The sequence below is a fragment of the Saimiri boliviensis genome, chromosome 5 (genome assembly GCF_048565385.1).
Source record: "Saimiri boliviensis isolate mSaiBol1 chromosome 5, mSaiBol1.pri, whole genome shotgun sequence".
In the NCBI taxonomy this organism is placed as follows: domain Eukaryota; kingdom Metazoa; phylum Chordata; class Mammalia; order Primates; family Cebidae; genus Saimiri; species Saimiri boliviensis.
Genome location: NC_133453.1, coordinates 133,243,370 through 133,304,274, shown reverse-complemented (window position 1 = coordinate 133,304,274; position 60,905 = coordinate 133,243,370). Strand labels below are relative to the sequence as shown.

Sequence of the window (60,905 nt, the reverse complement as noted above, 5' to 3'; positions counted from 1 at the left end):
CCAGGAGCAAAGGAATGGGAGCTGTCATACTGGGGCCATTGTTTCTGTGAGCTCCCAGAAGCCTTTCACATGTGGTGGGATTAGAACAGAGCAGGGCGCCGGGTGCGGTGGCTCAAGCCTGTAATCCCAGCACTTTGGGAGGCCGAGGCGGGTGGATCTCCTGAGGTCAAGAGATCGAGACCATCCTGGTCAACATGGTGAAACCCCGTCTCTACTAAAAATACAAAAAATCAGCTGGGCATGGTGGCACGTGCCTGTAATCCCAGCTACTCAGGAGGCTGAGGCAGGAGAACTGCCTGAACCCAGGAGGCGGAGGTTGCGGTGAGCCGAGATCGCGCCATTGCACTCCAGCCTGGGTAACTAGAGCGAAACTCTGTCTCAAAAAAAAAAAAAAAAAAAAAAAAAAAAAAGAACGGAGCAGGGCTTGGCTGAGTGCGGTGGCTCACACCTGGAATCCCAGCACTTTGGGAGGCCCAGGTGGGTGGATCGATTGGGGTCAGGAGTTGGAGACCAGCCTGGCCAACATGGTGAAACCCCAGCTCTACTAAAAATGCAAAAATTAGCCTGGTGTGGTAGCACTCACCTGTAGTCCCAGCTACTCAGGTGAATGAGGCAGAAAAATCTCTTGAACCTGGGAGGTGGAGGTTGCAGTGAGCCAAGATTGCATCACTGCACTCCAGGCCTGGGTGACAGAGCAAGACTCCATCTCAAAAACAAAAACAAAAACAAAAAACAAATGTCGGGGCAGGGGACAGAGTGGGGCTAATCAGCTTCCAGGTTTATCTCTCCTCCAGTACCCTCTGTCTCCCACTGTCCCGAGTTGGGGGATGCCCATGGTGTTCCACAGGTGCACTTGGGATTTTCTCTCCTGACCCCACAGGATATTTACCTAAAACAGAAGCAGCACTGAGGCAGGACCAACCCAACTTCACTTCCAGGTATGCTGTCTCCTGGACAGAGGCGGGGACTGGGCTGCCTACGGGGAGTCCCTTAGCAGGAGCAGAGAGAAGCAGGGCTGAGATCATAACCCCAGCTGAAGAACAGTAAAACAGGATGATTAAAACTTTAAAAGAGCCAGGTGAGGTGGCTCACACCTGTAATCCCAGCACTCTGGGAAGCTGAGGTGGGTGGATCACCTGAGGCCAGGAGTTCAAGACCAGCCTGGCCAACACTGTGAAACCCTGTCTGTACTAAAAATACAAAAATGAGCCAGGTGTGGTGGCAGGTGCCTGTAATCTCAGCTACTCAGGTGGCCGAGGCATGAGAATGGCTTGAACTCGGGAGGAGGAGGTTGCAGTGAGGCCAGATCATGCAACTGCAGCCCAGCCTGGGTGACACAGTGAGACTCCATCTCAGCAACAACAACAACAAAACACTTTACAAACGGTGGTCCCTCGAAACACTTACACACAGCATTACCATTTGCTCTAACAAAGCCACTGCCATCCATCCCAAAAGTAGAAAGCAGGAACTCAGGGAGGTATTTGCACACCTGTGCTCACAGCAGCCTGATTCACAACAGCCAAAAGGCAAAAATCAACCAACGAGTCCACCATCAGATGAAAAGATAAACACAGTGTGATCCATCCGCACAGCAGAATATGACTCAGACTTAAGAAGGAAGGGAGGCCGGGCGAGGTGGCTCACACCTGTAATCCCAGCACTCTAGGAGGTCACGGTGGGTGGAGACTCTGTCTGGAAAAAGTAAATACATACGAATAAAGAGAAATAACAAAGGGATTAGTGAGTGACTCTAATAAGTAAGGACTGAAAGCGTTCTCAGCTGCTGATAGCATTACTACCAACCAGTTCAGTGATGTTCCTTTTCCCAACTGGGAAGACGTGCATTTGTCTCCCGGGGCTCACCTTTCTGTACACCAGGCCAGTGATGGCTGACTGCGGCCTCATCTGCAGCACCTTGAGCCAGTACGTGTTCTGCTGCTTAAACAGCATTTGCAGGCAGGCCGAGAGGAAGATCAGCACCGCGAGGAGGTAGTCCTTCCAGGCCAGAGGCTTGGGATCACCAATAAACTCCAGGAAAAGGCTTGCAGGGGAAGGAGGGAGAAGGTACAGCTGGTGAGAGGAGGTGCCCATGTGTGTTGCCTTTGCTCAAACGAGGCGAGGTGTGGGGGATCAGTCGGCGAGGTGTGGGGGATCAGTCGGCATGGTTGACTTTTTTGTGATCATGATCTCAGTTATTTCCCCCACTGTCTATGCTTCTTTTCAATCTGACTGCAGCTCCTCAAGATCAAGAGATGGGGTTTTTCTCTCCCCTTGTTATGGGCTAAATTGTGTCCTCACAAAATTTATATGTTGAAGCCCCAACCCCCAGTACCTCTAAATGTAACTTTATTTGGAAATAGGCCCTTTAAAGAGGCAATAAAGTTAAAATGAGGTCATTAGGCTGGGCCCTCATCCAGTCTGGAGTCCTGATCAAAGGAGAAAATGTAGACACAAAAGGAGAGACCAGGGTGGACACAGAGGAAAGACCATATGAGGACACAGGGAGGAGGCAGCCAACTGCACCCCAAAGGCAGAGGCCTCAGATGGAACCAACTTGCAGATACCTGATCTGGAACTTCCAGCCACCAGAATCATGAGGAAAGTACATTTCTGTTGTTGAAGCTACTCAGTCTGTGATGCTCTGTTATGGCAGCTGAGCAGACACCACTTGAATCTGGGCTGGCCACAAAACCACCTTTGACCAACAGAGTAGAGTGGAGGTAAAGCTATACCAGCTGTGAGCCTCAAGAGAAAATGTGGCTTTTGGCCTATTGCTTAGAACCCTCCCAAGCAGCCACACGAACAAGTCTGAGCTAGCTTTTTGGAGGATGGGAACTCACATGGAACAGAAAGCCATCCCAGCTTCAGACACACAGCTGCAGGCACATGAGAAAACCCAGCCAAGAAAAGAACCACCCAGCTGAGCCCAGTCAATGTTACTGACCCACATTACCATGAACTAAATAAATGAATGCTTATAATTTTAAGCTGCTCACTTTTGGGGCATCTTACAACAAAAGCTAATTTATACAGTCAGGTAAGAGCTTGCTTATTTGCCCTTGTAGGGGACAGTCACTTTCTCATTAATCATTTCCCTTTTTCAGTATCCTTTCACCCACCCTCTAGTGTCCCAAGCACCAGATCTATAGGCAGAGGCATGAGAGAGCCCCCTGACACCGGAGAGATGCCATTAAGAGACCAACAGCCTAGGCAGGGCGCGGTGGCTCAAGCCTGTAATCCCAGCACTTTGGGAGGCCGAGGCGGGTGGATCACGAGGTCGAGAGATCGAGACCATCCTGGTCAACATGGTGAAACCCCGTCTCTACTAAAAATACAAAAAAACTAGCTGGGCATGGTGGCGCGTGCCTGTAATCCCAGCTACTCAGGAGGCTGAGGCAGGAGAATTGCCTGAGCCCAGGGGGCGGAGGTTGCAGTGAGCCGAGATCGCGCCACTGCACTCCAGCCTGGGTAACAAGAGCGAAACTCCGTCTCAAAAAAAAAAAAAAAAAAAGAGACCAACAGCCTTAGCAGAGCTCCTGAAGTCTGGACTCACCCAAGCAGCTTGGGGACAGTGAACCTGAAGACATCACTGATGAAGAGGCTGTGGGACCCATGAGGAAGGTAGAATGGAACACCTACCAGATGGCCCTCAGCAGTGGGCCCCACTGCCTCCCTTTTCCCATAGGAATGGCTCAGTCTCTGCAGCCTCCATACCACTGCCTCCTTTCCTTTTAAACACTGTTGCCTTGGTGTGCCTTAGAGGAAGGGAGAGGCTGGCTCTGTGTCCAATTTTATACTCCCAGCCACCAGCAGCAGGGCGAGACATTAAAAGCTTGTTTTCCTAACAATGGGCATGGGTGGGTGTGGATCCAGCCTGGCTCCCTCACCTGTGCCTCCGTATCACCCTGAGTACCCATTTAAGAGGCAGTCACAGGAGTTGTGGGGGAAGGGCAGGAGGGCAGCCCTGAGGACTCTTAGATGGCCATGGGAAAGCACACATGTTGAGCACCTACTACGTGCCAGACACTCCCCAGTCATCCTAAGACCCCTGGCAAGCCAAATGTTGTTCCCATTTCACAGATGAGAAAACTGAAGCTCAGAGAAGCAAACTTGTCCAAGGGCACACAGCTGAGAAGCAAAAGCTGAGATTCAATTTCATCTCCCTTCCTCCAGAGCGCATGCACTTTTCTTTTTTTCTTTTTTTTTTGAGACGAAGTCTCACTCTGTCACTCAGGCTGCAGTGCAGTGGTGAGATCTCGGCTTACTGCAACCTCTGCTTCCTGGATTCAAGTGATTCTCCCACCTCAGCCTCCTGAGTAGCTGGGATTACAGGTAAATGCCACCACGCCCAGCTAATTTTTGTATGTTTAGAAGTTGGGGTTTCACCATGTTGGCCAGGCTGGTCTGAACTCCTACCTCAGGTGATCCACCAGCTTCAGCTTCCCCAAGTGCTGAAATTACAGGCCTGAGCCCCTGAACCCAGCCTCCCATGTATTTTTCAATCTATCGTGTTGTCGACCTGGAGGAAGAACAGCACCCCCTCTTCGACACGCACAACCAGCCAGCCCTTAGGTGGTTTTGAACCGGTGGAGAGTCACAGCTGATGTGCACGGGGCCTGGTGCTCTGGCTCTGGGTGAAAGCACAGACAGAGGCTCAGGCTGCCTCAAACTCATAAGATTCCCAGCCTTTGGCCATAAACAGGGGCACAGAGAAGAGCTCAAGTGAGAAAGGGAAGGGAGGTGGTAGGGGGAGGCCCAAGGGCTCCTCCAGGGCAGGTCAGAAGCCCTGGGCCATAATGGAGAGGCTGGGACTATGCAGCTGCTGACAGCAGGTCACTGTGTGGTCTAGGGTGGGTAGACTGCTCCCCTCTCTGTGAGAGGATGGGTGTGGTCCCCCCTCTGAGTCCCTTGTGTGCCTCTGACAATCTGTAAGGTTATCAGTAATTGCTTGCTTGCTTGCTGTTTTGAGACAAAGTTTCACTCTTGTTGCCCAGGCTGGAGTGCAGTGGCGTGATCTCACCTCACTGCAACCTCCATCTCCCCGGTTCCAGCCATTCTCCTGCCTCAGCCTCCCCAATAGCTGGGACACACCCCCATGCCCGACTAATTTTTGTATTTTTAGTAGTGATGGGGTTTCACCGCGTTGGCCTGGCTGGTCTTAAACTCCTGACCTCAGGTGGTCCACCTGCCTCGGCCTCCCAAAGTGCTGGGATTATGGGTGTGAGCCAACATGCCTGGCCACTTATCAGTAATTTCAGTCCCCATTACAAATCTCTGACCCGGGGCCACGTGCAGACATCGGCTATTTACATGAAGGAGCTCACTGACTTCCCTGGACCCCCTTGCCAGGTAGGTTTTTTTAGACTTTCCACTTTACAGAAGGGGAAAGAAGTTGAGGCTCTGAGAGGTGGCGAGAGCGGCCCGAGGTCACAGAGCAAGGGCAGAGCAGGGATTACAGCCTTGATCTTATGGTTCTTAGAATGTTTCTTGTGCACTAAGGACTCCCAACCCCACAATAATAATAATAATAAAAATAAAAGCATAACAAAAATCCCCTTGTGAGGTCAGGTGGCAAGACCCTATCAGGCCATGGTCTTTGTCCCTCATTGCTGGCCTGATCTGGTGTTTGGTTTGGCATTTATGGAGGGTTGTGGCTCAGCTCTGTTACTGAGTGGGCATGGTCTGCTGCTCACAGGTATTTTGGCATTTGGGTTTCAAAGCCAAGAAGATGCCCCTTCCATGCAGAGAGCATCCCTGTCCACCCTCCCTGTCTGGCCCCACCAGTCCATTCATTGCCTTCACAGCCTTGCCCACAGTGCCAATCCTCTCTTTGTCTTGTTAGAACCCCAGCTGGGTAGACTTTGCCTGAGTTTTTTACCAAGATGTCCCTGGTGTTGAGTCCAGCTCATGCACACAGTAGGAGCTCAATAAATACTTGTCAAACAAATGGGAAAAGCAGACTGAGTGATATGTGTAAAAGGGCCTAACAAGAGTGCCCAGCACATACTGTCATAAACATTATAGAAGGAAGGATGGGGCCTGGCTGCATGGACAGAACTTGGCTTTGGAGCCAGGAGACTATGGTTCCAATGCCTGCTCTGTCTCCTCTCCTCTAAGCCTTAGTGTTTCAATCGGTAAAGTGGGGTTAGGGAAGACGTGACTGGGAAATTTTCTTTCTGGCTGGAAATTTTACTCAGTTCTGTTCTAGCTCTTTGCCTGGAGAGTCACTGTGTTCAGCCTGCAGGCTCCAAAGCAGGCATTTTCCTCTTCTGGAGGTCTCACCTCCCATCAAGGAAGAGGTCCAGATTGCTGTCTGATGTCTGGTCTCTGGACTGAAGGCCATTTAGTGCAGGACTCACAAATGACCGTGGGGAAAGGCAGGGGGGATGCATGAGTGGCATGGGCAAGGTGTGAGTTGGCAGATACAAAAGGGAGTAGTGAGGGCTGGGTGCGGCGGCTCACACCTGTAATCCCAGCACTTTGGGAGGCCGAGGTGGGCAGATAACCTTAGGTCAGGAGTTCAAGACCAGCCTGATAACATGAGCAACATGGAGAAACCCAGCCTCTAATAAAAAATACAAAAATTAGCTGGATCTGGTGGCGGCGCTTGTGGTCCCAGCTATTTGGGAGACTAAGGAAGGAGAATCATTTGAACCTGGGATGTGGAGCTTCCAATGAGGCAAGATGGTGCCACTGCACTCCAGCCGGGGTGACAGAAGCAGAGAGAAGGATGGAGGGATGGAGGGAGGAAAGGGGGGAAGAAAGAGAGGGAGGGAGGGAGGGAGGGAGGAAGAAAGAAAAAAGAAAAAGAAAGAGAAACGAAGAGAGAGAGAGAGAAAGACAGGAAGGAAGGAAGATGAGAGAGAGAGAGAGAAAGAAAGGGAGAGAGAGAGAAAGAAAAGAGAGAAAGGAAGGAAGGAAAAAAGGGAGGGAGGGAGGGAGGGAGGGAAGGAAGATAAGAGAGAAAAGAAAAAGATACATGCACAAATATGCTCATTGCAGCATGATTTCCAATAGCAAATACATGAAACCAACTTAAATGCCCATCAATGGTAGACTGATAAAGAAAATGTGGTACATATACACCTTGGAATATGATGGAGCCATAAAACAGAATGAGGTCACGTCCTTTGCAGCAACATCAATGCAGGTAAAAGCCATTATCTTACATGAACTAACAGAGGAACAGAAAACCACATACTGCATGTTCTCACAAGTAGAAGCTCACCATTGAGTACACATGGACCCAACAGACAGTGGGACTTATTTGAGGACGAAGGAAAGAGGACGGTCAGGACTGGAAAACTACCTATTAGGTACAGTGCCTACCACACAGGTGACTAAATCACCTGCACAACAATCCGCAGTGACACTCACATAATAAACCTGCACAGGTACCTCTGAACCTAAACTAAAAGTTAAAAAAAAAAAAACAAAAAACTGACAAACTAAATCAAAAGAAAGCATAAGTAAAGGAAAATGTGAGACAAAAACAGAAAAATCACAGATATAATTAATACTTTGGTACCTTAAAAAAAGGAAATAGACACATTAGTAAGAAGGGAAATACGCATAAAAGCAAAAAAAGACAAGAAAATATTATAAGTTAATTCTATGAGGGACTATTTTGCACAACTCTGTGCAAATACATTTGAAATCTGCATTTATTACTATCCAATTCAACTTCTAAATCATAAAAATGTCCCACATCTGCACTGTTCAATATGTAGCCACTAGCTGTGTGTGTTCAGTGAATACTTGTACACTTCAATGTGGCTCATGTGACTGAGAAACTAAATTTTTTCTAATTATTAATGTATCAAATTTCTAATTATAATTTCATTACAATTAGTTTAAATTTGACTGGTCTCATGCAGCTAGTGGCTATTGTATCAGAAAGCATAGAAGATGATGAAATTGAAATTTTTAAAGACAGTGTTATTTACCAAAATTAAATCCAAAGAGTATTTATTTAAAAAACAAAAAGCTTAAAGAGACCAACTCTAAAAAAGAAAGTTATTAAAGAATCTCATTCTCTCCCTTTGACACACACATACACACACACACACACACACACACACACACACGTGTTACAAGGAAAAGGAAAGCAAAGCTCTTCTTTATAACACACAACAGGACTTTGACAAACTACTACTCATGGCCCCAAATCCTGCTGCAGACCAATTTCCTGCAGTCCATGAGCGAATAATTTTTACACAGCTAAGGAAGAAACAGAATATGTAACAGAGACCATATGTGGCCCACAAAGCCTAAAAGACTTAGAATGTGGCTCTTTACTGGAAAAATCTACTGGCCCCTGAGCTAGAAAAATGCCTGAATTTTAAAATCACCATTTTGCAAATACCACCAAGGTAATATGAGATTCTGGCATAAAATTACTCCTAACACTATACGCTAACATATTGTTAGGAAAAGGACATTCATATATCTCTATTATCCATCAAATGTTTATTAAGTACGGAATTTAAAACGAAAAGATGAAACTTAGCTTCACAAATATTGAGATAAAGTGACATTATAAACTTCCCGATGCAATGCAATGGGAAACATAATATTTGCCTAAACATTTTGTCTATTCCAGAAGAACAGTTAGATGAATCCAGTTCGAGAAACATTCTATGAGACAATTAGTCTGGACTCTTCAAAAATGTCAAGGTTGTAAAAGATGAGGAAAAAGGGTGGAGGGGAAGCAATATTCTACACTCATGAAATAAGAAACATGACACAAAAATCCAATATAAGATCCCTGACTAATATAGAGAATATTTGAGAGCAAGTGGAGACATTTAAATTTAGACTGTATACTACATAATATTAATTATCAGTAGCTAATGTCTTGTGATTGTTATTGCAGTAATATAAAAGAATGTGCTAATTTTGGGAAAAATCCCTTAAGTATTTTTGTATAATCTTGATGTCTGCAATTTGCTTTCAAGCAGTTCAGAGCTCCCCAAAATCCGAGTGTGTGCCTGTATATGCACATGTGTGTAAGAGAGAGAAAATGAGTGTGTATGTGAAGAGACAAAGAGACACACAAAGCCAATCCTAGAAAATGTTAATTTGTGAATCAAATAAGGGGCGCATGTGTCTTTACGGTACTTCTTTTCCAACTTTTCTGTTTGACGTTAATATTTGGAAGAGGCCGGGCGCGGTGGCTCAAGCCTGTAATCCCAGCACTTTGGGAGGCCAAGGCGGGTGGATCACGAGGTCGAGAGATCGAGACCATCATGGTCAACATGGTGAAACCCCGTCTCTACTAAAAATACAAAAAAAAAAAGTAGCTGGGCATGGTGGCACATGCCTGTAATCCCAGCTACTCAGGAGGCTGAGGCAGGAGAATTGCCTGAACCCAGGAGGCGGAGGTTGCGGTGAGCCGAGATCGCACCATTGCACTCCAGCCTGGGTAACAAGAGCGAAACTCTGTCTCAAAAAAAAAAAAAAAAAAAAAAAGTTGGAAGAATTTTTTTAGGGCCGGGCGCGGTGGCTCAAGCCTGTAATCCCAGCACTTTGGGAGGCCGAGGCGGGTGGATCACGAGGTCGAGAGATCGAGACCATCCTGGTCAACAAGGTGAAACCCCGTCTCTACTAAAAAATATAAAAAGTTAGCTGGGCATGGTGGTGCGTGCCTGTAATCCCAGCTACTTAGGAGGCTGAGGCAGGAGAATTGCCTGAGCCCAGGAGGCGGAGGTTGCGGTGAGCCGAGATCGCGCCATTGCACTCCAGCCTGGGTAACAAGAGCGAAACTCCGTCTCAAAAAAAAAAAAAAAAAAAAAAAAGTTGGAAGAATTTTTTTTAAAGGCACCTGTTTATTCAGGGTGAACATGATCTTCAAATTTCTTTGCTAGATCTTGGTTGCCTGTAGATGTTAACACTTTTGTGCCACCTGATTGCCTTATGACAAAATAAACTTAGCTATGAAAGAAAAACTGTCTGTGTAGCCATAAAGCCAGACAACTGCTTCACAGAATAGGAAAAGAAAGTATGAAGTTTATTGCAAGTAATATTGTTATAAACTGTTATTCTCCTCATACAGTATAACCAATTATAATCTTGTAGTGTTAGTATCTACTAATAAGGAGAGACCAATGGGCAGTATTTATACACAATTACACTGAGACCAATTCCTTATAGTGAAAAACAATATGGCAAACATTAATAGAAGGTACTGAAGGTGTTTTTTCATGATTTACAGGACAAGAAATCACACTGTCTTCTTCTGCTAGATGATTAACTATTCTGGGAAACATATACTCTGGTTTATAGTTATAATAGAGAAGAATACAAGGTGCATAAGCAACCCTGTCATCTTTCATTATTACAATCTTGCCAATCTGGCATGAAGCAAAAAATGACACAAGTAGATAGAGGCATTGGCCTAAGAGGAGGAAGACCAGAGTTATGGCTTCAGCTCTGCTTCCAAATAGCCCCAGTAGTTTTTGGTAAATCACTTTCCTTCTCTGAGCTTTAGTTTCCTCATCTATCAAATGTGGCAGCTCGACTGAATTAAGATTGTTGGATCTGCAAGATCAAGGGCTATTTATTCAAGGACTGCGAGACAAGATGGCAATTTAGAACAATTCCCTAAGAAATAAAAATTTAATGTGATGTGAATATTATTTATTAGAATTCAACAGGACACAGGAAGAGAAGACCAAGAGAGAGCTAAAAATTATCATCAGCTTCAGGGAATCACTCCCTTCTAAGACCTAGGGACTGCACTCAGTCGGGAGAGACGCTTCACCGGAGGCCCCGAACGTTTTGGATAAAGAATGGCCACAAGAGGAAGGGTGGAAATTACACTGGGCCAAGATGATTTCCATTGACTCCTTGTGTGATATGACATTTCTTTCCAAACCCACAAAAATCTTTATATTTTTGCTGGGTTATACTTTAATGAATTCTAGAAAGAAGTAATATTTGGCAACCGGGTAGCAACAGAAATTGAAAAGTCTCCCAGAACTAGGAGAGGAAACTCTGAGGAAGTAAATCCAGAAATACCCCAAAACTAAGAAATTGGGGTATATAGAGCAACCCTTCATTAAACTCCATCTTAGAAAAATACTGCATTTTATATTTCATATGGGACTTTGCCAACAAGGGTATTTTGCTTAACAAAAGAATAAAAATATGAAGACTGCATCCAACCGGGTAAGGACATAACAAGCACACTCTTCCACTGTAGGTTCTCACCAGAGGACTCTGTGGCTATACATATATAAAAAAAGGCAGACCTTCAGCCTCTCCAAACAGCTGCCTTGATTAACCCACTCTTGCAGTCAGCGGTAATAAGCAATTGGCATGCACCTCTAAAGGCTCTTCCACATCAAAGACTCCTCCTTGGGAGACCAATGGACCAGACCAGGAATCCTTTTGTCTTCTTCGCTCCCACTGGGACTTGCTCATTTACCCTTTCTCCTATCTCTTTCTCATCTTGATGTTAAGTGCTACCTTGTTTGTTGTGGAATATTTAACCTATAATATTTATATATTGGTTAAATATAATATTATGTATGGTATGCAATATAGACTGACTTGTCGAATGGATTGAGTCTGTGTTGCCCATGGCTCTGACTACGGAGTGAATGGGAAGTGCTGAGGAGAACCATCTCCTTGGGAACTCCATGTAGCTCATGACCTTTGTGATAAGAAATTCTCTGAAGAACTGAGAGAATCGGGATGGGTTCTTCAATAGAAGTCTGACATGTGGAAAGACACACGCATGTGTGAACCAGGACACCTCTAATCTTGCACTGCTGATGACATGGGGCTTTGAGAAAAAATTGCCTAAACTACTGAGGACATAGATACCACCAAGTGAGGTATGGGTTAAATCAAACAGAGTAAGACCACAGGTGAGTAAAAAGCTTTGGAAATTGATTATTGGATTAACTCAGAGTTAATTTGAAACACTTGTCAGTCTATTCAGGTGTGTGTGTGTGTGTGTGTGTGTGTGTGTGTGTATGTATGTGTGTGTGTTTTAAGTACATAGGCAAATTTTCTTTCCTAAGTAGGCACAGCCTCCAAAACATTACTGAATCTTCCTTTGATCATTTTACATCTTATAATATTTCTGAGTCATTATTTTAAACATCATTACCTCTGCATAGGGATTGTAAATATGGGATGTGAACACTGGATTCAATCTGTACAGGATTCATGCATCCCTGGAAGGTGATTTTTGGAGGGACAGAAATCTCGAGCGTGAACTAGTTTCTACTCTTTGACTCCTTCTCATGAAATATGAGTATAGCAGCAACAACAGAAATTAAGTTGAGGATTCTGGTTAGTTTGGGTTCATAAATCTATCAAATTCTTACCATATTTTGCTTTAAATCTAAGTGAATGAAATTAAATCTATATCCCCTAGTCTAATTCCCTTTAGTGAGACTGCATTCTTTCAACAGCTATTAGAGAAACTTTTTTTTGCCCACACATTTTCAAAGAAGTTTCTGGAGCTTACAACACACAGGCCAGCATTTAAACTATAAGAATTCAGAAGCAGAAATTCTACTCACAATTGAACTTCACTAAGTTGGCTGACAAGGTGTTTTATTTGCTTTTTTTTTTTTTTTTTTTTTTTTTGAGACGGAGTTTCGCTCTTGTTACCCAGGCTGGAGTGCAATGGTGCGATCTCGGCTCACCGCAACCTCCGCCTCCTGGGCTCAGGCAATTCTCCTGTCTCGGCCTCCTGAGTAGCTGGGATTACAGGCACGCGCCACCATGCCCAGCTAATTTTTTTGTATTTTTAGTAGAGACGGGGTTTCACTATGTTGACCAGGATGGTCTCGATCTCTTGACCTCGTGATCCACCCGCCTCGGCCTCCCAAAGTGCTGGGATTACAGGCTTGAGCCACCGCGCCCGGCCGACAAGGTGTTTTAAATTCTAATTCTACTCTAGAGCAAACCCAGATTGAAAAGCTGAGGACAAGTCACATGTATTGTTTGTACTGGGAGGCTGCATCATTAGCAGAGTCTTTGATACACAACAGGAAGTTCTGTTTAAGATGTTTATGCTCCCGGGAGTTTTTCCTAGCGTTCTTCCATTAGATGATATGTACATAGAGCAGTGTTCACAAACTCTGAATGGTATTGACATTAATGTCTAATAATGTTTAGAAACATTTGTAAAATTTCTAAACATTATTAGAAATGAACAATGACGCATCATCCTCCAGTATACAATGTGCATGCGAAATCAATGAACATTATTTGATGCACTATCCTCCAAAGAAAAAATTGATGGGTCTCAGAATTAAAGCATGGAAGCCACAATGGCTCCTGTTACTGTCACCCCCAGTAACCCACTTCGGGAATGTGTGCTTCCCATTTCCACGGTTCTGGGCACCACAGGTGCAGAGAACTCTTCCACCAGCAGATAGAAAACACAGCTGCCACTTCAACAGTTTGGGCACCTTGTGTCCACGGCCAACAACAACAACAACAACAAACAGAATAGGGATAATTGTCATCCTGGAAAAGGTACATGGCCTAGTCATCAGGAGGAAAGCTGCTATTACACATTTGAGAAATGAGCAATCAGCTTAACACCAAGGTGGTTGGCACACATTTGTATTCCATGACCTAATTTTAATGATAAACCCATAATTGCCATAGCCATAGCCTAAGAAAAGTAAACATGAACTTGGCCAGCAAGCTGCACACTGGGCAGAGGGAGGGAGCAGAGCAAGCAAAAGGTATCGCCAGCCATCAATTGGGGGTGGGGGAGAAAAAGAAAAAAAAATGGAAAAAGCTCAGCAGCAAAGATAGGTCAAAGCGGCGTTCAGGTGAACAGACAACCCAAGGCCAGCAACTATGGCCCAGGCTCAGGAGTGGGCACCTTTTAAGTAAAGCAGTAGCCTCTAAAGGGAAAGAAGTTACAGCTAGCCCGTGAATTAGTTAAAAAGCAAGTAGAAGCTAAGCATATAAAACCACAACCTTTAAAGAAAAACTTTAAACAAAATTAAATAGTATTAGTTAAGTTAAATAGTAAAAATATTAAGCCCATACTCAAAAAGTAAAATGGCCAAACCTGCCTGATATTCCCCTGTCAGAAAACTTAAGAGTCGTTTAAAAAGCAAACCTTGCTGCTCCAGTGTCTGGATACAGGCCTTCCACAGCAGTCATCCGGTCTATTCAGGCTGGGATTCAGCAGGCTGGTTAAGATTGGAATTTAGAGGGATAGCAGTTCTTTGTTTTAATGCATCCTAAAAATGAGAAGGGACAGTTTCAGGTAAGATTTAAGCCTTTTCCATTTAAATGCCATTTAAATTTCTAAAGAAATGTAAACAAGCAATCAATAATACTAATACAGAATGTCAGGCTGCTAAACAGCCTTTTAAAGGGATAGCTCTTTCTTTCTTTCTTTTTTTTTTTTTTGAGACGGACTTTCGCTCTTTTTACCCAGGCTGGAGTGCAATGGCGCGATCTCGGCTCACCGCAACCTCCGCCTCCTGGGTTCAGGCAGTTCTCCTGCCTCAGCCTCCTGAGTAGTTTGGATTACAGGCAAGCGCCACCACGCCCAGCTACTTTTTTGTATTTTTAGTAGAGACGGGGTTTCACCATGTTGACCAGGATGGTCTCGATCTCTCGACCTCGTGATCCACCTGCCTCGGCCTCCCAAAGTGCTGAGATTACAGGCTTGAGCCACCGCGCCCGGCAGGGATAGCTCTTTTAATGGACTATATTAAGGCTCGTGATGGCAATGGAGGAAATTTACATAAGGCTACATTATTAGTGCAAACTATGGCAGGATTGAGGGTAAACAAAAGGACTGCTGCATTTCCCAGAGCTTGTCTTAATTGTGGAAAAAGGGAACACACCGAAAGGGTTGCGGACAAAATCTAAGAACAGGACCTCAGCTGAGGGTAACAACAAAAAATACTAAACCAGGCATTTGCCCTAAATGTAAAATAAACAAATAAAAATAATTGGGCTAATCAATGTCATTCAAAATTTCATAAGGAAGGGAAGTCGATTCCAACCGGGGCCTATCCTGCTCAAGTTACTCTCTCATCTCTGTACAAATGTTTGTTTCCTGCCCCTGCTAAAAGCGTAGCAGTAAATTTGTGTAGCACTCAGAAAGTAAGTATTTTACCTGGGGAGCCTCCACAAAAAATACCAACGGGAGTCTGTGAGCCATTACCTACAGAAACAGTGGTTTTGCTTGTAGGAAAACCTAGCCTTAATACTCCAGGGATAAAATTTCATACAGAAGTTATTAATAGTAATTTTACAGTGGACATACAAATGGTAATGTCATCTTCCATTCCTTGCAGTGCTAAACCTAAAAAACGCATAGCACAACTCTTCATTTTACCTCACATCAAATTAGGTCCAAGCAAACATAAAAGCATTGGAGGATTTGGAAGTACAAATAAGCAGGGCAAAGCTGCCTGTTGGGTATATCAAATTACAAATAAACACCCAACATGTAAAGTCACTATACATAGAAAAAAAATTTAAAGGTTTAGTTAATACTAGCACAAATGTTTCAATTATTTCTGTTCAGCACTGACCCTCTTCTCGGCCTGTATAAAATGCTCACTCTAATATAGTCAGAGTGGGACAGGCCTCAGAACTTTGTCAAAACAGTCTTATCTTACCATGTAAAGGGTCTGAAGGACAGCCTGGACCTATTCAGCCTATTGTGACTCAGATTCCTATTAATTTGTGGGAAAGAAACTTATTACAGGAGTGAGGAACCAAAGTCCTAATACCTGAACAATCGTATAGCTCCCAAAATCAGCAAATAATGCAGGACATGGGCTATGTGCCTGGAATGGGAATAGAAAAAAATTTACAGAGTTTAAAAGAATCTTTAGAAGTTAAGGAACCAAGTTCTCAGCATGGTTTAGAACCTCATTTTTAATGACAGCCATTGTTAAACCTCCAAAATCAACAGCTTGAAAATGATTAAATAATAAACCAATTTTGAGGGCCAGGTGCAGTGGCTCACACCTGTAATCCCAGCACTTCGGGAGGCCGAGGCGGGTGGATCACGAGGTCGAGAGATCGAGACCATCCTGGTCAACATGGTGAAACCCCGTCTCTACTAAAAAATACAAAAAAATTAGCTGGGCATGGTGGCACGTGCCTGTGATTCCAGCTACTCAGGAGCAGGAGAATTGCCTGAACCCAGGAGGCGGAGGTTGCGGTGAGCCGAGATCGCGCCATTGCACTCCAGCCTGGGTAACAAGAGCGAAACTTCGTCTCAAAAAAAAAAAAGAAACAAAAAACAAAAAACAAAAAACAAAAAACCCTAACCAGTTCTCTCCAGGAAAGGCTGGCTATGCTGTTGCCTCCCACACTTCTGTCATTGAGGCTGCCACCCTTCTTTCGTCTGCTTCTTCTTAACAAGCTGTACTGATGGCATTCACACATGCTCTCACCCTGGAAAAAGGGCTGAGTCTACATCTACACGACTCCAAATAGGCTTTCCATATCCTCCGTCACCACGCTGTCATCTGGGCAGAAAGGGGCTTTCTCACTACACAAGGATTCTCCATTATCAATGCTTCTTTCATAAAAGCTCTCTTTAGAGCTGCCCTTCTCCCAGCCAAGGCTGGAGTTGTCCACCGTAAAGAACACCAGAAACCTCTAGATCCCACTGCCCGAGAAAATGCTTATGCTGATGAGACAGCTAAACAGGCAGCAAATGCACCAGTATCGCCCCCTAGTGGACGATGTTTTTCTTTTTCAACAATTGCTTCCCACTCGAGGCAATTGGTTTTTCGATCAGGGAAAATTCCTTCTTCCTGCCTGGCAAGCCCATCCCATCCTCTCGTCCTTCACAACCACTTTCGTGAAGGATATAAGCCTTTGGCCTATCTCTTAGAACCTCTCCTTCCCTTCATGGAAGTCCATTTTTAAAACAATTACATCTCAGGGCTCCATCTGCCAGTCTACACACCCCTAGAAATGTTTAAGACCTCCCCCACTTTCCCACTCACCAAGCGCAGGGATTTACCCCCACGCAAGACTGGCAAATTCACTTTACTCGTATGCTCCATGTCAAGAGATTCAAACATCTTCTTATATGCGTGGATACCTTTACAAGGTGGATTGAAGCCTTCCCTACTGGAACAGAAAAGGCCCCTGCTTGTCTTGTCTATTAAATGATGTCATTCCCCAATTCGGCCTGCCTACTTCCATACAATCTGACAATGGCCCTGCTTTCGTTAGCCAAATCACCCAAGCAGTCTCTCAGCATTCAATGGAATCTCCATGCCCCTTACCGCCCTCAGTCATCAGGAAAAATAGAAAAGGCTAATGGCCTTCGAAAAACACATCTTACCAAACTCGCCCTTTAAATAAAGGAGGACTGGATATCCCTTTTATCTATTGCTTTTCTTCACATTCGTGCCACTCCCCGGGAACCCACAGGATACAGTCCCTTTGAACTCTCCTACGGCCACAACTTTCTGCTCGGGCCTAACCTTCTCTCAGACACAAGCCCTCTTGGAGATTATCTTCCAGTTCTCCCACAAACTAGGCAAGAAATTCGCCAAGCTGCTAAGCGCATCCTACCCACTCCAGACACCCAGCCTTACGAGGACACCTTAGCCGGTGATAACAGGTTTTAGTCCTTTTAGAGCTTGTTGCGGAATAAGGTATTGGCGTTGTGCTGGGTAGGGGTGACTAGGTTTTAAGGGGATCGTGATAGGTACACGGCTGGTTGCTAAGGCTGCGGTGGAGCTGTTTCACACCCGTGGGTTTAGGTGAGGAGATGCGATGGGAGGCTGCCAGGTGGGCTTTGGGCCAGGGAAGAGGGCAGCTGTGGGACGTGCTGTAGTCCTGGAATAGTCAGGGTAGCAGGTAATTTAGTTAAAATATCTCGCCCTCATAGGGGGACGGGGCATGTGGGAATGACTAGGAAAGAGTGAGGAAAGGAGTGTGGTCCCAGCTGACACCAGAGTTGGGGGCTTTTGAGAGGTTTCAAAGGCTGGCCATCAATGCCCACAACAGTGACAGGGGCTAAGGAAGCAGGCCCTTGGAAGGAAGGCAGAGTGGAGTGGGCATTGCCCATATCGACTAGAAAGAGGACGGACTTACCGGTCACGGCGAGTTACGCAAAGGTCGGCGTCCATGACGGTCCCGGGGCTTCCAAAGCAGTTGGGCAGCGTCAATCTTGAGTTGTTAAACCGAGAACTTCTGGAAACGAGTCAGCTGGAGAGCACTGGGTTTGAACTCGGGAGCCTCGGGAGTGGCTGTATGATGAGCTGGACAGTTGGATTTCCAGTGGGGTCCCCCGAGACAGGACATGGCTTAGGAGGGGTCCTGGGCTGTGAGCATTCTGATAGCCCAACGTCCAGGTTTTTGGCATTTGAAGCGAGATGGAGCCCCAAGGCTGTGGGCACTCCCTGGCGCAGTGTCCAGTTTTCCGGCATTTGAGGCAAGGCCCTGGAGGAGGACGGCTTGATGGAGCGGTCGCTGGTGCTTTCCTCGATGCCGGGAAGTTTTCTGTCGTTGAAACAGGGGCCAGTCTGTCTTAGCGTGGAGGCACGCCGTTGAAGTTCCGAAACGCGTTGCTGCTCGGCTGCCTCCTCGCTATTCTTAAACACCTGGAACATGAGGTTAATTCAATCCTGTTGCGGAGTTCGAGGGCCTGAGTCCAGGTTTTGAAGTTTTTTCCTGATGTCTGAGGCAGATTGGGTAATAAAATGCGTATTGAGAATATGGGAGAGAAAGAAGAATTTGAGAGGCGTCACAGTGGGAACAGAGGCTGGGAAGAGAGCCAAGTGTGAAAAATGCCTGGACGTAGGGAATTTCAGACCAGTTGCCCATTTTATGACAAAAACTGTCTCGATCCTGCAGGATAGAAAAATTGAAAGTGCTGTTCTTTGGCCATTTTGAGCCATTGTCCAGTTTATATTGTGGCCAAGCGGTGTTGCAGAAGAAAATAAGGGCCGGGCGCGGTGGCTCATGCCTGTAATCCCAGCACTTTGGGAGGCCAAGGCGGGTGGATCACAAGGTCAAGAGATCGAGACCATCCTGGTCAACATGGTGAAACCCCGTCTCTACTAAAAATACAAAACATTAGCTGGGCATGGTGGCGCGTGCCTGTAATCCCAGCTACTCAGGAGGCTGAGGCAGGAGAATTGCCTGAACCCAGGAGGCGGAGGTTGCGGTGGGCCGAGATCATGCCATTGCACTGCAGCCTAAACCGTGATCTGAACCCGGGGTGAATCAGTCAAATGGGGCATCCCTCACATTCATCTGTCACCTATGCGTGCAAGTGAGTGACCAGAGTAGACATCTCCTCAATGATCAGTCACCAACAGAAGACTGTCTTCCCAGTTCTGTGACCTACATAGAATTTTTTTCTGGTCACGAACCTCACTGAAAGTCCTGTCTCTCTTGTCTCTGCTGAAAGGGAGAGGAAAAATGAAATGGAAAGGAGAAGAAGCTGACAGGTAGCAAGAAGGGCTAAAGAGAAAAGTTGAGGCAAACCGGTTACCTGATCTGAGTATAGTGAGTGGGTCTGTTGGCTGGTCTGATGAACAGAACCCAGGTCATAGGTAGATCTCTTCACAGAGGCAGCACAAGGAGAACAGGGACAGGGGTTTTGGTTTTCTGTAGGAGTTCTCCGTCCCGGGTTTTGGCACCAAATGTGCCTAATTTTTAATTTTTAATAGAGGCGAGGTTTCACCGTGTTGGGCAGGCTGGTCCGAAACTCCTGAGGTCTCAGACAATTTAGAACATTTATTTTGCCAAGGTTAAGGATGCACCCATGACAGCCTCAGGAGGGCCTGATGACATGTGCCCAAGGTGGCTGGGCACAGCCTGGTTCTAAACATTTTAGGGAGACTTGAGATATCAATATTTCTAAGAGCAAGTAGTACATGGATTCAGTCTGGAAAGGCAGAACAACTCAAAGTTGTTGGGGGTGTTTCCAGGTCATAGGTAGATAAGATATAAATAGTTGCTTTCTTTTGAGCATCTGATTAGCCTTTCACTGAATGCACAATTTGCAGGAATATTCCTCTATGGATTAGTTTGAAACAACAGAGCAAAGGAAGAAATCAGAAATGCATTTGTCGGCCAGGCGCGGTGGCTCACGCCTGTAATCCTAGCACTTTGGGAGGCCAAGGTGGGTGGATCACCTGAGGTCTGGAGTTCAAGACCAGCCTGGCCATCGAGGTGAAACCCCATCTTAAATAAATAAATAAATAAATAAATAAATAAATAAATGCATTTCTCTCAAGTGAGTAGGGGAATGACTTTGAATTCTGTCTGTCCTTTGTGTTAAAATGTGTGCTCTGAATGAAGCGACCCCCCAAACAGGCTATGGGTGAACCACATGGCTGTTTATTCACCAGGGTGCAGGCAGGCCGAGTCTGAAAACAGAGTCAGCAGAGGGTAGTGGGATAGGAGTTGGCTGTACAGGTTTGGGGTTGGCAGTGGTAAGTTACAGAAGTTACAGTTTAGGGTAATTTTTGCAAACTGGGAGGGGGTCATAAGGTCTGAAGTCACGAGGTTGACCAAGGGTGGTTGCAAAGTTTAATTGCCTTGTCAGTTGAGGCAGGAATAAGGAACGATAGAAGGATGTCTCAAGTTAATTAGGCACCCAGGGGCGGATCACTCTTCCCCTTTTCGTGGTCTTCCAGTTACTTCAGACTTGCCCGTTGCAGGAGCTCATCTGGAGCGTCCACGCAGGTCACAGAGGTGACCATGGTGTGGTCCACGGTTCTGCCAGTCAGCCTGAAAGACCCTATACTTTGTCCACAAGAAATCTCCTTGTGAGCAAATTGTGAGGGAAGTATGTAGCATTTTAAAAAATATTTGTAGCTATCTTATTTAGGAATAGAATGAGGCAGATTTGCCCAATGCTGTTCCCAGCTTGACTTTTCCCTTTGGCTTAATGATTTTGGGGAAACTTATCTTTCTGTCACAGGAAGTTGTCCTTTTTTTTTTTTTTTTTTTTTTTTGCTTAGGTTCAACAAAGTATGAACAGCTGTGAAAGAAATATGGCTGGACAAAAAGGGTGTGAAGTAATGCTAATAGCCTGAGTGGGGAAACCCAGCGAGACCTGTCCGTGTAGATTCTCCTCGGCTTCTCTCTGCAGCATTCCTTCTTTCTGGATGTGGGGCAGAACTCTCTCTGGAATGGGGGTCTTAGGACCTACAGTCAAGCAAGGTAGGTTAGATAATTTCTTTATGACCAGTTTTTACACAGAAAGGGGATGGAGTTAGAGGAATATTTTGGGGGTTTATGGCTGGCCACAGGGAAGAGGGGCTCTGGTTCCTATGACTTGCCTTGGGGAAAGAGTCTCATTTCGATGTCCAGCCTGTGGAAGAACCAGGGGCCAGGGGCAGAAGGGCAGAAGGTCACAGGAAAACTTACTTCTGGAGCTGCTTCTGAGACCTTCATCTTGGGGTGTGGTATCATGGGCCCCAAAATACCTGTGGATAAAAAGATGCAAACTGAAATATTTAAGGAGATTTATTCTGAGCCAAACATGAGTGACCATGGCCCATGACACAGTGCTCAGGAGGCCCTGAGAACATGTGCCCAAGGCGGTCGGGGTACAGCTTTGTTTCAGACATTTTAGGGAGACGTGGGATTCCATTCAAATACATTTAAGAAATACATTATTACTATTATTTTTTTTTTTTGAGACGGAGTTTTGCTCTTGTTACCCAGGCTGGAGTGCAATGGCGCGATCTCGGCTCACCGCAACCTCCGCCTCCTGGGTTCAGGCAATTCTCCTGCCTCAGCCTCCTGAATAGCTGGAATTACAGGCACGTGCCACCATGCCCAGCTAATTTTTTGTATTTTTAGTAGAGACGGGGTTTCACCATTTTGACCAGGATGGTCTCGATCTCTCGACCTCGTGATCCACCCGCCTCGGCCTCCCAAAGTGCTGGGATTACAGGCTTGAGCCACCGCGCCCGGCTGTATTATTTTTTTTTGAGATAGAGTTTCGCTCTTGTTACCCAGGCTGGAGTGCAATGGCACGATCTCGGCTCATCGCAACCTCCGCCTCCTGGGTTCAGGCAATTCTCCTGCCTCAGCCTCCCGAGTAGCTGGGATTACAGGCAGGCGCCACCATGCCCAGCTGATTTTTTGTATTTTTAGTAGAGAAGGGGTTTCACCATGTTGACCAGGATGGTCTCGATCTCTTGACCTCGTGATCCACCCGCCTTGGCCTCCCAAAGTGCTGGGATTACAGGCGTGAGCCACCGCGCCTGGCCTAAAATACATTATTTTGGTTCAGAAAGGTTGGGCAACTGGAAGTGGGGGCTTCTAGGCTATCGAGAGATTTTAAAATTTTCTGGAGGACAATTGATCTTTATGTAAAGATTCATCAGGACCAATAGAAAGGAAATGCCTGGGTTAAGATAAAGGGTGGTAGAGACCAAATTCTTACTTGCAGAAGAAGCCTCCAGGTAGCAGGCTTCAGAAAGAACAGGTTGTAAATGCTTCTTGTTAGACTTAAAGGTCTGTGTTGATGTTAGTATTGGAGAGGTATAATGAGGCATATCATGGCCTGACCCAACTTTCAGGTTAAATTTTAAGAGCAATTTATAATCCTTTGGGTATATACCCAGTAATGGGATTGCTGGGTCAAATGGTATTTCTGGTTCTAGCTCCTTGAGGAATTGCCACACTGTCTTCCACAGTGTTTGAACTAATTTACACTCCCACCAATGTGTGTGTTTGTTGCAGCACTATTTATAATAGCAAAGACTTGGAACCAACTTAAATTCCCATCAGTGATAGACTGGATAAAGAAAATGTGGCACATATAAACCGTGGAATACTATGCAGCCATTAAAACGAGTTCATGTCCTTTGCAGGGATATGAAGCTAGAAGCCATCCTTCTCAGCAAACTAACACAGGAACAGAAAACCAAACACCACATGTTCTCACTCATAAGTGGGAGTTGAACATTGAGAACACATGGACATGGGGAGGAGAACATCACACACCAGGACCTGTCAGGGGGTCGAGGCCAAGTGAAGGGAGAGCAAGCGCATTAGGACAAATACCTAATACATATGAGGTTTAAAACCTAGATGGCAGGTTGATAGGTGCAGCACGCCACCATGGCACATGTATATCTATGTAACAAACCTGCATATTCTGCACATGTATCCCAGAACTTAAAAATAAAAAATGTAAGCATGCCCTTGCCAAGGAGAAAGTCCATTTGGATGGTGGTAGGGGAAAGGGGGACTTAGAATTTTATTTTTGGTTTACACGTGGAAAGAAAACCTACCTGAGGGCCCACTGAGAAGCATCCCAGCAACCCCACCACGGTCGGTTTTTCCAGACGCCATGAACGACACTGTCCAAACCTTCTTCACTCCCGCCAGCACCGACCATTCCCCAAACGATGAGATGCTGGAGGAGGAGCATGAGGTGGATGTGCTGGGGGTACCCTACAACCCTGCACGCCCGACATCCACCGTGATCCACATCCGAAGCGAGGCCTCCGTGCCCGACCACGTCGTCTGGTCCCTGTTCAACACCCTCTTCATGAACTCCTGCTGCCTGGGCTTCATAGCGTTCGCCTACTCCCTGAAGTCTAGGGACAGGAAGATGGTTGGCGACCTGACCAGGGCCCAGACCTACGCCTCCACTGCCAAATGCCTGAACATCTGTGCCCTGATTTTGGGCATCATCATGACCATTCTGATGATCATCATCTCAATCCTGATTCTGCAAGCCTATCAGTAGATCCAGAGGAATCACCCGGGCCAGGGGCTCTGCCCGTGACCTGTCTGTCTCCCTGATACTCCAGCTTCAATCCCTCGCCCTGCCCCCAGCCCATCCTGTATCAGCCCTTTACCCTCACACACTTTTCCACAGTGGCGTTCAATAAAGTGCACGTGCTCCTGGAAAAAAAAAAAAGAAAACGAAAACCTACCTATGTTAAGTGTGCAGCCCAAAGTCACTCAGGGAAAGCTGCATATGCTGCATCTGTCATCCCCAGTGCTCAGCACCCACTGAGTATTGGGCAATGGGATGGGTTCATCCATGAATCCTGGAGCTCCCATATATTCCAGTCCAGGGTTTCCAGCTGACAGGGCTCAGGCAGGGAAGCCTCCACAGTGGTATCAATGTCTTCAACATCCGGGGTTCCTTTGTTCCCTGGGGAGTGGGGAAGAGACACCTTGAAGCCTCTCCTGGTTTGTGTCTTCAGCTTCTCAAGGTAATGTCAACCTAAAAGCTTTTTTAGATGTCCTGTCAACAACGTAAGGTCCCCAAGTGAGCCAAACAGAACACATAACTGTTGGGCCCACAGAGCTGACATTTCTTGTGGGAATGGGACTCCTTGGACTTTTTCTTTTTTTGAGACAGGGTCTCACTCTGTCACTTAGGCTGGAGTGCAGTGGCATGATCACAGCTCACTGCAGCCTCAAGGGATCTCCTGCCTCAACCTCCCCGGTAGCTGGAACTATAGGTATGTGCCACCTTGCTCGGCTAATGTTTATATTTTTAGTACAGATGGGATTTCTCCATGTTGGCCAGGCTGGTCTTTACCTCCTGACCTCAAGTGATACGCCCACCTCAGCCTCCTAAAGTGCCGGGATTACAGGTGTGAGCCACTGCACTGGCTTGGTGCTGAGTTACACTTCAGACTCTGGGATTCCACTTTAGAAGGAGGATACTTACAGATGTGAACGGAATTCATAAAATGCCAAATTAACTATAATTCAACAGGTTGTATTAACAGGGGCAAAGCTCACCTTTATTGAGCCCTCACTTATCTGTCATGGACTGTTCTGAACGTTCTAAATACATTAACTTTTCTAATCCTAACACCTATGAAGTAGGTACTACCGTGAAAACACTGGAGCACACACAGGGTCAGTAACTTACCCCACAGATCACACAGCAAGAAAGCAGCAGGACCTGAGATTCAAGCCCAGGCAACCCACACTCTTAGCTCATGGCACACATTGCTACATTGTCCATAGCAATGATCAGCACTATTCTTTGAACATTTACTTTGGCTGGAACGTGGAGCTAGTGCCTTAGAACGACCTTATTTCATTTACTCTTCAGCACAGTCCCTTCAGGCAAGAGGCATTATTCTTACTTAATGCAGAGATTCAACGACTTGCTCAGGGTCTTGGTACTAATTGGTGGTGAGATTGGATTTGGACATCAGGTTGACTCCCAATTCCCTCCTCTCCCGTATTCTTTGTTCTATGAGAAGCAGGGTCTTGGTGTGCTGCCCAGGCTGGAGTCCTGTGATGCGATATTGACTCACTGCAGCCTCGACCTCCTGGGCTCAGGCGATCTACCTCAACCTCCCAAGTAGCTAGAACCACAGGTGCGTATCACTACACTTGGCTAATTTTATTATTTTTTTAGACACCTGGTTTCACTATGTTGCCCAGGCTGGTCTTGAACTGCTCAAGGGATTGTCCCATCTTGGCCTCCCAATGTGCTGGGATTACAGGCTTGAGCCACCACGCCCAACTCACAAAACCCATTCTTTAACCACTGTGTGGTCCCAACTTAGTAGGTTACCGTAGGCTTCTGAGATGGCTGGGGGAAGGGAAAGGAGGGAAGGGTTGAATTTGGGTTAGCAGAATTCCCCAAACATTTGTAGCTGTAGAACCCCTTTTGTTTTATTTGAAGCATTTTTATGAGACCAGAAATCAAAGACCTTTCTTTGGGAAGCTGATCTCTCACTCCTTAGGAGGATGCTCAGCCTTGCCGGGCTTGCTGCCTTCAGAGAGCCGCTTCTGTGGCTCTAGCACAGGGGTTGGATAACAGCAGGAAGCCCACTGATAGGTAACAGCAGGAGAGCAGGGGCGAGGCGCTGGATCTGGGGAGAGGGCTCTCAGTGACCTGCTTATCAACTATAGCTCCAGGCGCCTTCCAAGCAGGCACGGAGGTGACCTCTCTGAGTAGTGGCCCTGGAGGTGCAGGCAGGCCCTGGGGCAAGGGAATAGGTGGTTACAGCATTTCCAGGTCACTGCAGAAGCCAGAAGGGGAACATGCTAAATCAGGCTGGGACTTGAGATTCCCTGAGTTTATGATGATAATTTATCTTTGAACACTTGCCCACACAGCAGCTCACTCCCATCTCCACAGTGCTTCAGGAAGTGGGCAAGGAGGATGCTGCTCCTCCCAGTTTTTGGCACTGAGGGGAGAGTGTCTGTGACTTGTCAAGGTCACACAATCAAAGGTCACAGAAGGGAGGACACGATGGGAGCCCAGGATGGCCATGTTCTTTCTACTCTGTCACTCAGCATCGGCGGGTTTGGAATCTTTAATTTTGGGGAATCCATTTGGTCTATAAAGTGTGGGTGTGGCCTGTGGTCACCTGGGAGAGGGGACAAAGCCAGCTGTGGAGCACTCCTGGGGGTGGGGGTGCCTCATGCAGGCCCTGCAATGCCCCAGAAAACAGAGGGGGTGCCTCATGCAGGGTCTCGTTTAGGAGGCCAGAGGTTGGATTCATGAACCGTGATCGAGGGGACTGAACGTGGAAGAGGGGGCCCAAGTCCAAGAGGGCAGAGAAAAGATCCAGGAAGGGGTTCCTGGGCCTCGGGATCCTGAAGGGCCAGCTGCGTCCCCAGTCTGAGCCCTGCCCTGCAGTGCAGGCCCAGCTGGGTGGAGGCACGTCCCCGGGGCTCCAGACTGACTCAGAAACTGGCCGCCTTCTTCCCAGATCGTCACCACCCACATTCCATCAGCTGCTGCTCCCTCTCGGGTTGTTTACTTCTGTCTGGCTTTATTTACTCAGTCTCCAACCCCCTCATTATTGCTTTGTGTCATCACTCAGAGTTTTACCCTGAGTAAAACCTACCTGCTGTGTTTTACAACTTAAATAAAAATAAAAAATATAAGAAAGTCATTTGGATCTTAGAAAAAAAAAAAAAGCCGGGCACGGTGGCTCAAGTCTGTAATCCCAGCACTTTGGGAGGCCGAGGCGGGTGGATCACGAGGTCAAGAGATCAAGACCAGCCTGGTCAACATGGTGAAACCCCGTCTCTACTAAAAATACAAAAAAGTAGCTGGGCATGGTGGCACATGTCTGTAATCCGAGCTACTCAGGAGGCTGAGGCAGGAGAATTGCCTGAACCCAGGAGGCGGAGGTTGCGGTGAGCTGAGATCGCGCCATTGCACTCCAGCCTGGGTAACAAGAGCCAAACTCCATCTCAAAAAAAAAAAGGGGCCGGGCGCGGTGGCTCACACCTGTAATCTCAGCACTTTGGGAGGCCGAGGCTGTAGGATCACTTGAGCCTAGGAGTTCTAGACCAGCCTGGGCAAAATAGTGAGACTCTTGTCTCTACAACAAATAAAAAATTAGCTAGCCACAGTAGTGCATGCCTGTACTCCTAGCTAACTTTGAGAGGATCACTTAAGCCTAGGAGTTTGATTATAGCGTGAGCTATGATCACCCCACTGCATTCCAGCCTAGGCGACAGAGACTCTTTCTCCAAAATAATAAAAAATAAATTTGGGGGCCGGGTTCGGTGGCTCAAGCCTGTAATCCCAGCACTTTGGGAGGCCGAGGCGGGTGGATCACGAGGTCAAGAGATCGAGACCATCCTGGTCAACATGGTGAAACCCCGTCTCTACTAAAAATACAAAAAAGTAGCTGGGCATGGTGGCACATGTCTGTAATCCGAGCTACTCAGGAGGCTGAGGCAGGAGAATTGCCTGAACCCAGGAGGCGGAGGTTGCGGTGAGCTGAGATCGCGCCATTGCACTCCAGCCTGGGTAACAAGAGCCAAACTCCATCTCAAAAAAAAAAAGGGGCCGGGCGCGGTGGCTCACACCTGTAATCTCAGCACTTTGGGAGGCCGAGGCTGTAGGATCACTTGAGCCTAGGAGTTCTAGACCAGCCTGGGCAAAATAGTGAGACTCTTGTCTCTAAAACAAATAAAAAATTAGCTAGCCACAGTAGTGCATGCCTGTACTCCTAGCTAACTTTGAGAGGATCACTTAAGCCTAGGAGTTTGATTATAGCGTGAGCTATGATCACCCCACTGCATTCCAGCCTAGGCGACAGAGACTCTTTCTCCAAAATAATAAAAAATAAATTTGGGGGCCGGGTTCGGTGGCTCAAGCCTGTAATCCCAGCACTTTGGGAGGCCGAGGCGGGTGGATCACGAGGTCAAGAGATCGAGACCATCCTGGTCAACATGGTGAAACCCCGTCTCTACTAAAAATACAAAACGTTAGCCGGGCATGGTGGCACGTGCCTGTAATCCCAGCTACTCAGGAGGCTGAGGCAGGAGAATTGCCTGAACCCAGGAGGCGGAGGTTGCAGTGAGCCGAGATGGTGCCATTGCACTCCAGCCTGGGTAACAAGAGCGAAACTCTGTCTAAAAAAAAAATAATAAAAATTTAAAAAAGCCGGGCGCGGTGGCTCAAGCCTGTAATCCCAGCACTTTGGGAGGCCGAGGCGGGTGGATTACGAGGTCAAGAGATTGAGACCATCCTGGTCAACATGGTGAAACCCCGTCTCTACTAAAAATACAAAAATTAGCTGGGCGTGGTGGCACGTGCCTGTAATCCCAGCTACTTGGGAGGCTGAGGCAGGAGAACTGCCTGAACCCAGGAGGCGGAGGTTGCGGTGAGCCGAGATCGTGCCATTGCACTCCAGCCTGGGTAACAAGAGCGAAATTCCGCCTCAAAAAAAATAAAATATAATAAAATAAATTTGGAGGAGTTTCTTTAAAAGATTAAATTGCAATGATAGAATTATAATACAAAATGAGGTAGCCAGCCTTAGCAAGTAAGTACTCCCAAAGCTTAAGCTTCATGAGCTTCACAGCCTGATTTGCAGATGCAGAAAATTCGTTTAAAAGAAGCTTAGTTTTTTATCCAAGGTCACACACCTCACAATCAGTGGAGAGGGAATTTAAAGCCAGGTCTGCACAGCTTTTCATCAGCAAATTATCCTTCTCTGAAAATGGGAATAACACACACATAGCATTCACTATGTGCCACACACATAGCAAGCACTTTACGTGTTTTAAATAGTGAATTCTCACAACACGACGATGTAGGTATTATTTTCATCTTCCACTTTACATATGAGGACATTGAGGCACGGAGAGGTTAAGTATTAATGACTTGCCCAAGGTCTCACAGCTAATCGACGGGAACCGTAAGAAACAGTGACAACTGGTTTGCTGAGGCGTCCAGTTTGAGCTTGCAGTAAACAAAACCTAGAAGACGCACCCCGAGCCTCACAGAAGGTAACTTGAGCCGGAACCTCTGCTTTATGGCTTCTCTAAGATCTTACTTTCTAATCCCTGCCAAATTCTTGGCCCTTGGCCTGCCTCTATGGGAGCTTTGTCAGGTAATTTAGTCCATATATTTCGGATTTAAAAGAGAATGAGAGGTCGGGTGCAGTGGCTCACGCCTGTAATCCCAGCACTTTGGGAGGCCAAGGTGGTAGGGTCACTTGAGCTCAGGAGTTTGAGACCAGCCTGAACACAGAGAGACCCTGTCTCTATAGAAAAAACAACGACAACAACAAAAAACCAAAGCTGAGCATGGTGGTGCACACTTGCAGTCCCAGCTACTCAGGAGGCTGAGGTGGGGAGATTGCGTAAGACCGGTAGGTCCAGCCTGCAGTGAGCTGTGATGGTGCCACTGCACTGTAGCCTGGGTGACAGAACAAGACTCTTGCCTCAAATAAATAAATCAATACATAAAAATGAGAGAATGAACTGTACCCTAAAAACATAGTGTGGTAAGTTTATCATAACTCATGTTGTTACAGAACCTTTTTGGGATTATACTCTTTGACTTCATAATTCTTATGGATGCCTGGTCCAGAGAAATCATCTTAAAGAAAATGCTTTATGCATAATAGTGTTAACTATACCGAGAAAACTGGAAAACAATTCATATGTTCAACATTAGCAAAATGGTTAAGCAAATCATGGATGAAGTATCAGACAACAAGCAAACAAAGTTTACAGAGAGGTATAATAACCTCGGAGAGTGCTTATGTTATGATGTTAGACTGAAAATCATCCTGGGTGCAGTGGCTCATGCCTGTAATCCCAGCACTTTGGGAGGCTGAGGCAGGCAGATCACCTGAGGTCGGGAGTTCAAGACCAGCCTGACCAACATGGAGAAACCCTATCTCTACTAAAAATACAGAAAGATTAGCTGAGCGTAGTGGCATGTGACTGTAATCCCAGCTACTCAGGAGGCTGAGGCAGGAGAATCACTTGAACCTGGGAGGTGGAGGGAGCCAAGATGGCAACATTGCACTACAGCCTGGGCAACAAAAGCGAAACTCCATCCCCAAAGGAAAAAAGTATATATATCATCTATAAAATTATATACATGGTTTATCAGTTATATGTTGCTGCATACCAAATCATTCCAAAATGTAGGACTTAAAGCAATATATATTTATTATTTCAGAGTGCATGGGTCAGCCTAGGCTGGGTCCTTAGCCAGAGTTTGCCATGAGATTATAATGAAAATATTGCCCAGGGCTGTGTTCCCAACTGAAGACAAGACTGGTACAGGATCTGTTCCCAAGCTCAGTCTCATAGACTTTGTCTGCATTTAGTTATTTGAGGTTGTTGGAATAAGGCTTCCCTCGGTTGGCCAGGCAGCCCCCTCTATCAGGGCAAGCATGTGAGAAGAGCCAAAGAAAGAAAATTCTGCCAAGAAGGAATTCAGTTTTTTATGATCTAATATTGAAATTGACATAGACACTTTTCTGTATTCTATTTGTTAGAAGCAAGCCACTAGGTTCAGCCCACACTCAAGGCAAAGAGATTATAGAAAAGTATTAGTACTAGAAAATGGGATGAATGAAGGCCATTTTAGAAGGCTGCCTATTACACAAGTCGTAATTTTTAACTTTGCTAAAACCACATGCGTAGGATAAAAGTTGGAAAGACATACATAGCAAAATGGTTATTGTGGCTCTCAGGTGAAGGATTCAAGTATGGTTCTTTCCTTCTTAAATGCTTCTGTATTGAATAGACAACCTAGAAATAAATCAGTATCTTTAGAGCCAACTGACTTTTGAGAGGACACACCTTGGGGAAAGGAGACCCTCTTCAATCAGTGGTGCTGGAAAACTAAATATACGTAAGAAAAATGAAACTAGACCCCTATCTATTACCATATACAAAATCAACTCCTAACAGATAAAACACTTCAATTTAAGGCTTGGAACTCTAAAGCTACCAGAAGAAAAACAGAAGTGCTTCAGAACATTGCTCTAGGCAAAACTTTCATGGCTAAGACGCCAAAAGCACAGGTTACAAAAACAAAAGGCGATTGGGTTTGTGTTAGATTAAAAATTTCTGGACAGCAAAGAAAACAATCAACAGAATGAAGAGACAACCTGTTGAATGGGAGAAAGTTGCCAGCTATTCATCCGCAAAAGACTAATACCCAGAATATACAAGGAACTCAAACAACTCAACCATAAAAAAACAAATTCCGGCCAGGTGTGGTGGCTCATGCCTGTAATCCCAGCAGTTTGGGAGGCCGAGGCAGGTGGATCACAAGGTCAAGAGATCGAGACCATCCTGGTCAACATGGTGAAACCCCGTCACTACTAAAAATACAAAAGAAGGCCGGGCGCGGTGGCTCAAGCTTGTAATCCCAGCACTTTGGGAGGCCGAGGCGGGTGGATCACAAGGTCAAGAGATCGAGACCATCCTGGTCAACATGGTGAAACCCCGTCTCTACTAAAAATACAAAAAAAATTAGCTGGGCATGGTGGCGCGTGCCTGTAATCCCAGCTACTCAGGAGGCTGAGGCAGGAGAATTGCCTGAACCCAGGAGGCGGAGGTTGCGGTGAGCCGAGATCGCGCCATTGCACTCCAGCCTGGGTAACAAGAGCGAAACTCCGTCTCGGAAAAAAAAAGAAAAAGAAAAAAAAAAAAAATACAAAAGATTAGCTGGGCATGGTGGCGCGTGCCTGTAATCCCAGATACTCAGGAGGCTGAGGCAGGAGAATTGCCTGAGCCCAGGAGGCGGAGGTTGTGGTGAGCCGAGATCGCGCCATTGCACGCCAGCCTGGGTAACAAGAGCAAAACTCCATCTCAAAAAAAAAGAAAAAGAAAAAAAAAATACAGATAGACATTTCTCAAAAGACATACGAATGGCCAACAAACGTGGAAAAATGCTCAACACTAATTACCGAAAAAATGCAAAATCATGAGATGTCATTTCTCCCCAATTAAATGGCTATTACTAAAAGATAAAAAATAGCAAATGCTGTGAGAATTCTGAAAAAAGGGAAGTCTTATAGATGATTGGTGCAAATGTAAATTATACCCAGTATAAAAAACAGGATGGGGGTTTCTCAAAAAGTAAACACAGAATTACCATGTGATCCAGAAATCCCACTAAGCGAAAGGAAGTCAGTGTATTGAAGAGATGACCGTACCCTCATATTTACTGCAGCACTATTCACAATAGCTCAGATACGGAGTCAACCTAGGTGTCCAACAACACATTAATGGATAAAGAAATATGGTAGGCCAGACGCGGTGGCTCAAGCCTGTAATCCCAGCACTTCGGGAGGCCAAGGCGGGTGGATCATGAGGTCGAGAGATCGAGACCATCCTAGTCAACATGGTGAAATCCCATCTCTACTAAAAATACAAAAAATTAGCTGGGCATGGTGGCTCGTGCCTGTAATCCCAGCTACTCAGGAGGCTGAGGCAGGAGAATTGCCTGCACCCAGGAGGCAGAGGTTGCGGTGAGCCGAGATCGCGCCATTGCACTCCAGCCTGGGTAACAAGAGCGAAACTCTGTCTCAAAAAAACAAAAAAGGCCGGGCGCGGTGGCTCAAGCCTGTAATCCCAGCACTTTGGGAGGCTGAGGCGGGTGGATCATGAGGTTGAGAGATCGAGACCATCCTGGTCAACATGGTGAAACCCCGTCTCTACTAAAAATACAAAAAAAAAAAAAAATTAGCTGGGCATGGTGGTGCGTGCCTATAATCCCAGCTACTCAGGAGGCTGAGGCAGGAGAATTGCCTGAACCCAGGACGCGGAGGTTGCGGTGAGCCGAGATTGCACCATTGCACTCCAGCCTGGGTAACAAGAGCGAAACTCCGTCTCAAAAAACAAAAAACAAAAAACAAAAAACAAAAAAACCCAAGAAACTAGCTGGTCATGGTGGCGCGTGCCTGTAATCCCAGCTACTTAGGAGGCTGAGGCAGGAGAACTGCCTGAGCCCAGGAGGCGGAGGTTGCAGTGAGCCGTGATTGCGCCATTGCACTCCAGTCTGGGTAACAAGAGCGAAACTCCGCCCCCCCCCCAAAAAAAAAGAAATATGGTATATATTCACAGTAATTCTACTATAAAAAACTCTAACTTCTACTATAAATAAGCCATTCAGCCATAAAAAAAGAATGAAATCCTGTCATTTGTTGCAACATAGCCAAGCCTGGAGGATGTTGATGTTTTGGGCAGACAGAACAGGATGGATCCCCACACCTGCCTTCCAGAAAATACTCTTTTTTCTTTCAGACTGAGCCCTGCTCTGTTGCCCAGGGTGGAGTACAGTGGTGTGATTACTGCTCAGTACAACCATGACCTCTCGAGTTCAAGCGATCCTACCTCAGCCTCCCAAGTAGCTGAGACCACACGTGTGTGCCACCATGCCCAGCTATTTTTTTTTTTTATTAAAAAGACGGGGTTTCACCTTGTTGGTCAGGCTGGTCTTGAACCCCCAATCTCAGGTGATCCACCCACCTTGGCCTCCAAAGTGCTTTGATTATAGGCATGAGCCACCATGCCCAGCCTTTTTTTTCTTTTCTTTTTTTATTTTTAAATGTAGAGATGAGGTCTCACCAAGTTGCCCAGGCTGATCTCAAACTTCTGGGCTCACGCAATCCTCCCACCTTAGCCTCTTAAAGTGCTGGGATTATAGCCATGAGTCACTGTGCCTGGCTGAAAAATGTCCTTTATATAGCAAGCTTTCTTGGTAATCCCTTTTGAGGTTCTAGTTTTTTTCTGGGTTTTTTATTCTCACTCTGTTGCTTAGGCTCAAGTACAGTGGTATGATCTCAGCTCACTACAGCCTCCACCTCCTGGGTTCAAGCAATTCTTGTGGCTCAGTCTCCTGAGTCACTGGGATTACACCAGTATGTGCCACCACACCTGTTTAATTTTTTGTAATTTTAGTAGAGATGGAGTTTCACCATGTTGGCCAGGCTGGTCTTGAGCTCCTGATTTCAATTGATCCACCTGCCTGGGCCTCCCAAAGTTCTGGGATTACAGGCATGAGCCACCATGCCCAGCTTGCTTCTGTATTTTTATAATGTCTAATAATGAGCAAGTATTACTATGAAAAGACAGTGTTCAGTTTTATTTACTGCTCAGTTAAGAGTCTGACCACTCTGAGCCATGCTCCCTATTACCAGTGGAGTTAATATCAGGGTGGAGGTATTGGATCAGGCCCAGCTGTACCCACTGTCCAAGTGGTGCCTGGGGGTTGAGGGGAGCATCCTGGCACTGAGTTTGAGCCCTTTAAGGCAGTCTTGGGCTTGGCATCTCGACTCAGTGGGAGGAGGCAACCTGACACCAGTAAGTAAATAGCAGGAACTCTGGGTGGCCTTTCACCAGCCCCACCAGATGCTGCCAGGGGAGGATTTCAGAGGCTGACTTCAGACCCTGTGCTCCATCAGGAGGATGAAAGGCTCATTCTCAAAAGACAGAGCCTGCTTCTTTAGTCTCATAGCTAAACCCACTGTGTCCTCATGTTCTAGAGTCCAGGTCAGAGCTCCTCATCCTTGACCCAGCAGCTACCTCAGGCTCAACAAGCAGGTGGAAAGCAAAACAGAACTTGTGCTTATCAGCCTTGGAGAGGAGTGTCTCATCAGAGGTAGGGCAGAAGTGAAGGAGGCATTGAACTCGGGAAGGTCAGGGTCAGGTAGTAAGAACCAGCCTGGTGGCTAATCTCTCCGGTCACTGCCAGCCTTCATGAGCCCAGGTAGCGTCATTACCACATTCTCATTATTTGGTTAGTTTCCAGGTTAGTTTCCTCCTGCCTCTCTCTGGCCCTTCCCAAGCCATCTCACCAAGGCATGACTCATGGCTTCTCATCACCTGGAGCCCTTAAGCATGCAGCCTTTTAGTCTCACCTTCCATCATGACTTACCTCAAGTCCTTCTGCTCTAGCTGAACTAGGACTTTAAACATAGGATCTCATGCCTGCCTCCTGCCTTGGCTATTCCTGATCCTCCCTGTTGGAAGACTTTCTTTTTTCTCTACTTCAAGACCCAGTTCAAGTTTCACCTGCTCATAGGGCCTGACATGATTTGGCTCTTTGTTTTCACACAAATTTCATCTGGTAGCTTTCATGATTTCCACACATTGTGGGAGGGACTCTGGGAGATGACTGAATTATGGGAATGAGACTTTCCTGTGCTGTTCTCGTGACAGCCAATGGGTCTCTTGAGATCCAGTTTTAAAAATGGGAGTTGCCCTGCACAAGCTCTTTTTTTGCCTGAGCTGCCATCCACCTAAGACGTGACTTGCTCCTCCTTACCTTGCACCGTTATTGTGAGGCCTCCCCAGCCGTGCGGAACTGTAAGTTCAATAAACTTCTTTCTTCTCTAAATTGCCCAGTGTCAGATATGTCTTCGTTAGTAGCATGAAAACGAACTAATACAGGGCCCTTCTTGACTAACCCAGCATTCCTTCTGGGGATCCTGGTGTACAGTTTTGACTTACACCAACCTTTGGTATGCCTTGAAATGCCTCTTCCCTCCTCTCTTGCATGACAATAATAGCTAACAGAGCTTTGGGCCAGCTTCCTATGGACTGTTTATGTGCTATCTATGAATTATCTCATTTAATTCTCAAAACAAGCAAAGTAGTTGTTTTGATGCCCATTTTACCAAGGTTGCAAACGCTTAGGCATCCAACCTGAGATCACACAGCTAGGGAATGGCAGAGCCAAGTATCTAAGAGCAAATGCCAGTCTGCTTTTAACTTCTCCTGTGCTTGACCTGGGAGCTGCTCGTAATCCTGAAAGACACAGTTCCTGAATGCCATCATCCCACATGTCGAAATCCCAAAAGACTGGCTGGGTGTGGTGGCTCACACCTGTAATCCCAGCACTTTGGGAGGACGAGGCTGACTGATCACTTGAGGTTAGGAGTTTGAGACCAGCCTGGCCAATGTGGTGAAACCCCATCTCTACTAAAAATACTAAAATTGACCAGCTGTGGTGGCCACCTGTGGTGTATGCCTGTAATCCCAGCTACTCAGGAAGCTGACGCAGGAGACTGGCTTGAACCCAGGAAGTGGAGGTTGCAGTGAGCAGAGATCATGCCACTGCACTACAACCTGGGTGACAGAGTGAGACCCTGTCTCAAAAAAGATTAATAAAACCTCTACTCATTAAAAAAAAAAAAAAAAAGAAATCCTGAAAGATCAAAACCCCAAGAACATAATCTAGAAAAAATTCTTTAAAAGCTATTTGTTTACATATCAAAAAGGAAATGTATTCAAGAAACATACAAAAATATGATAGAACACTTCATAGGCCAATTTGCACAATAAAATGAACAATAACAGTCAGTTTTGCAAACAGATATACTAACAGCAGTTGCGTGGGTATAGCAGTTATGAGGAAAAGGACTGTATTCATAAAAAAGATCAAAAAGAGAAATGTATAAACACGTATCACTAGGGTTGGTAATTGTGTGCATCCAGCTTCACCAATATGGTCATGTGAAAGACCGTGACAAACAACCTAAGTCTTTTGATGAGATAAAAAAACCATAGTGGAGGCTGGGCGCGGTGGCTCAAGCCTGTAATCCCAGCACTTTGGGAGGCCGAGGCAGGTGGATCACGAGGTCGAGAGATCGAGGCCATCCTGGTCAACATGGTGAAACCCCGTCTCTACTAAAAATACAAAACATTAGCTGGGCATGGTGGCGCATGCCTGTAATCCCAGCTACTCAGGAGGCTAAGGCAGGAGAATTGCTTGAACTCAGGAGGCGGAGGTTGCGGTGAGCCGAGATCTCGCCATTGCACTCCAGCCTGGGTAACAAGAGCAAAACTCTGTCTCAAAAAACAAAACAAAACAAAAACAAAAACAAAAACAAAAAATCATAGTGAGTCCCCACCACATACGCAATCACCCAAAGAGCTGTGATCACAAGAAAATTTTTATTTTTATTTTTATTTTTTTGAGATGGATCTCGGCTCACCGCAACGTCCGCCTCCTGGGTTCAGGCAATTCTCCTGCCTCAGCCTCCCGAGTAGCTGGGATTACAGGCACACACCACCATGCCCAGCTAATTTTTTGTATTTTTAGCAGAGACGGGGTTTCACCATGTTGACCAGGATGGTCTCGATCTCTCGACCTCGTGATCCACCAGCCTCGGCCTCCCAAAGTGCTGGTATTACAGGCTTGAGCCACCGCGCCCGGCAAAGAAAATTTATCTTTCATACATACAGATGTACAAAAAGGACATCTATCACGGAAGTTTCAACATTTTTTTTTTTTTTTTGAGATGGAGTGTCGCTCTTGTTACCCAGGCTGGAGTGCAATGGCACAATCTCGGCTCACCGCAACCTCCACCTCCTGGGTTCAGGCAATTCTCCTGCCTGAGCCTCCTTAGTAGCTGGGATTACAGGCACGCGCCACCATGCCCAGCTAATTTTTTGTATTTTTAGTAGAGACGGGGTTTCACCATGTTGACCAGGATGGTCTCGATCTCTTAACCTCATGATCCACCCGCCTCAGCCTCCCAAAATGCTGGGATTACAGGCTTGAGCCACCGCGCCTGGCTCAACATGTTTAATGTATACCCACAATGCTTACACACAGCTAACCTTGTGATAATGCACTTTGGTAGAGTCAAATTTGCAAAAAGTGCATTAGAACGCTCTAAAAGTCCTATACAATTTATACCTCTAGTATTGGAAATGATGCGGAGGCAAAATATGTAGCATAACAAATTGTAAAAAATAATGCTAAGAATTTAAAATGAAAAGAAGAACTATTAATAAAACAAGGTAAAAGGGGGTGATATCAACAAGATGGTGAACTAGAGATACCTGGTGCTCATATCCCTCACAAGAAAGATCAAGGCAATGAATAAAAAGTTAAGATTTGTCTGGAATGTCGAAGGGAGAAGACTGGAGTGCAGCAGGGGAATGGAGACCCGAAGTCCAGGATGGCAATGTGGAGTCACCAGCTGCTGCAGCCCTGGCTCCCTGTCTGGACTGCATCTGCCCAGTCAGAAGGAACCTCCCATTGTGTGAAAAATCTAAGCAAAATAACCCTGCCAGCTCCCACTGCCACCACAAACACCTACAGGTCTCACTACCTCTCTACCTGAGAATCCCACAGTCCTTACAAGTTCAGTTTGGACAGCTGTCGAGAATTCAGGCAGCCACATTACCCTGCATTAGGAGCCCAAAGTGTGCACTACTCACCTCCCACCCCCAGCACCCTCTGTGAGCCAAGCTGCTGCAGCACATCACCATTTTAGACCACTACCACCTCTAGAGTGCATGCTTTTCTGGGGGCCAGTAGCCACTGTACACCTTCAGCACTGGGGCTCCATCTTCATTCCACGAAGCCTACATGGGTGGCTGAGTGCCTCAACCTCGGCAGTGTGCAGCCTGGGCCCAAGACTGGCTGTGACTCTGGTCCTTTACAGCAGGAACACCAACGCCCACTGCCCTCACTTCCAGCAGGAAGAACAGTCTAGTGGTCCCACCCAGAGTGAACCAGATACAACCCCATGCCAGCCAAGCAGCAATGTGCCTATATCCTGCATCTAAAAAACACCCCAATGGCCTACCCCTGCTAGGCACACTCCCAAGAAACAGCCCCATGGGCCACCCCCAGAAGACACATACCCAAGCCAGTCAAGAAATAAGGCAAACCTGTCTTGGGCTTGAGAAATAGCCCTTTGGTCCCCAGGACAAGCACATGCTCGCAGCCAGAGTAACAGCCCTATAGCTACAACCCCAGCTCCAAGTTGGCCGATTTGCCATGTGCATGCACACACCTCTGAACTGAGACACAGCATAGTGAGCCCACAAAACCATACCACTACTGCCACAAACTTTTTTGGACTAGGTCACTGAGATATAAATGTCATTAGCAAGGATCACAGCTGAAGAAACTACCTGGAGAATACACTACTGCATTCATCTAGAACCAAAGCCAACTCATCTCAGTGAAATGACATGCCAAGACCCATTCCTACTAATCAGTATTTCTACACTAAACTTACTCCATAAAATAAGAGATGACTTTTCCACTAGAGGCACAGAAATCAACACAAGGACATATCATAGACGAAAAAGAAGAAAATATGACACCTCCAAAGAAACACAGCAATTCTCCAGTAACTATCATAAGGAAATATACAACATGTCAGAAAAAGAATTCAAAATAATAATTTTTTTTTTTTTTTTTTTTTTTGAGACAGAGTTTCACTCTTGTTGCCCAGGCTGGAGTGCAATGGTGTGATCTGTGCTCACCGCAACCTCTGCCTCCTGGGTTCAAGTCATTCTCCTGCCTCAGCCTCCCAAGTAGCTGGGATTACAGGCATGGGCCACCATGCCCAGCTATTTTTTTGTATTTTAGTAGAGATGGGGTTTCTCCATGTTGGTCAGACTGGTCTCAAACTCCCGACCTCAGGTGATCTGCCCACCTGGGACTCCCAAAGTGCTGGGATTACAGGTGTGAGTCACCAAGCGCGGCATTCAAAATAATAATCTTAAGTAAACTCAGTGAGAGACAAAAGAATACAGATAGAAAGTTCAATGAGGCGGGAAGTGGTGGCTCATGCCTGTAATCCCAGCACTTTGGGAGGCTGAGGCAGGGGATCATGAGGTCAGGAGTTCAAGAGCAGCCTGGCCAACATAGTGAAACCCCTTTTCTACTAAAAGTAAAAGAAAAAAAAATTAGCTAGGTATGGTTGTGGGCACCTGTAATCCCAGTGACTGAAGAGGCTGAAGAAGATAACTGCTTTAACCCAGTAGGCAGAGGTTACAGTGAGCCAAGATCGTGCCACTGCATTCCAGCCTGGGCGACAGAGTCAGACTCCACCTCAAAAAAAAAAAAAAAGTTTAATGAAAGCAGGAAAACAACTTATGACTTTAATGAGAAATGCAACAGAGACAGAAAAAAAAAACAAACCAAAAACAGACAGGCCGGGCGCGGTGGCTCAAACCTGTAATCCCAACACTTTGGGAGGCCGAGGTGGGTGGATCACGAGGTCAAGAGATCGAGACCATCCTGGTCAACATGGTGAAACCCTGTCTCTACTAAAAATACAAAAATTAGCTGGGCATGGTGGCATACACCTGTAGTCCCAGCTACTTGGGAGGCTGAGGCAGGAGAATTGCTTGAACCCAGGAGGCGGAGGTTGTGGTGAGCCGAGATCGTGCCACTGCACTCCAGCATGGGTAACAAGAGTGAAAACTCCGTCTCAAAAATAAAAAATAAAGAAAATCAACAAGGAAACATTGGACTTAAACTGCATTGTAGGGGCCAAGCATGGTGGGTTACACCTGTAATCTCGCACTTTGGGAAGCCCAGGCAGGTGGATCTCTTTGAGCTCAGGGGTTCAAGACCAGCCTGAGCAACATGGAAAAAACTGACCTCTATAAAATATGTAAGAATTAGCTGGGCATTGGTGGCTCACACCTGTAGTTCCAGCTACCTGAGAGGCTGAGCCTGGAAATTGCTTGAGCTCATGAGGCAGAGGCTGCAGGGAACTGAGATCATTCTACTGCAGTACAGCCTGGGTTACAGAGCAAAACCTTGTCTCAAAGAAATAATAATAAACTGCACCAATAGACCAAATGGATCTAACAGACATTTATAGGTCATTTCCCCCAAAAGCCAAAGATACAAATTTGTTTTATTTGTTTTAGATCGGAGTCTCACCCCGACACCTAGGCTGGAGTGCATTGGTATGATCTTGGCTCACTGCAACCTCCACCTCCCAGGTTCAAGTGATTCCCTTGTCTCAGCCTCCCCAATAGCTGGGACTACAGGTACCTACCACCACTCCTGGCCAATTTTATTTTTATTTTTAGTAGAGACAGGGCTTCACCTTGTTGGCCAGGCTGGTCTTGAACTCCTGACCTCAAGTGATTTGCCTACCTTGGCCTCCCAAAGTGCGTGGATTACAGGCATGAGCCACCAGGCCTGGCCACCTATGTTTTTCATCAGCACATAGAATATTCTCCAGGAATGACCAGGTTAGAACACAAAGCAAGTCTTAAAATTTTTTAAAAAATTGAAACTGGGCCGGGCGCGGTGGCTCAAGCCTGTAATCCCAGCACTTTGGGAGGCCGAGGCGGGTGGACCACAAGGTCAAGAGATCGAGACCATCCTGGTGAAACTCTGTCTGTACTAAAAATACAAAAAAAAAAAAAAAAAAAAACATTAGCTGGGCATGGTGGCACGTGCCTGTAATCCTAGCTACTCAGGAGGCTGAGGCAGGAGAATTGCCTGAACCCAGGAGGCAGAGGTTGTGGTGAGCCGAGATCGCACCATTGCACTCCAGCCTGGGTAACAAGAGTGAAACTCCGCCTCAAAAAAAAAAAAAAAAAAAAATTGAAACTGTACCAGTGTCTTATCTCAATACAGTGAATAAAACTTGAAATCGGCCGGGCGCGGTGGCTCAAGCCTGTAATCCCAGCACTTTGGGAGGACGAGGCAGGTGGATCACGAGGTCAACAGATCGAGACCCATTCTGGTCAACGTGGTGAAACCCCGTCTCTACTAAAAATACAAAAAATTACCTGGGCATGGTGGCACATTCCTGTAATCCCAGCTACTCAGGAGGCTGAGGCAGGAGAATTGCCTGGACCCAGGAGGCGGAGGTTGCAGTGAGCCGAGATCGCGCCATTGCACTCCAGCCTGGGTAACAAGAGTGAAACTCCGTCTCAAAAAATACAAAAAAACAAAAAAACAAAACAAAAACAAAAACAAAAACAAACCTTGAAATCAATAAAAAGAAAAGCATTCAAAATTGTACAAATATATACAAATTAAATGACGTGCACCTGAATGACCAGTGGGTAAAGAAAACATTAAGAATGAAATTTAAGGCCGGGTGAGGTGGCTCAAGCCTGTAATCCCAGCACTTTGGGAGGCCGAGGCGGGTGGATCACGAGGTCAAGAGATCGAGACCATCCTGGTCAACATGGTGAAACCCCGTCTCTACTAAAAATACAAAAAAATTAGCTGGGCATGGTGGCGTGTGCCTGTAATCCCAGCTACTCAGGAGGCTGAGGCAGGAGAATTGCCTGAACCCAAGAGGCGGAGGTTGCAGTGAGCCGAGATCGCGCCATTGCACTCCAGCCTGGGCAACAAGAGCGAAACTCAGTCTCAAAAAAAAAAAAGAATGAAATTTAAGGCCAGGCACAGTGGTTCATGCCTGTAATCCCAGCACTTTGGGAGGCCAAGTGGGCAGATCACCGGAGTTTGGGAGTTTGAGACCAGCGTGACCAACATGGAGAGAAACCCCACCTCTACTAAAAATACACAATTAGCCAGATGTGGTGATCCATGCCTGTAATCCCAGCTACTCGAGAGCTGAGGCAGGAGAACAGCTTGCGCCTGGGAGGCAGTGGTTACAGTGAACCACGCCATTGCACTCCAGCTTGGGCAACAAGAGTGAAACTCCATCTCAAAAAGAAAAAAAAGAAGAATGAAATTTAAATGGTGAGGTTGCAGAGAAAAGGGAATGCTTATACACTGCTGGTGGAAATAGAAATTAGTCCAGCCACTATGGAAAGCAGTTTAGAGATTTTTCAAATAAATATATAACTACCATTTTGGGCCAGGTGCAGTGGCTTGCACCTGTAATCTCAACGCTTTGGGAGGCCAAAGCAGGTGTATCATTTAAAGTCAGGAGTTCGAAATCTGCCTGGGCTACATGGTGAAACCCTGTCTCTACAAACAATATAAAAATTAGCCAGGCATGGTGTTGCATGTCTGTAGTACCAGGTACTCTGGAGGCTGAGGTGGGAGAATTGCTTCAACTCGGGAGGCAGAGGCTGCAATGATCTGAGATCACAACACTCAACTCCATCCTTGGCAACAGAGTGAGACCCTGTCTCAAAACCAGAAACAAACAAAAAACTTTCATTCCAACCCAGCAATCCTATTACTGAGTACCCAAAGGAATATAAATCATTACACCAAAAAGACACATGCAGTCATATGTTCATTGTAGCACCATTCATAATGGCAAAGACATGGAATCAACCTTGATGCCCATCAATGGTGGACTAAATAAAGAAAATGTGGCCAGGCACGGTGACTGAAACCTGTAATCCCAGCACTTTGGGAGGCTGAGGTGGGTGGATCACCTGATCGAAAGTTGAAGACCAGCCCGATCACCATGGTGAAACCCTGTCTCTACTAAAAATACAAAAATTAGCTGGTTATTGTGGTGTGTGCCCATAGTCCCAGCTACTCAGGAGGCTGAGGCAGGAGAATTGCTTGACCCTGGGAGGTGGAGGTTGCGGTAAATTGAGATCCTGCCATTGCACCTCAGCCTAGGCAACAAGAGCGAAACTCTGTCTTAAGAAAAAAAAGGAAAAAGAAAAAAAAGAAAATGTGGTACATATTTACCATGGAACACTATGCAGCCATTAAAAACAAAAACAAAAGCATGTTCTTTGTAGCAACATGTATGCAGCTGGAGACCATTACCCTAAGTGAATTACACAGGAAGAGAAAACCAAATACCACGTCTTCTTGCTTTTAAGTGGAAGCTGAACATTGAGTATGGATGGACACAAAGATGAGAACAATAGACATCAAGGCCTACTTGAGACGGGAGGGCGAGTGTCAAAAAACTACCTGAGTGACGAAATCATTTGGATACCAAACCCTAGTGACACACAATTTACCTGTGTAACAAACCTGCACATGTTCCCCTTGAATCTAAAATAGAAGTTGAACAAAAAAGAACTTGAAAAGAACAAAATATAAACATTTACTGCAATAAATATAAAAACAACATACCAGGCTGGGTGTGGTGGCTCACGCCTGTAATCCCAGCACTTTGGGAGGCGATGGTGTTGGATCACTTGAGGTCAGGAGTTTGAGATTAGCCTAGCCAATACAGTGAAACACTGTCTCTACTAAAAATACAAAAACTAGCCAGGCATGGTGGTGCATGTCTGTAATCCCAACTACTCAGGAGGCTGAGGCAGGAGAATTCCTTGAACCTGGGAGGTGGAGGTTGTAATCAGCCAAGATTGCACCAGTGCACTCCAGCCTGAACAACAGAGATTCCATCTTAAACAAAACATCCCAAAACCCTATGGGACTGAGCAAAAAACTCTTAAGAGGCAAGTTGATAGCAATAAATGTCTACATCAAAAAGCTAGAAAGATTTCAAATTAACCACCTAATAATGCAACTTAATGAACTTGAAAAGCAAGAACAAGCCAAACTCAAAGTTAGAAAGAAATAATAAAGATCAGAGCAGAAATAAAGAAAATTGACACTAGCCAGGCACAGTGGCTCAAGCCTGTAATCCCAGCACTTTGGGAGGCCAAGGCGGGTGGATCACGAGGTCAAGAGATCAAGACCATCCTGGTCAACATGGTGAAAACCCGTCTCTACTAAAAATACAAAAAAGTAGCTGGGCATGGTGGCACATGCCTGTAATCCCAGCTACTCAGGAGGCTGAGACAGGAGAATTGCCTGAACCCAGGAGGCAGAGGTTGCGGTGAGCCGAGATCATGCCATTGCACTCCAGCCTGGGTAACAAGAGCGAAACTCCATCTCAAAAAAAAAAAAAAAGAAAAGAAAATTGACACTAAAGAAACACAAAAGATCAACAAAACAAAAAGTTGGTTTTATGGGAAGCTAAAAAATGGACAAACTATTCACTAGATGAAGAAAAAATGAGAAAACAAAAACAGAAATGAAAAAGGAGATGTCACAATGGATACCACAGAAATAAAAAGAATCATTAGAGACTAATATGAACCACCATATTAATTTTTAATAAATTAGAAAATGTAGAGGAAAGGGATAAATTTCTGGACACATACAACCTACCAAGATTAAACCAAGAAGAAAAAGAAAACCTGAACAGACCAATAACAAGATTGAGTCATTAATAAAAAGTCTACCAACAAAGAAAATTTCGGGACTGATGTCTTCACTTATAAATTCTACTGAACATTTCAAGAAGAATTAATAACAATTATTCGCAAATGACTCCAAAAAATTTAAGTGCAGAAAATTTTTCATAACTCATTTAACAAAGCCAGTATAACCCTAATACTAAATCTAGATATTGTCACAACAAAAAGGAAAACTACAAGCCAAATTATCTGATAAACACAGATGCAAAAAATACTCAATAAAAAACTAGCAAACTGAATCCAACAATGTATTAAAAAGATAATACAAATGATCAAGTGGGGGTTTATCCCAGGAATGCAAGGATGGTTTAACATACAAATCAATAAATGTGATACATGACATCAGCAGAAGGACAAAAATGTATCATTTAAATAGATGCAAAAAAATTTTCATACAATTCAACATCTCTTCATGACAAAAACTTTAAACAAACTAGGCACTGAAAGAATGTAACTCAATGTAATAAAAGAGAAATATGATAAACCCCAGCTAACATCACAGCGAATAGAGAAAAACTCAAAACTTGTCTTCTATGAACTGATACAGGACGAATATGCTCATTCTAATCACTCTTATTAAGCAGAGTGCTGGAAATTCTAGCCAAAGCATTTAGGCCTGAGAAAAAAACCAAAGGCCACCCAAATTGAAAAGGAGCAAATAAAATATTCCCTCTTAGCAGATGACACAATCTTATATATTTAAAAACCCTAAAGACTCTGTAAAAAACTCCTAGAACTGATTATGATTTGAGTAAAGTTGCAGGATACAAGATCAACATAGAAAAATCAGTAGCATTTCTATACACAAATAATGAATTGCCTGGAATAAAAAATCAAGAAAGCAATCCCATTAACAATAACTACACATATACACAAAATACCCAAGGATTTAATCAATAAGGTGAAAGACCTCTACAAGGAAAACTAGGAAACACTAATGAAAGAAATTCAAGAGGATACAAACAAAACATGCCATGCCATGTTTATGGATTGAAAGAATATTGTTAAAATGACATCAACCAAAGCAATCTAGAGATTCAATGCAATCCCTATGAAAATGCCATTGACGTTCTTCACAGAAATAGAAAAAATTCTACAATTTGTATGAAACCACAAAGACCCTGTATCAGTCTGTTGTCACACTGCTATAAAGAACTACCTGAGACTAAGTAATTTATGAATAAAACAGGCTTAATTGATTCACAGTTCCACAGGCTTAACAGGAAGCATGACTGGGAGGCCTCAGAAAACTTACAGTCATGGCAGAAGGCAAAGGGGAAGCCAGCACCTTCTTCTCATGGCAGCAGGAAAGGGAGTGAAAGGGGGAGAAGTGCCACAGCTTTAAACCATCAGATCTCATGACAACTCAGTATCATGAGAACAGCAAAGGGGAAATCTGCCTCTATGATCTAATCAGCTTCCACCAGGCTCCTCTCCTGACCCATGGGGATTACAATTTGACATGAGATTTGGGAGGGGACACAAACCCAAACCACATTAGACCCCAAATAGACTAAAGAACAAAGCTGAAGGCATCATACTACCAGACTTCAATATGCCACAAAGCTGTAATAACCCAAACAGCATGGTACTGGCATAAAAACAGAAACACAGACCAATAGAACAGAATGGAGAACCCAGGAATTAATCCATGCATCCATAGCTAATTTTAGAAAAAGTCGCCAAGAACACACATCAGAGAAAGGCAGCCTCTTCAATAAATGGTGCTAAGAAAACTGGAAATCCACGTGAAGAAGAGAAACTAGATCCCCTTCTCTTGCCCTATACAAAACAAAAACAAAAACAAAAACTCAAAATAGATCAAAGACCTAAAGACAGACCCAAAACTGTAACACGACCAAAGGGAAACATAGGGGAAATGTTTTAAGATGTTGTTTGAGGAAAAGATTTTGTGAACAAGAAGACTTCAAAAGCACAGGCAACAAAAATAAAAATAAACAGGATTATATCAAACGGAAATCGTCTGCACAGCAAAGGAAACAGAGTGAAGGACATCATGCAGAAGAATGGGAGAAAATATTTGTAAACTATTCATTTGACAGGGGATTAATATTCAGAATATACAAGAAACTCAAACACCTCAATAGCAAAAAACCAATCTGTCTAAAAAAATGGGCCAATGATCTGAAGAGACTTTTCTCTAAAGAATACATACAAATGGTCAACAAATGTATTTTTAAAATGCTTAACACCACCAATCATCAGAGGTATGCAAGTCAAAACCATGATAAGGCATAATTTCACCCCAGTTAGAATAGCTATGATCAAAAAGGCAAAAAACAACAAACGCTGGCGAGAATACTGACAACAGGGAATTCTTCCACACTGCGAGTGGGAATGTAAACAAGTGCAACCACCACGGAAAACAGTGCGGCGGTATCTCAAAAACCTATTATTACCTGGGTGCTGTGGCTCACGCCTGTAATCCCAGCACTTTGAGAGGTTGAGGCAGGTAGATCACGAGGTCAGCGAGATCAGCCTGGCCAATATGGCGAAACCCGTCTCTACTGAAAAATACAAAAATTAGCCGGGCATGGTGGCGGGCCCCTGTAGTTCCAGCTACTTGGGAGGCTGAGGAAGGAGAATCACTTGAATCCAGGAGGTGGAGGTTGCAGTGAGCCGAGATCATGCCATTAACTCCTGCCTGGGTGACAGAGCAAGACTTCACCTTCATCTAAAAAAAAAAAAAAAAATCCCTAAATAGACCTACTCTACAGAGTTTGGTGCTTGGTGCAGTGGCTCATGCCTGTAATCTCAGCACTTAGGGAGGCTGAGATGGGCAGATCCCCTGAGCTCAGGAGTTCAAGACCAGCCTGGGCAACATGATAAAACCCTGTCTCCATCAAATCCAAAAAGTAGCTGGTGACAGGCATCTGTAATCCCAGCTACTCGGGAGGTTGAGGCAGGAGGATCACTTAAGCCTGGGAGGTAGAAGTTCCAGTGAGCTGAGATTGTGCCACTTGACTCCAGCCCGGGTGACAGAGCAAGATGCTGTCTCAAAAAACAAAACAGCCAGGCGTGGTGGCTCAAGCCTGTAATCCCAGCACTTTGGGAGGCCGAGGCGGGTGGATCACAAGGTCGAGAGATCGAGACCATCCTGGTCAACATGGTGAAACCCCGTCTCTACTAAAAGTGCAAAAAATTAGCTGGGCATGGTGGCACGTGCCTGTAATCCCAGCTACTCAGGAGGCTGAGGCAGGAGAATTGCCTGAGCCCAGGAGGCGGAGGTTGCAGTGAGCCGAGATCGCGCCATTGCACTCCAGCCTGGGTAACAAGCGCGAAACTCAGTCTCAAAAAAAAACAAAAAAAAAAAAAAACAAAAAAAAACAAAAGAACAAACAAACAAACAAAAAAACACTACCATATGATCCAGCAGTTTCACTACTGGACACTTATTCAAATGAAAGGAAATCAGCATATAGAAGAGACATCTGCACCCTCATGCTTATTGCAGCATTATTCACAATGGCCCAGACACGCAATCAACTTAAGTGTCCAACAACAGACTCATGGATAAAGAAAATGTGTATGTACACAGTGGAATACCCTTCAGCCATAAAAAAGAATAACATCTTGTCATTTATTGGCAATTTGATGGAACTGGAGGATATCATGTTAAATGAAGTAAGCTATGAACAGAGATACTACATATTCTCACTCATTTGTGGAAGCTAAAAAAAGAAAGTTGGTCTCCTAGAAGTGGAAAGTAAAAGAGAGGCGAAAAAGGGTAAAAGGAAAGGAGCAGTATGGAGACTTGTTAAAGTATTCGAAATCACAGCTAGATAGGACGAATAAATTGTAGTATTGTGTATCACTGTAGAATGGCTATAGCTAACAATATACATTACATAATGTCAAACAGCTAGAAGGAGAACATTGAATGTTCTGAATACAAAGAAATGAGAAATGTTTGAGATGATATGCTAATAACCCTGATCTGATTTCTATATAGTATATGTATCACAGCGTCACTATGTACCCTATAAATACAATTATGTGCAAATTAAAAAACTTTAAAAATTAAAAGAAGTCAAAAAATGAACAAAACTAAGAAGAAAATTCAACATATGAAAGCATGTTATAGTGACAGATTACGGGCAATTCCATTGGTTGACTTTTACAATCATTAACTCTACTTTAAAGTCTCATATCACAATGAAGAGTTGCCTTTTTCTTTTAGGACTCTCCAGGAGGAGCTGCTCTTCATGGAGAACCACAAGGAGGAAGTAAAAGACCTGTGAGCCCAGATCGGCAGCTGTGGGTTAACCATGAAGGTAGATGTCCCCAGATCTCGGGACCTCAGCAAGATCAGTGCAGACATCCAGGCCTTGATGTTCATATTCTCCTTGGAGAATATATTCACCTTCACTTTCTTTTATTTATTTTTTTGGTCCACTGACCTCTGAAACTTTTACTGGCCTCCTGCTTCCCAAAAGATACCCTGCTTCTGCTGGCTTAGTGCCTCAGAACTTGCGTCATTGGTCTCAGGCCTCACTTTGCCGTCCACTAGCCTGCAGGTTACGGTCTTTTAGATGGTTTGCATGGAGTTGCGGCTGTCCAGTGCATCACTGAGAATGAAGTCCTCCCTGTCTCCCAGCAGGCAGTGGTAGAGGGTGACCTCAGCCTCCAGCTTGACCTTGATGTTCATCAGGGCCTGGTACTCCTGGGTCTGGTGCTGCCCCTCTATCTGGGTCTGTGCCACCTCTGACTCCCAAATGCAGTAGGAGTCCATTGAGCTGCTCCATCTGCATGGTGTGGTAAACCTCCACCACCTCAGGCTGTTCTCCAAGCTGGCCTTCAGATATGGAATCTAGGCTGATCTCTACGGACTGAACTATATGCCTCAGCTCCACGAGCGTCATCATAGCAGCTCCATGGACTAAAATGACATTTAGCTTCTAAGCAAACTGCATGCTGACCACTGTGGTGCTCTCTTGATTTGCAGGACCAGTACTTGTCCAGCTCCTCGGGGTTACTCTGAGCCAGCTTGTCATACTGGGCCTGGATGTCTGCCCTGATCTTGCTGAGGTCCTGAGATCTGGGGACATCTACCTTCATGGTTAACCCACAGCTGCCGATCTGGGCTCGCAGGTCTTTTACTTCCTCCTTATGGTTCTCCATGAAGAGCAGCTCCTCCTTGAGAGCCTCGATCCCTGTCTCTGCCTCGGCCTCCTGGGTAGCTGGGATTACAGACACCACCACCATGCCCAGATAATTTTGTATTTTTAGTAGAGATGGGGTTTCTCCGTGTTGGTCAGGTTGGTCTTGGACTCCCCACCTCAGGTATTCTGCCTGCCTTGGCCGCCCAAAGTGCTGGGATTATAGGAGTGAGCCACTGCACCTGGCTGAAACCCATTTTCTTCTGCATCGTTCATCAAGTCTTCAAATAAACTGTTATAAATTACCTCACTTTTTTTTTTTTCTTGAGATGGAGTCTCACTCTGTTACCCAGGCTAGAGTGCAGTGGCACAATCTTGGCTCACTGCAACCTCTGCCTCATGAGTTCAAGTGATTCTTCTGCCTCAGCCTCTCAAGTAGTTGGGATTACAGGGGCATGCCACCATACCTGGCTCATTTTTGTGTTTTTTACTAGAGACGGGGTTTCCACCGTGTTGGTCAGGCTGGTCTTGAACTCCTGACCTGGTGATCTGCCTGCCTTGGCCTCCGAAAGTACTGGGATTACAGGTGTGAGCCACCGCGCCCAGCCCTAATTACATCACTTTTTTAGTCATTAATATATAAACAAGTGGGTAAGTTGTAGAGTTTTCAGACCCAACAGGGGCATGAATTGTAAATGCCCATCAATGATACACTGGACAAAGAAAATGTGAGACATATATACCATGGCATACTACACAGCCATAAAATACGATGAGTTCGTGTCCTTTGTAGGGACTTGGATGAATCTGGAAACCGGCATTCTCAGCTGACACAAGAGCAGAAAGCCAAACACTGCATGTTCTCACTCATAGGTGGGTGCTGAACAATGAGAACATGTGGACCCAGGGAGAGGAGCATTACACACTGGGGGCAGTTGGGGGGAGTAGGTGAGAGACAGTGGGGGGTGGGGAGGGATAACAAGGGGAGGGATAACAAGGGGAGGAATACTAGATACAGTATGCACCTAAATAAAAAAATAATAAAGTAGTGACAGTTTTGAAGGTCCCGTTTATTCGTCAAAGTGAAGTATGTGCAAGGTTTTTATGTTAGAGTTAGTCATAAACATAAGAATTCTAGACAGTCAACCCCCTAATCAAGAATGGTTTGACTGGCCACAGTGGCTCATGCCTGTAATCCCAGCACTTTGGGAGGATTGTTTGAGCCCAGGGGTTTGAAACCAGCCTGGGCAACATGGCAAAAACCCTTTAAAAAAAAAAAAAAAAAGACAGGGTTTCACCGTGTTGGTCAGGCTGGTCTTGAACTCCCGACCTCAATCGATCCACCCGCCTTGGCCTCCAAAGTGCTTGGATTACAGGCGTGAGCCACCACGCCTGGCAGGCAAAAACCCTTTCTCTACAAAAAATAAATTAGCCAGGTGTGGTGGCATATACCTGCGGTCCCAGCTACTCCAGAGGCTGAGGTGGGAGGATCACTGGATCCCGGGAAGTTGAGGCTGCAGTGAGCCATGATCATACGGGTGCACTCCAGCATAGGTAATAGAACGAGACCCTGTCTCAAAATGAAACAAAAGACTAGCTCACCATTGAGTGTGTATTGTAACCCTGGAGAAACCCGAGTATTAGCAAGCATGTTCGGTTCAGAGGTTGCTGAGCTTGTTGGATTCTTATTCCCTGATGAAGGGCCTTTTTTGAAGGTAAGCATGGCACCATGTGTGGGGGCAGAAGTCCTACATGATGGAATACTGTGGTAGAGGAGGCTTCTTGCATGTTTTTGCCAGCAATTCCACTTCTATCACCTTTAAAACACTTGATACATTTGCATTTGGAAAGTGGTTCTGGTCTACAAATTTTCTCAGTATATGCTACCCATTTGATGGCCTGGTTATCGCCTGACTGTCGCAATTAAGTGATTTTCTATTTTCACAGCACCAAAATAAGTTCGCAGATCTACCCCTTGTGAACTCAGAACCAACACACATCTCCTTGAACCATATTTCATTTCCAAATAAACACAGTAACAAGCTAATAGTGCCACCTGACATGATCCTGATAGTGATTTGCAGGATTTTACACTTCAAGGATTTTGGTCTTTTAGGATTTCTACAGTCAGGGTTTTGTCTTTCAGGATTATTATCCAAATCTGCCTGACGTATCTTCTGATTAAACTAGAAGCTCTTAGAGGTGCTTTAGAGCTCTTGGTGTCCCCATGGCCAGGCTGAATGGCTAGCCGAGTGGCAGGCAAAGTTAGTGAAGAAGTCAGCTGGGCAGGGAGGGGCTGGGTGCATTTTGAACAGGGATTCATCGCCAGCAGATGCCAAGCTTGGGACTGAGAGGAGAAACCACAGGCCAGGAACATGTGTTTCCTCGGCAGATGGGTCTCTCGGGGTTGATCTGCTCCAGCAGGAGGGTAGGTTCTAACATCCAGCCTCACTGCCTCAGACCCCAGTCCACAGTCCCTGCCCTGACGGTTAACACCCACATCCTTCCCTCCCCTGAAGGCCGGCCTTCAAAGTCTCCATATCCTGGGAGAATCCAATTTCCACCGGGCACTCAGGACTCAAATAGTTTTCCTCCTTCCCACAAAGGTTCTCAGCCCTGGCAACAGGATTTACATCTAAGATGTGTCCTTTATCAGTTCCATCCGCACGACCTTGGGCAGGTTCCCATCTGCCCTGCAGGAGCCACTGCACCTGCCCTGCATGCACCCTTCCTCACTCAGCATCCTGAGTCAGTGCACATGCTGACTGTGTTAGTCTGTTCCCCCAGAGCTATCAAGAAAGACCTTAAACTGGGTAATTTATAAAGAAAAGAGGTTTAATTGGCTCATGGGCTCATAGGCTGTCAGGAAGCATGGCTGGGCAGGCCTCAGGAAAACCACCGTCAACAGGAAGCCAAGGCACCTTCTTCTCACAGCGGCAGGAGAGAGAGAGAATGGGGAAGTGCCACACACTTTTAAACCCATCAGATCTCTTGAGAACAGCAAGGAGAAAATCCCATCATTAGTCACTTTCCACCAGGCCCCACCTCCAATGTTGGTGATTTTTTTTTTTCTTCAAGAATTTTCTTTTTTTTTTTTTTTGAGACGGAGTTTCGCTCTTGTTACCCAGGCTGGAGTGCAATGGCGCGATCTCGGCTCACCACAACCTCTGCCTCCTGGGCTCAGGCAATTCTCCTGCCTCAGCCTCCTGAATAGCTGGGATTACAGGCACGCGCCACCACGCCCAGCTAGTTTTTTGTATTTTTAGTAGAGACGGGGTTTCACCATGTTGACCAGGATGGTCTCCATCTCTTGACCTCGTGATCCACCCGCCTCAGCCTCCCAAAGTGCTGGGATTACAGGCTTGAGCCACCGTGCCCGGCTGGAGACCCTGTTTTTAAAAGACAAAAAAATGAATTTTTCTTCTTCCTCCATAACATTTGGAACTTAATTTTAAAAAATCACAATTTTAAAGTTCCAAAAGGTATGCTCTGAAAAAGTCTTCTTCTGGCCTGGCATGGTGACTCATGCCTGTAATCCCAGCACTTTGGAAGGCTGAGGCAGGTAGATCACTTGAAGCTAGGTGTTTGAGACCAGCGTGGCCAAAAGGGTGAAATCCCATTTCTACTAAAATTACAAAAATTAGCTGAGTGTGGTGGCAGGTGCCTGTAATCCCAGCTACTCAGGAGGCTGAGGCAGGAGAATTGCTTGAACCCAGGAGGTGGCGGTTGCAGTAAGCCTAGATTGTACCAAGGTACTCTATCCTGGGCAAAGAGTAACATTATCTCCAAATAAAATAAAATGCCAGGCATGGTGGCTCATGCCTGTAATCACAGCACTTTGGGAGGCTGAGGCGGGTAGATCACAAGATCAGGAGTTCAAGACCAGACTGACCAACATAGCACAACCCGTCTCTACTAAAAAATACAAAAATTAGGGCCGGGCGCTGTGGCTCAATCCTGTAATCCCAGCACTTTGGGAGGCCGAGGCGGGTGGATCACGAGGTCGAGAGATCGAGACCATCCTGGTCAACATGGTGAAACCCTGTCTCTACTAAAAATACAAAAAATTAGCTGGGCATGGTGGCGCGTGCCTGTAATCCCAGGTACTCAGAAGGCTGAGGCAGGAGAATTGCTTGAACCCAGGAGGCAGAGGTTGCGGTGAGCCGAGATTGCGCCATTGCACTCCAGCCTAGGTAACAAGAGTGAAACTCCATCTCACCAAAAAAAAAAAAAAAAAAAAAAATTAGCTGGATATAGTGGCTCATGTCTGGAATCCCAGCTACTTGGGAGGCTCAGGTAGGAGAATTGCTGGAACTGGGTCCCGGAAGGCAGAGGTTGCAGTGAGCCGAGATCATGCCACTGTACTCCAGCCTGGGCTACAGAGCAAGACTCCATCTCAAAAAAAAAACAAAAGTCTTCCTCCTTCCCCTTTTCCTTCCTCAGCCACCCAATTTTTCTTCCTGGAGAGAACCCCAAAGCCCATTTTATCTTTTCTGAGACATTTTATGTTTTTTTTCCTTTTAAAAATTTGTTAATTTTTTTTTTTATAGAGACTAGGTTTCACCATATTAGGCAGGCTGGTCTTGAACTCTTGACCTCATGATCTGCCTGCCTTGGCCTCTCAAAGTTCTGGGATTACAGGCATGAGCCACCACACCCGGCAACATTCTGTGTCCACACAAGTGTGTGTGTGTAAATGTTACGTCTGTCTCCTGCCTCCCTGATTGGTGGCAGGCTATACATGCATTCCGTACCTTGCCTTTTTTTATTAATGATGTAGCCCATCCCTGTTATTTTAAACGAGAGGACTCTGAGGTTCACAGGGCTTATGAAGCCTGGCTAGTGAACGCAGGTTTCTTTGAATGCCAAGGCCGTTCCTCACTCTCCTAAACGGGGAGGCTCTGACTGCCAGGGAGTGTCAGCTGGCCTGAGCCCCCTGGATGTGCCCATTCAGGGCCTCTCCTCAATGAGCCCTGGACAGCTCTGACTGCCGCATCTCCTGGTGCCAAGCAAGCTGGGAAAGAACCAACCAACGGTCCAGCCTGGCAGAGGGTCCGAGGACCTGGAGTAAAGAGGGCTTTGTTCCACAGCCCCTGAAGGCTGGCAGGAGTTGGCCTGCCCAGCCATGCTGCCTTTCTCTTTACCCTCCGTAAGAGCAAAAACATTTCCTCTTCCTGCCAACACATGAAGGCAGCCTGGTGGGTCCTGTGGTGGCCCCTGGGAGGGCAGGCTCCCACGCCTCACCTCCTTTTGATGGCCTTGCTGGGGATGGGCAGCTGCAGCGGCCCGTGCCAGGCCTCGGGGCTGGCCGCCCTGAGAATGCGCATCTGCTCCCACGACGGGAAGGAACCCTCCGTGCCCGTGCTTTGGGCCAGCCGGCCTGGAGCGGACTGGCGCAAGGACTGGGGCCAGGGGGAGCCGGCCAGCCTGAGCTAACCGGGAAGCATCATTAGTAGTTAAGTGGGTAGCTATGCTTTTCCGTACAAAAAGCCGCGTGACCTCTCCTTTCTCAGGCTCTCCTCTCTTCAAAAACAGCTCAGCCTGAATCCCCTGGGAAGCCGCAAGCAGCTTCCGGTGCTACGTGCTTGGGAGTGCTTGCTCCTCGGTCCGGGCCTGCTGGCTGGTTTGGACCTGGGTGCCGGGAGCCGGGAGCAGTGCGATGCTCACAGCTCTAGTGGGGTTTCTCCTCAGAGGAGCCAGCGCCCCGAGCCAGGATTTACTCTTTTTGCCCTGAGACCCCAAGCAAGGCGCCCAGCAGGTCTGTGCCTGAGCAAACAGCCAATGCGGAGTGTCTCTGCGCCTCATGCGCCCAAATGTGAAACGGTCACAGTAAGGCGATTTGGGTTTTTTTCCCCCATGTGCTTCAAAACACTCTTTCATAATTGAGATTTTATCGGTTGTGTTGCGGCTCAGTATACAGACATTTCAGTGTTTGTACGGCTCTTATCATACATACTGAAAACCTAAAAAGCCATGTATTGTAATTCTTTTTACAGTTATTCCAGTGGCTTTCCAGCTTAAAATCTGGAGCCGGATTTCTCTTAAGAGGTTCTCAGGCCGGGCGCGGTGGCTCAGGCCTGTAATCCCAGCACTTTGGGAGGCCGAGGCGAGTGGATCACGAGGTCAAGAGATCGAGACCATCCTGGTCAACATGGCGAAACCCCGTCTCTACTAAAAATACAAAAAATTAGCTGGGCATGGTGGCACATGCCTGTAATCCCAGCTACTCAGGAGGCTGAGGCAGGAGAATTGCTTGAACCCAGGAGGCCGAGGTTGCGGTGAGCCGAGATCGTGCCATTGCACTCCAGCCTGGGTAACAAGAGCTAAACTCCGTCTCAAAAAAAAAAAAAAAAAAAAAAAAGTTCTCAAGGCTGGGCACAGTGGCTCACACCTGTAATCCCAGCACTTTGGGAGGTGGAGATGGGTGGATCACCTGAGGACAGGAGTTTGAGACCAGGCTGGCCAACATGGTGAAATCCTGTCTCCAAAAATACAAAAAACAACCGGGCATGACAGTGGATGCCTATGATTCCAGCTACTCAGGAGAACGAAGCAGGAGAATGGCTTGAACCCAGGAGGCAGAGGTTGCAGTGAGGCAAGATCACACCACTGCATTCAAGCCTAGGCGACAGAGTGAGACCTTTTTTTTTTTTTTTTTGGTGCCATGACTCAGATTCGAACTGAGGTTGCTTGCTGTGGCCACAACACAGACTACTAACCACTATACGATCACGACCAAGACTCCGTAAAAAAACAACAGCAACAACAAAAACCAACTACATGGGAATAGAAGTAATTTAAAATGTTCAAGACATTAAATGCAGGACTGTGACTCTGTACTGCCATTTAGTGTGCTTTGTATTACAGGAGATACAAACTAACCCCGAAATCCAAGACAGTTAAAGCCTTTCATAATTCAGCAGCTCACACTATTTTTCTAGTTGTATTAAGAAATAAACAAGCAGCGAGTGGTTTCACTTTTTTTAGGAAAGCATTTACACTTAAAAAAATGGGATGAGGGGCCAGGCGCGGTGGCTCACGCCTATAATCCCAGCACTTTGAGAGGCCGAGGCGGGTGGATCACGAGGTCAAGAGATCGAGACCATCCTGGTCAACATGGTGAAACCCTGTCTCTACTAAAAATACAAAAAATTAGCTAGGCATGGTGGTGCGTGCCTGTAATCCCAGCTACTCAGGAGGCAGAGGCAGGAGGATTGCCTGAACCCGGGAGGCGGAGGTTGCGGTGAGCCGAGATCGCACCATTGCACTCCAGCCTGGGTAACAAGAGCGAAACTCCGTCTCAGAAAAAAAAAAAAAAAATGGGATGAGGTGTGATTCCCTTCTTAGAAATGTTTCCAGGAGGCTGAGGCAGGAGAATTGCCTGAACCCAGGAGGTGGAGGTTGTGGTGAGCCGAGATCACGCCATTGCCCTCCAGCCTGGGTAACAAGAGCGAAACTCTGTCTCAAAAAAAAAACAAAAAACAAACAAACAAAAAGAAATGTTTCTAGGCCGGCCATGATGGCTCACACCTGTAATTCCAGCACTTTGAGAGGCCAAGGCAGGCATCTCTCTTAAGCTCAGGAGTTCAAGACCAAGGTGACTGTCTCGCAAAGCGAGAGCCTGTCTACAAAAAAATGCAAAAACGTAGCCAGGTGGAGTGGCATGCACCTGTAGTCCCAGCTACTCAGGAAGCTGAGGTGGGAGGATGACTTGAGCCACGGAGGCAGAGTGCACAGAGCCGAGATAGTGCCACTGCACTCCAGCCTGGGCATCAGAGCCAGAGTCTGTTTCAAAAAAAAAAAAAAAAGTTTCTAGGGCTACTATTATTTTGTAAACTTGCATTTATAAAATAGGTGATAAAAATATTTCTCTCAACTGTACAGGAAGGGAGATGAGATTACTGATAAGACACAGTATGTGATTTAATCAAACCTGGCTTCTTTCTCTCTGGCTTCATCAGAGGGTGATTTTAGTTTCTCTGTTTTCTGCAGGTAGATCTTCATTAGTCTCCTGGCTAGCCACTTAGTCCTGTTTTCCCGTTGCTTCTACCAAGTACCAGCTTGGCCATAGAGACCCCCACGCAGGCAGCGCGGAAGGAACTGAGAGGCAGACACCCAGATAGAACAGCAAAGTGGGACTATCTGGGGACCAGCGGCCTTCTGAGCCGAGAGCCTCAGAGACTGACAGCATTCCCGGCTGAAGGCCCCGAGCAGACCCTGAGCCACTATTAACAAACAGGTGTTCGGTATTTTCTCAGAAAACAAAACACGCCAAGCAGGCAGCTGCTGCCCACTTACCACTGATCACAAACAACCTAAAAAGTATTCTCCACGAGGGAACCACGGGGCTGGGTCAGCCAGCTTAAAGAACTGTTTTAAGGCTGGGCGCGGTGGCTCAAGCCTGTAATCCCAGCACTTTGGGAGGCCGAGGCGGGTGGATCACGAGGTCGAGAGATCGAGACCATCCTGGTCAACATGGTGAAACCCCGTCTCTACTAAAAATACAAAAAATTAGCTGGGCATGGTGGCGCGTGCCTGTAGTCCCAGCTACTCAGGAGGCTGAGGCAGGAGAATTGCTTGAACCCAGAAGGCAGAGGTTGCGGTGAGCCGAGATCGCGCCATTGCACTCCAGCCTGGGTAACAAGAGCAACACTCTGTCTCAAAAAAAAAAAAAAAAAAAAAAAAAGTTTCTAGGGCTACTATTATTTTGTAAACTTGCATTTATAAAATAGGTGATAAAAATATTTCTCTCAACTGTACAGGAAGGGAGATGAGATTACTGATAAGACACAGTATGTGATTTAATCAAACCTGGCTTCTTTCTCTCTGGCTTCATCAGAGGGTGATTTTAGTTTCTCTGTTTTCTGCAGGTAGATCTTCATTAGTCTCCTGGCTAGCCACTTAGTCCTGTTTTCCCGTTGCTTCTACCAAGTACCAGTTTGGCCATAGAGACCCCCACGCAGGCAGCGCGGAAGGAACTGAGAGGCAGACACCCAGATAGAACAGCAAAGTGGGACTATCTGGGGACCAGCGGCCTTCTGAGCCGAGAGCCTCAGAGACTGACAGCATTCCCGGCTGAAGGCCCCGAGCAGACCCTGAGCCACTATTAACAAACAGGTGTTCGGTATTTTCTCAGAAAACAAAACACGCCAAGCAGGCAGCTGCTGCCCACTTACCACTGATCACAAACAACCTAAAAAGTATTCTCCACGAGGGAACCACGGGGCTGGGTCAGCCAGCTTAAAGAACTGTTTTAAGGCTGGGCGCGGTGGCTCAAGCCTGTAATCCCAGCACTTTGGGAGGCCGAGGCGGGTGGATCACGAGGTCAAGAAATCGAGACCATCCTGGTCAACATAGTGAAACCCCGTCTCTACTAAAAATACAAAAAATTAGTTGGACATGGTGGCGCGTGCCTGTAATCCCAGCTACTCAGGAGGCTGAGGCAGGAGAATTGCCTGAACCCAGGAGGCGGAGGTTGTGGTGAGCCGAGATCGCGCCATTGCACTCCAGCCTGGGTAACAAGAGCGAAACTCAGTCTCAAAATAAAAGAACTGTTTTAAGAGGTGTATGATATTTATACATTGTCCTGCCACTTTGGAAAGCCCCAAGTAGTTTTCTACTTGGGCTGGGGGGTGGGGGGCATGGCTAGGTTTTCTTTGCCGTCGTTCTTCCTGGCACACAATATATTTTATCATACACTTAGCACGTCTCAATATTCAAGCACTTAGCATTTCTCAGCAGCTTAACATTTCTCAACAGCTCCTCTTTCCCCTTTTGTTTGCATGTTTTTGTCTGAAGAGGTATCCTTCTCTGCTGCCTTTTTCAGCTTCGTTTACACGTTTGCAGGAGTAGGTTAGCTGACAACTGTGCCAACTTCCTCCTGGGCTCTTCCTTGGCAGCGGCTGCTGTGGAGCTGATCTTCCTCTTCCTCTTGGGCAGTGAGGAGGGTGTGTGCCCGGTGCTGCCAGCTGTGGAGGAGCTGGGCTGCCTGGCCACACATAATAAAAAGATTTGATGAAGGTGAGGGTGCCCTGATGAAGCTGGCAGAGGAGCAGGCTGTAGCGAGTCTCTGCTGGGAGCAGCTTTGCTGAAGAGCAGAAATAGAGGGGCCTGTTGGTGGCAGGTGGGGAGAGGAGAGGGCTTTGTGTTGGCTGGGGTCCACGACTCAACCCAGGTGTTACCAGAAAGAGGTCCCGATCCAGACCTCAAGAGAGTTCTTGGATCTTGCCCAAGAAAGGATTCAAGGCGAGTCTGTAAAGTGAAAGCAAGTTTATAAAGAAAGTAAAGGAATGAAGAATGGCTACTGCAGAGGCAGAGCAGCCCCTAGGGCTGCTGGTTGCCCATTTCTATGGGTTTTTTTGACCATATGCTAAACAAGGGGTGGACTGTTCATGCCTCCCCTTTTTAGACCACGCAGGGTAACTTCCTGATGTTGCCATGGCATTTGTAAGGTGTCATGGCACCGGTGGGAGTGCAGCCGTGAAGACAACCAGAGGTCACTCTTGTTGCCACCTTGGTTTTGGTGGCTTTTGGCCGGTTTCTTTACTGCAAACTGTTTCATCAGCAAGGCCTTTATGACGTGTATCTTGTACCGACCTCCTATCTCATCTGTAACTTAGAGTGCCTGTCTGGAATGCAACCCCATAGGTTTCAGCCGCATTTTACCCAGCTCCTATTCAA

At 46.1% G+C, this 60,905-nt stretch overlaps 1 long non-coding RNA gene and 1 pseudogene across 1 annotated transcript; one reads left to right on the top strand and one right to left on the bottom strand.

The window, feature by feature from the left end:
- Nucleotides 1–1,881: 1,881 nt before the first annotated feature.
- On the bottom strand, nucleotides 1,882–18,400 carry LOC141584485 (uncharacterized). Its single transcript, XR_012517557.1, has 3 exons — nucleotides 18,076–18,400; nucleotides 14,105–14,228; nucleotides 1,882–2,044 (listed from the first exon to the last, which is right to left on the bottom strand). It is a non-coding gene; the product is annotated as an uncharacterized LOC141584485 (long non-coding RNA).
- Nucleotides 18,401–23,305: 4,905 nt separating this feature from the next.
- Nucleotides 23,306–23,707, top strand: LOC141584484 (interferon-induced transmembrane protein 3 pseudogene; annotated as a pseudogene).
- The last annotated feature ends 37,198 nt before the right edge of the window (nucleotides 23,708–60,905 follow it).